The sequence below is a fragment of the Perca flavescens genome, chromosome 2 (assembly GCF_004354835.1).
Source record: "Perca flavescens isolate YP-PL-M2 chromosome 2, PFLA_1.0, whole genome shotgun sequence".
Classification (NCBI taxonomy): Eukaryota; Metazoa; Chordata; class Actinopteri; order Perciformes; family Percidae; genus Perca; species Perca flavescens.
In genome coordinates this window covers 11,894,397-11,966,485 of record NC_041332.1, presented here as the reverse complement: position 1 = coordinate 11,966,485, position 72,089 = coordinate 11,894,397, and the positions used below count along the sequence as shown (strand labels likewise).

General features: G+C 39.8%; 1 protein-coding gene across 1 annotated transcript; it reads left to right on the top strand.

The window, feature by feature from the left end:
- The first annotated feature begins 60,411 nt into the window (after window positions 1-60,411).
- parn (poly(A)-specific ribonuclease (deadenylation nuclease)) lies at window positions 60,412-70,953 on the top strand. The gene is made up of 26 exons (XM_028604085.1): window positions 60,412-60,518; window positions 60,774-60,851; window positions 60,941-61,020; window positions 61,127-61,194; window positions 61,794-61,875; window positions 62,092-62,152; window positions 62,908-63,073; window positions 63,841-63,903; window positions 64,001-64,039; window positions 64,113-64,155; window positions 64,239-64,319; window positions 64,466-64,522; window positions 64,752-64,829; window positions 66,691-66,734; window positions 66,826-66,868; window positions 67,125-67,200; window positions 67,291-67,401; window positions 67,493-67,562; window positions 67,664-67,719; window positions 68,915-69,001; window positions 69,093-69,167; window positions 69,258-69,432; window positions 69,557-69,681; window positions 70,192-70,246; window positions 70,331-70,473; window positions 70,827-70,953. The coding sequence occupies exons 1-26, from the start codon at window positions 60,500-60,502 to the stop codon at window positions 70,871-70,873; spliced, it is 2,022 nt and encodes a 673-aa protein (XP_028459886.1). The 5' UTR covers window positions 60,412-60,499; the 3' UTR covers window positions 70,874-70,953.
- The last annotated feature ends 1,136 nt before the right edge of the window (window positions 70,954-72,089 follow it).

Genomic DNA, 72,089 nt, shown 5'->3' with positions numbered 1-72,089 from the left:
CACACACACACACACACACACACACACACACACACACACACAATATCGTATGCAATCCACACATGCGCACATCCCAAAGGACCTCATTAAAGTGATTGGCTTCAGGACCTTTTGCTGATCAGAACAGTCTTTAATGTTGCATTTGCATCTTAAGTACATTAAGTGCCTTAAATACATGTGTGTGCAGCGCATGCGTTGTGCGTGAGTGGTTTTGGGAAGAGTTATAGAGCAGCAGAAGCCAATAGAGAGAGAGAGGAGAACAGAGGAGAGCGGGGGAGAGGGGGGGGGGGGCTAAGACCATGCATGGTCAGAGAGGGCAGACGTGAGCTAAATAGCTGAGTTGGCAACTGTAGACCAGAGAGGGGAGACAAGGGTGGGTGAGTCACACTGCTGTGTGATGAGGTATAGCGTAAGGACAGTAGACTTTTTCTGCGTCTTCCTGTGGGGATATGTTCTCTGTGGCTGGAAGCACTGAGCTGTATAGCTGCATATATGGTGGTTTGTCTTCGTTGTTTTCTACTGTATTTTGTATTGTGACGTTTTTATTGTCTGTAAACTGCAGTGCCAACAGTACACAGTAGAAATACGGCATTCACATTACAAAGTAATTTACCCTGAATGATTGTTCAAATGTATTTGATCGCTCAATGCAGCTGCTTGCCGGATCACGCTGCGGCAAAAGTTGGGCCTACTTTTTCAACTTTTCTGCAGGACGACCCTGTGCTTATTTGCAGGAGCCCTCTGTGTTGGCTCAGCAGGGGGGAATGAGAGGACTGCATCTTTCCCACATTGCTGTTGTCTGTATGAACATGCGGGGCTCGCAGTCAGTGTTCTACTTCATCACAAAAGGTGTTGGATGGGGGTGAGGTCAGGGCTTTGTGCAGGCCAGTCAAGTTCTTACACACCAAACTTGGGAAACCATTTCTTTATGGACCTGGCTTTGTGCATGGGGGCAATGCATGTTAAGATAGAAAAGGGCTCTCACCAAATTATAACATATTTGTGTATATGTGTATACTGTAGCAATAAGAATTCCCTTCGTAAGAACTAAGTTCTAAGTCAGTTAATCAATTAGTTGATTAAAAGGAATTAATCAACTGCTTTTGATGGTCTTGTCATTCTTTTAGTGTTGGTTATCTTCAATATAGTCAAATCAGAGTATAGCCCATAGAATCGTACAATAAAAAGAAATTTGGCACATTGATTCGGGACAGTGGCATAATTCATTTGACCAAGTTTAAGGTCTGCACCACAGGCAGCCTAGCACCACCAATGGGTCAAATATGGCGTTGCATCCATGTGATTAACTTTAGAACCGTATTCCCGATTTTGAACATCGAGATATAGTTGGAATCCTTGAATGACGCTGAACTCAACGCACCCCATGATGTCAATATCCGCCATCTTCTGCCATATTTGATTTGATAAAAAATGCTAAAAAGTTTTCACAGGTCACAAAATTGGTCCGATTTTCATGAAACTTGTCACAGAGGATCTTCAGACTATGCCTCATGAAAGTTATTCCATTGTGTATTGATATTCAAAAGGGTTTGCCCGTCACAGACAATCGAAATCTATGGCGAACCCGCTAAACAAGAAGTGAACTCATATCTCTGGGAAGCTTTCACGTATCAAAACCAATCTCAATACTTGGAATCATGACCCAATTAGGAGGAGGCTCAAGAAATTTGGTGACTTTTGACCACTATGTGGATGCTATAATCACAGGAAGTAGCCTCATATCTCAGCAATGCTTTCACGTATCAAAACCAAACTTGGTACATGGACTTGGGATCCTATCCAAAGGATACACAATAAATTTGGTGACCTTCGACCACTAGGGGAGTGCTAGAGCTACATGAAATGAGCTTATATCTCAGCAATGCTTTACGTATTGAAACCAAACTTGGTACATGGACTTGGGACCGCATCCTAAGGACGCACAATCAATTTGGAGTCTTTTGACCACTAGGTGGGTGCTATAATCACAGAATGTAGGCTCATATCTCACTCAAGTAAAATACGTAAAATAAATTTGGTGACCTTTGACCACTATGGCCATCAAAGTTGCTGTGAGTGCTTGCTCATGTCATGGCAACGCCATTCCTGCTAGTGTACTACTTGACACTCTCATTGCTGCTTGCAGCTATATTTTAAATACACATTTTAAAGTATCTGAAGCCCTGTCCAGATGCTTGTGTCCATATTTATATGTAGTAGCAGCCAATGTAAGCGCAGGGATTTGAGAGCATCAATTTGGTTCACAGTGTGTGTGTGTGTGTGTGTGTGTGTGTGTTACAGATAGATAATGTTGCACCTTAGTGTGGCATGCATACAGAGGCAGACACACAAAAGATACGAACTCCCGTGTGATATTTTGAGTTTACACGTCTCAATGTGTCCTTGACTGAGCTTGCTCTGAGTGACGCAGAAAGTAGCTCTGCTCACTGTGAAGTCCCCAACACTCACATCTCTCTCTCTTTCCCGTTTCTTTCTCCCACTGTCTCTTGTCCTACCAACCCACCCAGCAAGCTGGTTTTTATTCTAAGGGACATATCTGGGATTTAATACAATTTGCAGGGGAAGGAGGCAGAGGCAGGATGAATGATATATTTACTTCTATATAAAAAGCAAGGCTGTGGTGGTAATCTCATTTCAGGAATCAGTGATGAGATTCTGGCCTGTTTTCTCTCCAAGATGATGTGACTTTGGTCCTGACATCATCATGCTGCTGCCATGTGTGAGTGCTCCATGATATGCTACCCTGATTTTATCTGGAAGCTCAGCTAAAAATGCATCTCTCTATGTTGGTGTGCATAGTGGAGATACAATTTAAGTATTATTTTTGCTCTCACGCTTTGCTCTCCTAAATTTGTATGTTTGAGGGCTTCTAGAAATAAACATTTTAAAACAGCCTTTAAACAACCCTGCTCTCCTTTTTATGTATGAAATATTTATAAGAAAGGCAGCATCAACACAGGAGGTATGAAGCCAGGACAAAAGGTTAGGCAGTGATTTACAAACATGGAGATATTGACTACACATGACTACACAGGTACAATATCTAACATTTCTGCATTAAAATGTCTAAAAATTACCATACCTATGTGTGATATTATTTTTGACATGTGTAGTTAAACTATCCCAAATGTTTCCACCAAATGTCAAACCCAGAGAAATCGGTTATTTTATTTCTGACACGGGACGTTTCCTTCAGTCGCCTGTCAGTGGCGTCATATAACCTTTCACCCTCTGGTTACTCGTAACTTCCGTTAAAACACTGGCATCCAGATGATACGTTTGTGAGTCATTGTAAATCAGTCACAACAGCGGCCATCCATAACGTTAGCTATGTCTCCATTAGCGCTACCGGTGTTTGTGCCGAAAATCTCCTCCCTGCTGAATTTCTCCTCCCTTCGTGTTTAGCTGTCTTTACAGTTAGCTAAATTAACCCGGCAAAAGGTGGGTTAAGCACCAAAACGAATAGTTAAGATTACAGAAAAGTGAAGGGGAGATCATTCCGGGCAGCTTGGAGATGTTCTGCTGCTGCACAACGGCCATCGAATGCTAGCTAGCGTTACAACACACCCCGTCCGCCCAGTGTTGAAACCATCCAAAAAGTGACATCGACATGTGAAATATATTATGATCAATGTGGTCAATGTGGTTTTAGCTGCTGGCTAATGTTAGCTTGCTGGCTCACTAGCTAACTGGTCAGCTACCAATACAGATCCAATCAAGAAAAACTTAATTATTTTGGGGGAAATGCAGCTATTTTATTAGAATGACATGAATAAACGTTACTAAATGTAACATGAATAAACTTGAGTACACTTGTCCGTGAACAGATGCATTCTAACCAGTAAAGGTGTTTAACAATAAAAACTACAACTCCCATAATTCCACGCAACTTCCCAACATCATCAAAAGTCTGTGTTTACAATCCATTGTTTTGGTTGAGAGACCCCTAGCAGCAGAAAGTTACATATTGTACGTTATTGTAAGTCTCCCTTGAACTAAGAAAATTACTAGTTTATAAAATTTAAATCAGATGTTACATTTCCCAAACAGAATATCAAATATAAGCAAAACATTTTTCAGCGTACAGTTCATATTAAAGCTATAGCAGACTTTTAGTTCTTTATATTCTGAACAGTGACTAACTTTTCATTCAGCTAGCGGTTAACCAGCCAGTGTCACCTCTGAACAAGGTACTGTGTGTGTTTGTTTATGTGGCACTCAAAGTTGTTTGGATAATGTATACGGTCTTCTCAGTTGGGTCACATATAAAACAAGCATCCCTATAAAAAATTAAATATTCTTTTGTTACACGCGACTTGTTGCTGCATGTGTTGTTTGTTTGTCTCGGTTGGCTACTTGTGGGGGTTTGTTTTATTCGATTTGGGTGGGTGGATGGGATGGTTGTTTTTGTATTTACATTCTGTTGGTAAATGCTTCTTGTTGTTGCTGTATGCATTTTAATCCAAAGGAAATTGAACTTACTCATATTGAACGTGCTAAATAAAATTGTCTTGCCTTGCCTACCCTTACCAAATACTGATGTCTGGGAAGAACTAAACTTAGTTATTTAATATTTTTTGTCACCTCACATTAGATGATCTATTTGAAAAATAACAATTGCAGATCAAGCTCCCCGACATAGATTTTCCAGGAAAGACTAGTCACACTACTCTGCACATACTGCAGGAGATGACGAGATCCGCCTCCCCAACCCAAGTCACGCTAATAGTAATATCCCAGCACCTGATTCACATATAGTGGAATTTATTGGAATTTTGCTATGACAATTAAACTGCACTCTTCTGTTTCTCAAAACAAATGTGGCAGTGGAACAGCATTTCTGGAGGATGGAAAAAATAACAAGGACACATTATAGTAAAGTGCAATCCAATACAACTAATATAAATACATTTCTGGTATCACACGCTTATTGTAGCTCTATGTTGCTTACAGTTTGTAATTTACTTTGGTCCTTTTTTTAAATGACATGACTTGGTGAAACCTGCACCTTGGTTAAGTTTCTCTGTCTCAGAGCTCTGCCATGCTCACTGTTCTTTTATACCGGAAAGGTCCTGAGCAGGCGACGGTACTGCATGTTTGTCGATACCCAGGATTCTTAGTTGTCATGATAATCCATGTCTGTGGGAGATCTTAGGGGGATAGAAAAATAAGGATGGGAGTACATCTCTACTTTTTATTTTGTCCCCATCTCCTAAAAGACATTGTGTTTCAAGCTCTGCAATCTTAACAAACTGTGTTCTGCTATACTGAATATCTACTGCAATTCAAGAGTTTCACTTTTGACAAAAAAGTAAAACATTTCCTTTTAATTTTCAATTTATGTCCAATGTACATACACTTTAAGAGTGTTTAACTACATTACTACACATTCTCTATGAAACTGATAATCTAATTGTAGTCTAAGGTTTATATATATATATACAAAAAAGTAAAACATTTCCTTTTAATTTTCAATTTATGTCCAATGTACATACACTTTAAGAGTGTTTAACTACATTACTACACATTCTATATGAAACTGATAATCTAATTGTAGTCTAAGGTTTATATATATATATATATATATATATATATATATATATATAATGTTTTTAATGTTTTTATTTACTTTCTTGTCCAGAGGAGGAGAGAGAGGAGGGCCCAAAAATATGCTAGAATGAATAGCTGTGGATGCAAGGAGGGGCCCATAGAAAATGCCTTTATACAGGGCCCAGAATGCTACACCCCTGCTTAACAACTACTCAAAGCACTTTTACAGGAACCATTCATACAAGTTTCCATTCACACTCTGATGGCCCAGCATCAATCAATCAATGCCACTTCGACATGGGACTGCAGGGCCAGGGATTGAACCACTGACCATCCAATTGGCAGATGAACGCTCTATCACCTGAGCCACACCAGCCCCATGTTTGTCCAGAGTTAGATAAGAAGATTGATACCACTCTCACTGCATGCAGAGGGGAAACGGCTAACAATGTCTGCCTACCGGCACCTCGAATGCTGCATTCACACAATGCCAGCAGAATGGGAAGAATAGAAAAAACTCCCCACCCTTTTTACACTATTTTATGTTTTAAGGTCCAAATAAGTAATTGATTAATTGAGAAAACAACAATTGGCAGATTAATTGATCCGAAAATGAATCATTAGTTGCAGCCCTAGACTAGATAGCTGTTGTTTTAACAATTACAACTCTGTACAGCATGCTTTTACCTCCTCAGAGAAGCTAAAATTAAGGAGTAAATTCTTAAGGTTTTGAGCAAAGCTCTCCAAACAAAATCAATCTGAAGACAACATGTCACATCATAACACAATGCCTCAGAGACAGAAAAGGGACAGCGACAAAGGGAGAAAATGATAGGCTGACTACAGGCAGCCATTATAAAATCGAATACACCTAATATTGCTTTCACTCACATTTAATACCCTGCATATGCCTCAACACACACACACACTGTAACAGAAATATAGAGGTGTTACACAGCTGTCAGATATGTACACTGTTTCTCTTTTGTTTCCTTTTCATATACACACACACACACACAGCAAATTGACAAACTTATAAACATACTCATGACCTCTGATCTCACTCAAACACATAGAAACAAGAGGCTTGCAATGACTTACAAAGATAAATAACAGCTACAAGTGTATGAACTATACAGGATTTACCCTATTATACTTTATTGACAGGAATTCATAGGTCAAACAGCCACCTACAAATAAATAAACAAATAAACAAAGCATCAGGCTGTCTTTGAGATTTCACATGAACAACGGTGAAAGTTACTCAGGCTACCGTAGAATACCATAACAACTCCGTTCAATAAGGCCTAAGCTATGCACCCCAAGCTTCCATCCTTAACAAACAGCCATGTATATGGGCTCTTCCAGTCTCTCTCCAATTTAACGGGAGAGAAGAGCAAGAGGGGTTAGGATTGTGACCGGCCTCTGACGAGATGTTACCACCACCATCTTCAGCCAGAGAGGACATTATTTCTTCAGCTTCTTCTTGCGTTGTCACCCCGGCGGGAGGTGTGCTAACAGGGCTTGAAGCAGGTGAATCGGTCGTGTTATTAACGTTATCCCTACACAATTTTGTAGTAAAACCAAAATTTATTAAACTGCCTTGTTTTCTTTTTTCCATGGCTATATGATACTGACTGCAGAATGGATTTCAAGGACTTTGCACGCCGATAAATGGCCTCCAACATTTACATTTTTTCTATGAATCTTTGAGTTAACGTACTAAACATGAGTTGAATTTGCACCGCAGTGCCGCCACGCCTTGATGCTCATTACAAGAATAGCATGTATAGTTATCTTTATTGAAGTGAATTAGGTTTAAGCCGTCATGCGTAAATGAATGATATTTTTGCAATTTTACATATAATAATCCATGATGATGATTACATTACACAAAACTTAAATTGCACGTCAAAACGACACATTGTCAATATTTTTAGAGACCCCCCAAAATATCACAAATCACATTTTCAGTGGAGCCCATGTCTTATTTAGGGGGAGCCAAGTTCCCCCTAGCTCCCTGTAGTTCGCACCCTGCTCCCACTCATACATTTAATGATTTACACAAAACAGAAACACGCGCACACACTCCCCAAACACACAAACATTTGGCTGCCAAGCGCTGGTAGTCTCCCCTGGTGTTTCTAAGTGCTAATTGACAAAAGGTTTGTATGGTTTAGCCCCTGTTGTGATTGCCAATTGGCTGATTTCACAAAGCTTTTGAATAACTGAAGCGCTAAATAAAACCGGTTACAAAAACAACACAACTGAAACATCAATAAAGTGGAAACACCTTCCATGTTTGGTCAGAGGACATAAAAGAAAACAAGCAGCCGTAAAAATCTGTCAATGTCACCTCCCATTAAATGTCAGTATCACTATGCATCAGTTTAGACCAGAGAGCTTCAACAGGGGGCCCGGGACCCCTTGGGGTCTTCAGAGTCACTGCAGGGGGGCCATCAAATTATTGTTAACATTTGAATCTTTTTTCAAAAATTAAAATGTCTTAACATGAATCCAACATATTATTAGCAAATTTAAATCCCCACTGATGATAGGCTTACTGGCCTATAGGTAAGGTAGTCACTAAGGCCATCCACAGATACCATTAATCCTAAGGATTCACTGTGCCACATGTATGTTTAACATTAAAACATGATTTATAAAATCATGCAAACAATTATTATTTTAATAGCTTAGTATTCTATGCAAAAAAGTATTTTATGAAGGCTTTAGGCTGCCCTATATGTATTGTAGTAGGGGGTCCCTGCTCCGTCTCTCTTTCAGTTAAGGGGTCCTTGGTTTATAAAACGTTAAAGACCCCTGGCTTAGACCATTACGTTTATAGACTGCAGGCGCTGTTCATGTATTAATACGCACAAACTGCATTTCTTTCTTCATTTCATCCTGTATCCAACACAAATCAACAGTTACAAGAGTGTTCACATTTGTTTACTATAAAATCCTTACATTTTACACCCAATTATCAAACTGGCTTGCCTGTCAGCCAAATGGATACTGCTGATGTACTGGAAACTACATTAATTGAACTGTTTTAACACTGAGAAAGGACTTGTTGTCAATGGAGAGGCTGCATCAGCCCTCCGATGTATGAATATTCATTATTATAAATAAAATATAATATTTTTGTGCCATCCCTTACTGGTGTTATAGACTATTGTATGTCTTATTTCATTTTGTTTGAGTTACTGTAACAGTGTCATAATTTATACTTTTATACATTTTTAGAGTATTTTTTCTTTATCTTTTTTTTATTGATAGTAATTTCTAGAAATTTTGTGAAATAACAGGAAAATATTTGAAATATATAAATAATTTTTCTGCACTGGCAGATTTTGTTTACGTAAGAAATGGGGGGTTTTAACTGATTAGTCAGAAAATATGTCATCACTGTTTGGTGAACGACACTGCAAAAGTTAGCCTGCATTCAGAGTAAAACTCTTGGCTGAGCCCCATTATAACTATTATATACACTAGATATTACACACTTTGATACAAACCTACAGTAGAAACTTTCAAGTTACAGACAATATCTCCATCAGCACATCTGAAGTTGTCTGCTGCTGACACACATACTGTAGCAGAGTCAGAAACTCTTCTTGAATTTCCTTTCAAAGTTCGCTCCATTTTTTAGCTGAAAACCGGAAATGATCAAAACAATTCTGTTAATCAACTAAGTGTTTAATCAGCTAATCATTTCAGCTGTCCTTGTAGGCCTGTATATTGTTGGTTAGTTGTACTTATAATCATCATCAATCATCGTATAATAGAAACTATGTGTGTTTTTTGTGTAAAAAATCTTAATTTGTAAAATAACTAGTAACTAAAGCTGTCATATTATTGTAGTGGAGTACAAAGTATTTGTATAATACTTCCCTTTGAAATGTAGTGAAGTAGAAAGTGGAATGAAAATAAAATTCTCAAGTAAAGTACCTTGAATTTGTTGAAAAGTACAGTACTTGAGTAATTGTACTTAGTTACATTCCACCACTAGTTCTCACATAGGCTATAAAAAGTCACCACAATGCAGGAAGTAAGGAAGTAAGGTCTCTGAATCGTTGTTGTTATATTTCTAGACTTATGAGGTTGAGCATTTTCTTTACATATTATTTCTATGACAGAGATTGGCAACTGGTTGTAAAATGTGTTTTTGGGTCTTAAAGCTTTAGTGCGTAACTTTTTGATATTAATGGACGTCCGTTACATTGCCACATGAGTTGCTACAAAGCTAATTAAGACTATCAGCTCCACACAACTCCCTCTGGATTTCTCAGTATGGCCATTTCCAGAAGATTCTGTTGTCCGGGCGACTTTCCCGCGCAGAAGCTCGAGTGAAGATAATGACCTCTTCTGAAGAGTCCATCATGTTTTTTTAATCCTCCGTGTCCTCCTTGCATACTAGCAACTGTGTGGAGGAGGGGTGGGGGGCACGTGAGCGATCACGGAAGGCTTGTATCATGTGGAACGCGCAGACAGTGTTGTTCTCATTACTTACAATTCCTCATGGGGGAGACAGAAACTATGCACTAATGGATTTTCAAAGAGGAGCAAAAACATTTTGGAACTGAAACAGTCCCTCAAATATGAAAGTTATCTGTTGCCTAACAGAGAGGATTATCTTTGCTCTTCTTCTCTGTCATTGTCTCCGTCAGGGGTGCTCTCAGGATATTTCAAGCAACAGGAAGGGGATACAAATGATGCCCAAACCCTAGAGAAATTTGTCACCAGAGAAAAGAGAAAGCATAGACAGATGCCTAAAAGATAAGGGACAAGAGACAAATCAAAAAAACAATCTCCCTGTTGCTCTCCTGCTGCTGGTATCTCGGGGGTTTGAATGACAGAGCTCTGTCGGGAAATGGAGGATGTGCCAATGTGCTGCTCAGTCAGGAAAGGTAATGCAATTCCAATAGTCGAGTATCTAGTAGTTAATGGGACAACCAGAGAGATTTCTGCTCTTAGCCCCTCAGAGCAGAACATCAGAGGGTTTTTCAAGCCAGGTCACAGTCTCTCCAAACTACCTCTGCCACAGAGTCAGTGCTGTCTGCCGAACAGAGGGCAGAAAGGTAATGAAACAGAATAGAGACGAAGAGACTTAGAGGAAAGCCCATCCATTGAACGCTTTCTCCATCTTATTTTTTTTCTCTGGCTATTCATTTCACCCTGTGGCATCCCTACCCCTCTCTCCATCTATATCTTTCTGTCTCTATCACCTCTAGTCCTCTTCACCTCCTCTCCTCCCCCTGCTCTTTCTTCCTCTTCCTCTCTCAGCATACACGCCACGATCTCTCCTTGATTTCCAGAGAGAGGCTGGTTTAGCAGCAGCCGGCATACAAACTAGCTGACTCAATACACACACAGCCTGCATGAATAGGGTGTATGCATTTGGACGGTATGGAAATATGGAGGCAGAGATGGTGGGAGATTAGAGGAAAAGGAGAGAAGAGGGGAAAGGCGTTTGGGGAGTGGAGATAGAAAGCAAAAGAAGGTGTGAGACCTTTGCTGGAGAGTTTGGGTTGGGATTTGCTCTAGTTCTTGCGTGCTGGCATCAGCAAGACATGCGTCAGCATACATTAAGCAGCTCATTCATCATTCACACGATGAACATGAGGTATGAGGTCACCGGTGGGTTGTCTCATTGTTTCAAAACGTAACACCTGGGTTAATGAAACCAGCTCTCAGGATTTCTTAAACTACGACTTGAGACACAAAGGCCCTCATTTATGAAACGTGCGTACGACCTAAAACAGGCGTACGACGGGCGTACGCCGATTCCTACGCAAAGCTCGGCATTTATCAATTTGGACGGGAGTGTAGGCTGCGATCAAATCTCACGTCTGGTCTGAACTCGTGTACGCAAGTTTCTGAGTCAGCGTGGCCTTGCAGTGCAGCATATAATCAGTTTAACAGGAGAAGGAGAAGTCATCAGTTGATCACTTATCAGCAATGGCAGATCTGGCTCTTTTAGAAGACCTCTATGAGCCGGTACAATAGTGCACACGTGCGCTGCGTGCCACGGTGGAGCGCTCCATCGGATTGTTTAAGGGCAGATGGCTCGCATCAGTGGGGGGACCCTATACACGGCAGAAAAAGTCTGCAACATTGTTTTAGCCTGTGGGGTTCTGCACAACATCTCGCAGGGAAACTGGGTGCCATAAATGTAGCGATGGAGCCAGATGACCCGATGCCCAGAGAGCAGTGTCCAGAACAGCCCCCACTGAAGGAGACAGGATATTATTATACCTCGCTTTTAAAAGGTAGCCTATAGTGTTATGTTTGGCAATGATATTCATAGGCTACAGGAAACATGACGATGCACAACATTTTTATTTATTATTCAGGTTTTCATTTCTATGTCGTGAACGATTTATTTCTGCCATTGACCGAGTTATTTCGGCTTGTTTTCCCAGCCCCTCTGCTGTCAGGAGACAGGTCCAGCACGAGGGGGGGGGGGGCGCGGAGGACACACGCTCTTCCTCAGCCGTTCTGACTCATGAAAAAAAACACAATATATACGAAATATAGGTACACCATGTAGGCCTAAGAGATTGCAATACGCCTGTATATTACTATTAGGACTATAGAAAATGCGTCAAGGATGTATAAATTAAATAGGCTAAACGTCAGCTAGAGTCCGATTTACTACGGCAACACTGTTGACCGCATCAGTGATCTCTTTCCATTCCGCATTCTTTCTACAGCCTTTAATAACAGTTTTCAGGCTGCCAAAAAGTACACGTTAGTGCAAATGAACCAGAGATATCAGGGTTTCAATCTCCACCTCTGAAAAGTGCCGCTTCTCAGCCGGATTACGTCTCGCCATGTCGTAAATTGTAGGGGCAAGGCCTCAAAACTGAGAATATATTGGGGCGTGATATTTAAATTACGATCGTTTCCAGCCGCTGCATTTATCAATGTACGACCATTCTTACGCTCTGATTGGTGTGATACGAACGTTTCATAAATCACACGTGAAGCCTGTCGTAAGATGATTTCTGCGCTCATATCTGCGCTGGTTTCTACGTTAGGTTGATAAATGAGGGCCAAAGTGATTCTAGTTTTTAGGATTTTCAGATGAAAACCATCAATATTTAAAGAGGCTTGGGCCAAAAGCATTTAGGCACCATTTCAGCACAGAGAAATGGTGATGAGAGAATGGACCTCTACCCACAACTTGCCTATATTTGGACTATGTTTAAGGGCCAGTTCACTTTTTTTTAACAGTTTGTAATGGAAATGCTCTCTAATGAGAGAGGGGCTGTCACTGGAAATAAGAGCTATTATTGTTGAATTTTTAAAATGTAATTTTTCAATGCTGTGAGCTTTTTTTGACCAGTAATACCAACAATATATTATATTTTCCAGAGTTTTTTGGGCTTCCTTAACTCAAATAAAGCTTTTTAGATTATTCCATTTCTATATATAGGAATTCAAATATAGTTTTCTGAAAGCAAGAAAAGTAACAATACCACATTTAAAAAATGCACCATTACATGCATTTAAAATTTTACTTATGTAACATTAATAAAGTTACATAAAAATATTAATCTCCACTTGTAAATGTAGCTGTCAAATTCAGTTTATATAGTAGTTTAAATAGTACAATAAATCCAAGTAAGTACTCAAGTAACTGTACTTGGTTACAACCTACCGCTTTAATACACAGACTGATAAAAAAAAACAAAAAAACACACAGATTAGGAGTACAGGATAGTAAACTGCATCCCTCCTGCTTAGTGTGAGTGTGCATGTGTGTGTGTGTGTGTGTGTGTGTGTGTGTGTGTGAGCGCGCGTGTGCGTGAGAGAGCAAGAGAGAGAGAGTTGCAACTTGCAAGAATAACTTCCTAATTACAGTTCCCCAGTGTTAGTGCAATCTTCCTGAAATGCTAACTAGCCCCCTACAGGGAATATGGTACATTATAAATCCATGTGCTCGCTTGAGCGTGTGTATCCTGTGCTCAGAGGTTTGTGTCTGCAGCATGCACGTGTTCTAGCGTTCGTGCATGCACGTGTGTGTTTGCACAGCTCTACACATCTCTCATACCGTCCTATACAGAAGTGTTGTTCACATAGGGGTGTGCTGTTGTGTGCCATCGTGTGCATTGGTGTGTAATACAGACCGTCATGAGTGTTTACAGAGAATTTGTGTGTGTGTGTGTGTGTGTGTGTGTGTGTGTGTGTGTGTGTGTGTGTGTGTGTGTGTGTGTGTGTGTGTCTGTGTGTGTGTGTGTGGCTACTTTTCTCAAGTAGCCTAATCTAAGAATAGTTTACAACGTATTTGTATTTCAACCCTACTTCAATAACAAAATGGAAAATGAATAAATGTAGTAGATATTTTCTCAGGGTAGAAACAGTAGCAGAGTAAAAAAAAATGTCTTCACATTTAGACCCAGTCAGCAGGGAAGTGCCATGTTCACTCTGCATGCAGATTTGCTTCCCTCTCAACAAAGATCAACATTATGACAAGAGATACTGTCCGCTCTCTGTGCACCAACATGCTTAATATGGAAAGCTAGTTCCTGTTGAAACATGGATGACTTTGACAAAATAACAACTGATGAGAGTTGATTTTGAAATCTAGCCTGGGATTTCAACAGCTACATGCTTCATGTTGCTCCATTGCAGTGGCAGCTAAAGAGGCGAAAAATGCAGTAATGGATGGGAGAGTGAGGAGGGATCTTCCATTACGCAGCAGTGTTTCTTTATTCCTGGAGAACTTGCCCCACAGTTATGCCTGTGGGTACTAAGACTGTAGCATGGATGGATAGCTCACTCTAGGGTCTGCAGTAAACCATATGCAGAGAAAAAAAAAGCACCTTTTCAACTTCAGGTGAAAGTAACAACCGGGTGCAATGACAAGACAGCACAGACATTAAACCTATCCCTTTTTATTCATTTTGTACTTGCAGACATTCTGGCAGTTCCTCTTTACTAAAGTTGTCACTTTTCATTACTGCTAATATTGGCACCTGCCTTATTACAAATGTAACCATTAGAGTCCCCCCGTTTTTGACATTTCTGCTGCGGCAGCACCAAAAAGCTTTCACTCTGTAGCTGCTTGTAGAGAGATTTTGTTTAGTTTTATTTAGGTTTTTGGGTCTCAAAAAGAAGCAGAATCAAGCACAGCAGTTTAGTAACCACAGGTTTAGAGACCACTTTGTTCTGCTCTTAAAACTCTTAAGACTGGAAAAGTGTACTGCAGCAAGCACTGCAGTGCTAATGCAGGATGAAAGCAAGATGAGCGACCTCTAACATAGTTATCAATGAATTCACAGGACAACTAAAGACTTTGCTGTGACTGAGGATCTCTGGCCTTGAAAAGAGCCAGCCGACCATTTCTCACACCCCAAAGCATAATGTCCCGAAAATGAGTCATTGAAGCTTGTCTGTTTTTTTTTTTCTGTTCTTGTCTATATCTCACTTACTATCAATCTTCCTCTTTCTTTTCTTTCTCTCTCTCCCTCTGTAGCACTCAGCCAGCAATTGGAGTCAGTCAGTGGAAAAACTCTGTTAGTAGTCCATGCCCTATGGGACAAAGTGGCAACAACATCCGTTACAACAGATAGTGGGGCAGTAGGCAGTAGGCGCAGGAGCCAAAATTTAACTGGCTGAGCGACTTCATGTCACACACATGCACTCAGTGGGCTAATGTGTTTTTACTGCACATCAAGAGTAGACTTTTGCTGCACAGCCACATATTAAATGGATTATACTTTTATGCCAAATGGTGATAAACGCACAGGCGGGTGAAAAACTATCAAAGTTTCTTAAGGAAGTGTTTGACCACCACCACATGCTACAAGTCTCTGCTCTATTGGCGTGACCAACACCATTTTTCCAACGGACATTCCCTCATTTGGATGTTTTGATGATGGGGTTGAGGGCGCTATCTAACATGTCACTCACACAATTTCCCCATAGGTGTTCAATTGGGTTTGGAAGCATCTGATTAACATAATTTCCATGCTCATTAAACCATTCAGTGCCCCCTAATGCCCAGTATGGAAGCATCTGGATTCGTTAAGTTTCTCCACTCCTTTATTCAGGTCTTTCTATTAAAAAGGATCACTCTACCGATATTACACATGAAGTTCAGTTTACTCGTCAGGAGGAGCATTACACAGGATGTGAAAAAAACTGTTTCATAATGTCTTCTGTGGCTCTGGGGGACATTTCCAATGTTTGAAAAACATAATCCTGATGATGTCTAATGAAAGACGCTTTTCAGTTGCATGACAGGAAAACGTAGAAGTCAGTGTTAGGGACTAAAAATCAGGATATACAGTATCGGTCTCTGCTAGGACTGGGCGATATGAAGATTGATATCGTCAAATCGACCTAAAAAAATCTATATGGTTTCTTTTGCACACAGCTGGTGAGCCGCGTTCTGGCAATGTTTACGTCATTTGGGCAACGCTTTATGTTCTGATCTTTGCATGTTATGTTCATTTTGCACTAAAGTTCTTAAGAAAATACTCTTTGTAATTATCATTTGTCAAGTATTTAATGCCCACACAAGTATACAAAAAGGCTTTGCCATGTGGTTGACTCATGTTGACTATTTATGTATTGAATTAAAAGAAAACATGCTATATTGTGATACAGTTATCAAGATATGAAATGACCATTCTCAGGATAGAGGATTTTGGCCATACTGCCCAGCCCTAGCCTCTGCTGCCTCATTTTATTTAATTTTTTTAAATCTATCTCTTGTAAATCCCCCAACTCTTTGGAAATACCACACTAAATCACCAGATCACCCCTTTAATTTGTCCCCTGTCTGACTATGGTCAATCTCTTGCATGCTCAAGCACTTGCGTTGGGATGCTCTGCAGTGTGTGGATCTGGATCTGAATGTTGAGACTAACGTGGAAAAACTAAAACCTGTGCACATTCCCACTGAAATCTTCCAGGGGGATAGTCTACATATTTGTCCTGCAGCACCTTAGACAATGAAGTAATGTAGTTTTACGATTGATGTATTAAAGTGTTTCCTACCACAGACTTCTCAGATCTAAAATAATGCTAACAAGAGCATACAGATTAATCTAATGTGGTGTATTCTATAGCAATGGTGTAGACTGTGCAGAATAAAATAGCATGTTAATACACTTCACTAACATTTCAGAGATATCTCAGAGATCGAAAAAACAAAAAGACTTCATTGGGCTGGATGTTTGCCTGCCTGCAGCCCACAGTGTGTAGAGCCGCTGTCCAGGGTGCTGAACTCTCAGCCCGCTGGACTGCGGTGCGGGTATTAGGGCTACCCGGGCCTGTGTACTCACTCTGGCACTGCAGCCCGTCCCGGGACAAACACTAAATATTTATCAAGTGACCAGCCTGAATGTGTGCAAAATATGACACGTTTCAGACATATCTATAAATGCTGAACATGCTCGGATCAAAGTTGCCCAGCTATTGGTTGCATAGGACTGAAGCACGGGACGTTCAGGCAGCGCAAGAGCTGATAATGTAAATCTGGATCTATGTATCTGCGCCTGCATTATCGCTGGACACACCGGCATGGAGATAAGACAAGCGAGGCTGGCTGGGAATAGCCAATAAGCAAATTCCCGTCATTCATCACGACTACACACACACACACACACACACACACACACACACGCACGCACGCACACACACACACACACACACACACACACACACACACACACACACAGAGATGGATTTAGAGTCGGTGATTTCAGAATCGCAGGAATGCCAGAGCTGTTGGCGAATTTTAAAGTTACCTACGCACTGCGAGCCCAGCAATCACAGGACAGGCACATGAAAATGAAGCCAAACGTTTCGTGTGCAATCTACAGATGTTCGCATCTGGTTTTCACTTTACCTGTTCCAGATGCCAACGTGGAAGAAAGCGCCTCGCTGGTCTTCCTCAGCAAAACGGTCCGCTCGTTGCCTCTGGCAGTATGAGTGGTCGTGTTGGTGTGTGTGTGTGTGTGTGTGTTTTTTTTAGTCTTCGTTTGTCACTGATTTGGTCCCAGCTTGCACGTTTCTCGCCAGCGGTGACCAGGAAAGAGCTCAGCAGCAGCCAGTGTGGCGTCAAGATTTTTGGGATGCAAAACTGCGCCTGATGTGATATGCTGCCTCCTCGCCGCTGTCTCCCTCGTTCTCCGTCTCTCTCTTCTCAGTTTGTGCCTCTCACACTGCGTCAGGCTCCGCTCCCCCCCTCCTTCTCTCTCTCTCTCTCTCTCTCTCTCTCTCTCTCTCTCTCTCTCTCTCTCTCAGTGGAACAGACGGTGATTAATTCGCTGGAATTCAGTTTCTCACTCCCTCTCTCTTTCTTTCTATATGTGCCTCAATCACCCTCAATCCGTCGCCTCTTCCTCTGAACTGAAGCGACCGCCAGCCAGCTGTTCCGGTGGAGGAGAGAGGGCTGCATGGCACTAGAAGCGCCGCAGACAGTCGTTTAGATCAGATGGTTTCCCATTTAGAGAGTGAGATAGCCTGATAAGTTAAGTACTGTACTATCAAACCCAAACAGGGAAAGTTCGAAAATGTATGAAATCCAGCCAGTTGGAGAATGAAACAGTCATACAGCATAGCCTTAGAGAAACACAGTTTTGTTTTTGGAGGGATGGGAAAACATTTCTGGGTGTTTCTCTGCACTAAGCTACTGGTGGATGCATCAGGTCCTCCTGGAGGCAAAGCTACTGTAGCCCTACCCAAACGAACAGTCCAATGTTATTTGATGTTGGCTGTTTGCCTAAATGCACTATGGGGCGACCTGATGTCCTGCCAGCAGACATGGTCAGATTAACTGCCTCTTTAGTACACACACACACACACACACACACACACACACACACACACACACACACACACACACACACACAGGCAGACATGCCCTCACACAGGCCTGGAGGCAGATAAAAATAAATAACTTGAAAGAGAAATGAATGGATGAATATGCGTATTACCAGTCAATGTGCATGTACTGTCATCTAAAATAACATGGCTCTTGTTCAAAGTCTTAAATGAACTGCCCTTTTTTCACAGATAACATAAATCTATGGTTGTATGTTCTCTGGCTTACGTCATATGTCGTATTAGTGGATATGGAGACTATAAATATAAATCCTGTAATCTGACACTATATGACTTTAGGTGATGGCTGACATTGGAGTGAACCGCACCTTTGTGACCCTCATAATGCCTGATTGAGTAATTAGGAATTAGGCGGATGAGAGGCAGAGGAGGTCAGGGAGAGGGAAAAAGGAAGAAACAAAACAGAGACATATATTCACAGAAATCCCTACGCCTGTCTGTGTCTGTGCACATGTGGAGAGAATATAATATGGGCTAATAGAATAGACTGTGTTGTGCGGCTGGGTAGCTCACGTGGTACAGCAGGCACCCATATATAGAGGTTCACACCTCGACACAGCGGCCGCAGGGTGGACTCCACCCTGCGGCCCTTTGTTGCATGTCATTCCCCCTCTCTCTCCACTTTCATGTCTTCATCTGTCCTATATAAATAAAGGCCTAAAATGCCCAAAAGATTATCTTTAAAAAAAAAAAAAAAAAATAGACTCTGCTGAAGTGTCCATGATTGACATAAATAATTTGGATCTGCTCCAGGGCGCTGTGAGTAGCTGACCTTTGACCTGACCGCTGACCTATTGTTTAATTTCTCCACAGGGGATGAATACACAATGAAGCATCCAATGGTTACTGATGGAATGAAAAAAAGGTTGATGAGACGACGGACTGTTTTCTAATATGCAGTGGTGCCATGCTGCTGTTACAGGTAGCACTGGGTCAAAACAGCCAGAGGACAATGAGGATTGCTTTTGATTTTCATTAAATCAAACGCCATTTTTGATACTATTCATGGACAGCATTGTTTCAGCGAGATATACAGAGCCATGTAATGTATTTACATTCAGCAGTGGTGGAAGAAGTATTCAGATCCTGTGAAAATACTCCAAGTAAAAGTCCTGCATTTTACAACTCTAAAATCAAAAGTAGAAGTACTGCAGAAAATGGTGCCCGTCAGTGTTTTCACATCAATATAATGATGTCTTTGGATTAACATTACTGGTTCATTAATTTGCATGATCGCATTTCACTATACTCTAGTCAGGCCTGTAGTTGTTGTAAGAAAACTGTTATCTGAAAAGTATAAGCTGTCGGCCGAATGTAGTGGAGTAAAAAGTACTACATTTGTCCTTGAAACGTTGTGGAGTAGAAGTATAAAGTTGTATACGATGGAAATACAAAATTGTACTTAAGTACAGTACTTGAGTAAATGTAGTTACATTTCACCAATGACATCAGCTCTGTCAACATCTATTCTTTATGTTGTATCAGAGCTGTATTAAGTCACTGCTAATGCAAACCCAACATTTCCCACTGCAGCTGCTTAGCAGGGGAGTGACTTTTATTGGGAAGCAGTCAAATCAAATGCAATGAATTCATCAATGCACTAACCACGATCATTCATCCAAAATGCGTCTACAAAGCGACATTCGTTTTCAGCATTGTTTGACAGCGGATCAGTTTTAAATATTCCAGGGAGTAATGGAACAAGACCACAGTGAGCTGTTAGATGATGAGCTTCAGGCGACAGGCGGCACACCTCCAGTTCATCACCAACTCCTGTTACTGTTTCCTGCTGTTGTGTGGGAAACTGTGCAGCATGAAATCAGATCACGGTTACTCATGACATGATGGAAAAATGCCAATTAGTGTCTGACTTCTTTATTAAAACATGAGTTTGTTTGGCTGCACCGGGAACAGTAACAACACTTGCTATTCTGTTGTATTTCTGACAAAGTAGCTGCCACCAGAACTCTGGGACCTGTAGTACAAACGGAACTCTTTAGTTTTCCCTCAGCAACCTGGCGGGGGTTTCTATAATTAAAGACATTCACATGGTGGGTAATTTACAAGCCGATTCTAGTATTTCTGACTCAATATTTTTAAATCTGACTACTTTTAGGCCACCAAAATAATACATAATTAAAGGCTTCAGCATTTCTCCCTCAGAATGTGCTTCCTTGCAGATTTTAAAAGGCATTAAAACAGCATTTAGACTTTGAAGGTGAGTAATACAAAATACAGACAGTCTAATTGATCAGTTAACTAAACATAAGACAAATCAGGGGACTAAGGGACTATAGTCCAAGTTAAGTCCTCATGTAGTGTAATATATTATGGAGGACTCTTCTACTGTAATATGTGATGGTTAGTGCATCTCAATACTTGTGATCAAGGTGTGTTAAATAGAGGTGTGATGATTCATTATGCCGAGTGCTAAAAGGCAATCAAGTCGTATTGCCCCTGTATTTAGAAACTATCAAATTAAAGTTAACACCCCTCGCCTGGGCAGACTGTAATGCTGAAACTTGCAGTGTCACTACATCACTGCTACTACTGCTGACAACTACAACTTTCACTGAGAAGGAAATTATGCATCAGAAAACATTTGGAACATGTAGGAAATTATTGTTCTGTTAATTTAAAGCTGCTTTGGTATCATTATGACATTTTCTTTAAATAATAGAAACAAGCACCTATTATCAAATCATTCAATTATATAAGTATGTACTTAAATTACCAACTGAGCAAACTCCATCCACTGAGGAAGTTTGTAAGATGGTGATGAAAGGTCTGCAAAAAGCTAGTAAGACAGTGGTAATGATGTCACATCACATCAAGATATTAAAGTGCTCTTATTATGCTCATTTTCAGGTTCATAATTGTATTTAGAGGTTATATCAGAAAAGGTTTACATGGTTTAATTTAAAAAAAAAACCCACCATATTATTGGTTACATGCCGCCACTCCGACATGCTTCTATTCAGACATGCCACTATTCCCTAACCCTAACGGAAACAAAAATTGTTGGAGTGGTGAGACGTTTGAAAACAATTAGACGGCTATGTCGGGAATGGATGGTGGAACCCCATATTTTTGTTGTACTGCACATTGCTGCAGCTCCTCTTTTCACCCTGTGTGTTGAGCTCTCTGTTTTAGCTACTGAGTGAGGTATCTCACTTCTGTACCATCTTTGTTGGGAGTCGCACATGCGCAGTAGCTAGGTAAGGACTACTAGCCAGTCAGAAGCAGAGTATGAGGGAGTGCCACGCTAGCAGCTAGGCGAGCATTATAATGTGTGTTACAAAGTGACGCACGTTTGTCTCTGAATCTGGCTGGATAATAGAGCTGTTTGGAGCAGTTTGTGAACAGTGTTTTCTGTTGGAGATGGTAAGTCCCTTTGGGACTTTTTCACTTTATAAACCTATAATGTGCACAAAAAATGATATATAACACAATAAAGGAAAGGGGAAAAGCCAAAAGAATAATATGAGCACTTTAAACCACCTTTGGTCAGTTTTAGGGGGAAACAAGAAACGGCAAAAGCTCTACCCAGCTATTGTATATTGTGACTCATATATAGATACTTTGATCTTTACTCTGCGATCAAATGATCAGTCACTAGGCTTTGGAATGACCTTCCTCTGTCTGTAAAAACCTGTCCTTCTCTGGGGGGTTTTCAGAGTGCTCTTAAAACTCACTTGTTTTCCTTAGCATTTGATAATGCTTTGTAAGTTGTTTGTTTTGTTTGTTTTGTTTTTTAAGTTTTTATGTTTTTATACCTTATGTACAGCACTTTGGTTCCACTTGTGGTTTTGAAAGTGCTTTATAAATAAAGTTGAGTTGAGTTGAGTTTGACAAATGCTGTTAAAATGTTTTAGGGTGAAGGTCTCCTGTAAGCATCTTTTCAACCAAAGTAGTAGAAATACTCCAATTCAAGTTATACGTCCTGAATTCAAAATTTGACTTAAGTATTTGACTTAAGTAAAAGCACATAACTATCAGCATCAAAATAAACTTAAAGTACCAGAAGTAAAAAGTTTTCATTATGCAAAATGACGCATTTCATACTGATATATATTTTATTATTGGATTGTAATTATGTGTATGCATCGCTAATGTTGCTTGTAAAGGTGGAGCAAATTTGTACTACTTTACATACTGCCAGATAATACATCATGATCTAATACATCATGATTTATTGGTTGATTGTTGTTGAATATCACTTATAATTTATATTAATCTGCATCTAAGCTAACCTGCCTCTCTTAGTTATGCTATTATAATTCTAGACTGCCGGGGAAGTTCCTTCCTTCCTATGACACACTGAGCTGCTCTCTCATCTCTGTTTTCATTTGTTTCTTTTTGAATGCATCCTGTCCCATAAATGCTTGTTACTAACATAGCTCTGGGGAGTTCACTCCCCGGAGTCCTTACGTTTCACAACCTGTAACCTTACGTTTCTTCCTGCAATGCCGGTCGCATCCTGCTGCGGCATCCTGCTGCATCCACTGCATCCACCCATGCTCTGCAGTGCCACGTTACATCCCGCAACACCCTGCTGTGATGTTCATACGCACAGAGTAGTCAGGATCCGGTATTGGAGACTGCACTACTCAGTATGACACGATGTGCCCTGCTATGACATGAACTTCCACGACTACCTTCAAAGTCACTGTTCCATTATCTTTAATGTGACTATTATTTGCCACTGTTCATCATACCCCCAACCGGCCTCGTCAGACACCGCCTATCAGGAGTCTGGGTCTGCCGAGGTTTCTTCTTAAAAAGGGAGTTTTCCTCGCCACTGTCGTAACAGCCACTGCTAATGCTTGCTCTTGAGGGAATTACTGTAATTGTTGGGGCTTTGGAAATTATAGAGTGTGGTCTAGACCTACTCTATCTGTAAAGTGTTATGATTTGATACTATAAATAAAATAAAATTGAATCTGTAAAAAATAACCAATAACTATGGCTTTCAAATAAATGTAGTGTTGTAAAAAGTACAATATTTCCTCTTAAATGTAGTGGATATAAAGTAGCATAAAATGGAAATACTCAAAAGTACAAGAACCTCAAAATTGCACTCAAGCACAGTGCTTGAGTAAATGTACTTACATTTTCCCTGTCAGGTTTCTGTCAAAGTTCTGTGACTTTGACTTAACCATTGTGAGTGAGTGAGTGAGTGAGTGAGTGAGTGTGTCGTCTTCAATTAAACATGATCTTAATGACCTTAATGTGTAGTAACACTGGAGGGGGCTTCACAATCATTTTTACACACTGATCTGATTAATTATGAGTGAAAGATGTCATAAACTAACAAACGGGACTACAACAGTAAGTAGCCAACAAAAACATCCACACATGGACGTCACATGAATGTACAAATAAACAGTATGTGTTTACGTTTATGTTGAAGCGCGATTCAAACATACAATGTGCATACTGAATGTATTATACATGTACAGTGTGTAACTTGTATGTACCAAACTGTGTGGACTTACACAACTAATAACTACATGTGCTCATATGTATTATTCATGCACATAAATGCAAACGAGAAATGATTTGTACTACTACAGTGGAACATGAAAATTCACATTGCCTTTTTGTTGTATTGTAGCATTTATTATGCTTCCTGTGGACATTTGGCTTGTGTTTTACAAAAAGAATACATGGATGTGACATAGTTATATACTGTATGTCGTCATTAAGTACGTACATAGGCCTGTATGATCAGTACATCAATATATGCATTTGCAATCCTATATAGTCCTTTGTATATGAACATGTTGGCCATGTTAACACATCATATTATCACTTGCACTTACAATTTACATTATTATTTCATAGGCTATAAGTCCTTCAAAAAGGGGCTGTTCTTGAAATACTGAGAAGAAAAAAAAACAGCGTGTTGGTATTGCCTCCACACTGCTCTCACAGACCGTTCCCCAGAAACGTGAAATACCTAAACAACAAAAACAAAGGACAGAGATTACAACACACACGAGGTATGTCCCAGGTCCTTAAATTGCATCCACGTTTCCTTCACTTGCTTACATTCCTCACATCTTTGTGCGTTCCATTGAGGAAGAATGGTAGAGACGCAAGGATTCCCTCAAGGGTGTAAGTCTCTATCCACAACCTGTAACTCCTATGGCGCCATTTTGATGCTAACAAGCCATCACCCGCCGTTAGCATTCCATTGACTGTCATTCATTTTGCTGCCACTTTGACAGCGAATAACTTTACATCTCAAGCATTTAAAGACTCTATTTGTCCATTGTTTAGTTCTAAAGAAACACAACAATGTATAAAAGGCTCCATTACCTTGTACTGTATCTCACGTTATGGCTCCGTAGCAGACGTTTTTGTAAAAATATACCAAGTGACTTACTGTCGCATAGTAGAGGAATTACTGTAGTAGTAAAGGAGAAGCTCGCAGGCAGTTTCAACTTACATTAGCCGTTTAAGTTTAATTACCAATGTTATCTAGCATTTTAGTTAGCAATAATTAGCCTGTGCCCATGTTATCTCCTTACATATACCTACACTCTCTGTCTCTGTAAGATTGTGAATGATTGAGATTTCTCTTGGCACAGCTGCCAGAAGACTTACAACTTTCAGACACGTTGCTCACGTCACATCTACGTCTTCAAGCTCAGTTGGAGGCTGCGCAATAACGCTCAGCGCTCACCAGAAAAGTGCTTCTAATATCCTTTGCTGGTCTCCGTCCAGAGCAACGGGATCTGTTGGTCCATTTTATATACTGTCTATGTAGGATTCACGTGAATTTGCAACGGCTTTCAGCTGCACGGCATCTGGGAAGGGTGCTCTCGTGGATCCTCACTCCTAACTCCTCATAGCCTGACAAGCCAGACACACATCAAGATGTTTGGTCTGGGAACTCACCATTGACGGAGCTCAATCCGAGGGGCGGGTTAAACGGTTGTCTTTCAAATTCCCTCAGCACGCAATAGGATAGCGCTACAAGGTAGCGAAGCTAGTTGATAGATCGGCAAAACTCCGAACACATCTTCCTTTTTTAAGAATGATTTCAGTGCTGTTCTTTGTTCTTTTCTTAAAGGAAAGCTTAACTCCAAGTCTTCCAGAAAACCACTGTTCCCAGCAGCAGTAGCAGCCATAAGCCCGCCCACCGACTCTATACACAATGTGATTGGCCTGACCAAAATTTGGTTTTTCCAGCTCGCAAGCCAACGGAGAGTGTCTAGACTGACCCTGGCTGCAAAATAAATTTGCTGCCACTAGGGTACGTCTAGATTTCTAGGCTAAACTCCTCAGGGATTTCTACTCGATTCTCAGGGCAGGAATAAGAGCTTTCAGACGGCCTTCACGAAGGCGGACCAGAACAATTTGCCAGGCATGCGAGGAGAGAGGAGATATAAAATAAGAGACTTGGGATCCACCCACAGAGGGAGTGTGACTTTGTTTTCTGCTCAATGCGCAATTACTCCACTACATACAGTAAGCCCATTTAAAAGGCACATCATGGTCACACTGTATATTTTCTTTTTATATGGTCAACATACAGACATATACATGCACACAATCACAAGACTGCAATAAGTATCGTCATGCCAACAGAGAGAGACCGAGAAACAGACTGACAGGCTGAGCGAGTCGGACAGACAAGCGGAAAGAAACTGACAGGTGGGGGGTTTGATATGATTGACAGCACTGAGGAGTAGATGAAGGTGAGAAGAAAGCCTATCAGGCATTGTTAGGTTACTTATGACCTCTGTCACTATGCAGCTGTTAGGAATGTCAACCTCATTTGAGTACAATGTGGTGTGTGTCCAAAATTGAAAACTTGAGGAAAACAAAAAATGAATAACTGACCATTTGCTAAACCTGTCCCCTGACCAGCAGCTGTTCCATCATAGCTTAGCAACCGTAACTAGGCACGGCAGATCTGTCAAGCTTTGAATTTGTAAATCGGCGGTTGTTGGCTAGAAATGAAAAGCCGCCTGAAATAAAGGACCCATTGTTTCAAAAATGACTATGAATTTCTTGTGGTAAATCTGCCACCGCTATTATTGTAACCTGCATATTGAGAATGAAAAGCTAGAAAAGGCACATCATAGCGGACCCTGAGCGAACAATCACTTCATACATTTAATTACAAGCTATATGAAATCTTACAGTAGCGTAATACCATAAGAGGATATACAGTTTGCAAGATGCACACCATTCTTGTCACATACAAGAATGTATCCTGTGTGTATGTAATGTAATTTTAATCTTGCGCACATACAACATAAAAAAAAAAATCCTAATGAATGTGTGTGTGTGCGCATGTGTTAATCTATGGCATGTTTGTGGGTCGGCAGCCCCAGAGGACCAAAGTCTCCTTTGATACAGAACGAAAGGCCAGCGGTGGCAGCGAAGACTAACCGAGGCGAACATGAAAGCAGTAGTCGTAATTATGCGTAACCCTCACCCTTAAAGCAGAGATTTGGTGATGCAACATCACTCTGCCTTCATGAGGCTGACAAAACACCAGCACCTCCCTCTACCTTTCGTAAGGCTAAAAACGTGCGCGCGCACACACGCGCACACACACACGCACACACACACACACACACACACACACAAACAAACACACACACACACACACACACACACACACACAAACACACACACACACACACACACACACACACGAGAGAATGAAGGAGTCGCAGGATGCAGGAAAAAACACTTGAAATCTTGAAAGCAGCTTCTGTAATCGCTCTCTCTTTGTATACCAAGGGTGGGTTTGGACATGGGGCATCTCCCCAACTCTATCATGCTGTTCACACAAACACACTGCACACACACGGAGCCGTACATGCTCACATTTATCTCAATACAGTAATAACACTAATGATATCCCATGGGTAGCTCAAAGTATAAAGGAGGGACTGAAGAAGGAGAGTGGGAGAGAGAAAGAGTGGGAGAGTAAGTCTTTGTGAACAGTATGCTCTCATCTCTGTTGGCAGGAACGCCATTTGTGAGTCTGTATGATGTTTAAATAGAGACAGCAACTGACGCGTGCGCACACACGCTCTCAGAAACACACTCTCAGAAACACACATGTGCACACAGACGAGTGTGTGCACCGACTTGAAGACAAAGACCGGGGGAATGGAGAAGAAAAGAGGATTTAAGCGACACTGGCAGGCTCTCACACTGTTTTTAGGTCAATGACAAGAAGCCTATTCAACAGACAGACACATACAGACACACAAGTAAAAAGTACGCAAACACTTGCGGTGGTGCGCACACACGAGAGCAGCTCAAACACACACACAAGCTGTGCATACGCACAAAAAATACTGCCAACCTTCAACAAAGAATCTCTGTAGCAGTGCTAGAAAGGCTTGACAGATATCACACTCTCCACAGCTGTTATTTTTCCACATTGTCCTCCGCTCAATGTCTCGGTTCTCAGTGTCCATTTCTTCCCTCTCGAACATGTAAACAAGGGTTTGCTGATGCTGTTTTCTACATGGACCAGCTCCATTTCCTGTCCTGTTTTGGACACTGTGTGCTCCTGACCCACCATCTTGGCAGGGGTTCAAAGGGATAGTGTGTTTGTTTGTTTGTGTGCGAGTGTGCATGTGTGTGTGTGTTTATGTGAAGTGGGGGGATACAGGAGCAGCCATACAGATCAAAGGGGGTTGAAAACAGTCTGTCATCCCACCAGGAAGCATCAACTCTCATACATATTCACCAGAGGATGTACGTGTGCATTTTGAACGCCTCATTCACTAATCAGTTATCTAACCTTCTCTTCTTTAAATTGATTCCAACCACATAAACCAATAAAGTCTGATTAAAGGACAATTCCGGCACAAAATGAACCTAGGGGTTAATAACGTATGTGTACCGAGTCAACCGTTCTCTGGGATCTGTTATCATGCTAATCGAATGTGTCTCTAGCTTGAAACAAGCTAGCGCAAACGGGTGATTAGCTTGTAAGGCTAGCTTTTGGGGCAGAGGGTAAATCGCTATTTTATACCACTAACAAGGCTCAAAATAGCACTACACTTCCATGGTAGCATAATGAGGGTCCCTACATGTAAACCGAAGCATTGAGAACTTTGTAAGTGTACAGACAGTTTATTAAAAAAAAAGATTATGAAGACAGTAGCATTAATGTTTACACGTGGGCGCCATCTTGGAAAACCAGTCATGACCAGTCGAACCCTCATTATGCTACCGTTGAAGTGTGGTGCTATTTTGAGCCTTGTTAGTGGTATAAAATAGCAATTTACCATCTGCCCCAAAAGCTAGCGTTACAAGCTAATCACTGGTTTGCGCTAGCTTGTTCCAAGCTAGAGACACATTTGATTAGCATGAAAACATATCCCAGAGAACAATCGACTCAGTACACATATGTTATTAACCCCCATTTTGTGCCAGAATTGTCCTTTAATATTAACTATGCATGTACTTTAAATCTTGCATTTGTGCAAGCCAGGGACAGCCAACATTTGGATGTGTGTAGCTTGTAGACATATGTACGCAGATATGAAATATTAAAGACGTATTCAAAGTAGAAGGTTGGTCACTACAGGGAAGATTATTTATACTTCTGTCCCAAATTCAAAAGATAAAACAGATTGCTAAAGTCTATACAAACATGTTTGGGGTGGGAAAGCAAGCTGAACCTTATGTTTCACTTTAAACAAACAACACATTTTACTTTTTCCTTTATGATAACTACATGTGCTGCACATATGTAAAAATGGGAATGACTGCTGATAAATATAATAATGATTAATTACTAACATCCATTAAAATCCATATGTATTCTGTTGTCCTGTGATGGGGCAAATGCAGCCCTAACACAGAGACATGACTGTTGTCCTCTGCATATGGAAAAGTGCACTTTTATGACTTACTGCACATACTAAAGCCATTATTTTCACAATTAAATAAAAAGCTGAAATTTTGCACTACACTATGTTTCTTTTAGAGTGCTCATATTATGCTTTTTGGCTTTTTCCCTTTCCTTTATTGTGTTATATATCTTTTTTGTTATAAGTTTACAAAGTGAAAAATTCCAAAGTCCACCCCAAAGGGACTTACCATTTCCAACAGAAAACACTGTTCACAAACTGCTCCAAACAGCTCTATTGCCTTTACTTCCGTGATGAATGTGCATCACTTTGTAACACGCGTTATAATGCTCGCCTAGCTGCTAGCGTGGCAGGCCCTCATACTCTGCTTCTGACTGGCTAGTAGTCCTTACCTAACTACTGCACATGTGCGACTCCCAACAAAGATGGTACAGAAGTGAGATGCCTCACTCTGTAGCTAAAACAGAGAGCTCAACACACAGGGTGAAAAGAGGAGCTGCAGCAATGTGTTTCTTGAAAATTAAACCATGTAAATCTATTCTGGTACAACCTCTAAATACAATTATGAACCTAAAAATGAGCATAATATGAGCACATTAAAAGACAAAATGCATAACCCATACCCTTTTCTGACCCTCCTCCCCCCTAATCATTTTTATACAGTCCCTTATTTAGTCTCAATACACAACTATGGACAGGCAGATGCAAAAATTGTGTATTTAAATTAAATCATATCATTTTGAAAAAATCTAAAAAGAATCAAAACAATAATACAAGTAGACAATGAGCTTTTCTCAATTCAGAAACAGAAGAACTTAAAGACGAAACTGTGTCAAGAAGCCAAGAGAGAGACTTCTTTGGGCAAATGATAATATCCAGTAAAGCGAAGAAAAAGAAGTGAGGGTTAAATCCAGGCAGAAAAAGGTGAAGATAAAAAAAAGAATCAATCATAGCAACTCCAGGGATCAGCACTCTGCCTGGCAGCACATTGTTGCCCAAGCATGAAATCCAGCTGGTTGTGCATACTAACAGGCCTACTTTTTCTTAGTCATACTTAGGTGCTGTTTCTCTGCTTTTCTTTCAGAGCAAAAAAAAAGGTTTCAGACACTTGATTTTAATTTATCTCCTTATTTAAGCCATTTTCTCTTCTCTCCTGTCTGTTCTCCTCCATTCCCGTTTGTTTGGTGTGTTTTATGCTCCGCCCACAATCACAGGTGTCACTCATTTATCACCTTGCCTTCCTTTAAAGGGCTAATTGCAATTTTTTCCCCTTGTCCCTTTTTTTCTGCTACACTCTTTCCGTCTTGATAAATACACGCATAGTGCATTGCGTTTTATTAATCTTACAAAGAACTCTTTGACATGAACAGTTTTCATATCCTGATCAATATCTTCAAGAAAACTCGATAGTTTAGAGATTAAATTTGTTGAACTGCAAGGTGAGTACAGTACATTTTTCAGTTTTTGGTTATATTAGATGTGAATAATATTTAGCTCTAGACTTAGGCCTAGTCCACACGTGCATAGGTGTTTTTTAAACAGCTTTTTCTCTGCGTTTTGGCCTTGCATCACTGAATATGGATATTTTTGTAAAACTCCTTTAAAGACAGGGAAAACTGAGTTCTTGACAGAGCTTCAATTGTTGTTTTTCAATTTTATTTGTCTTTATTTGTTTTTTTTTAAAACAGTATAGAGAGGACTTTTTTATAAAAGAGAGATGACCTTAGTACGTTATTATTCCTCAATTTTCAGAGAAAAGTTGTCATTTCTAAAGTCCTCCACATTAGATTGGAGCTGTTTTAATAACAAACAACATCAGCAGGTGCATCTGGAAGAAAATATGAAGGTGTGTCTAAATAAAACTACTGTGCAATCTAGCTGCCTTTGAATTGGTAATTCTAGATATCCTACTGGATTACTGAGCATCTTGCATTTAGGAATATACTTTACAGTAAAGCACACTTCCCTCTTTTAGTCATATTAGTCTGTGGATGTTTAGGTGTGGTGTGCGTTGGGGTCATATCTTGAAAAGACTCCATGAAGAATTTCCAGAAAGAAGCAACTGTCTGTGTTTGAATTAGGACCCATCAGGTGACATATTCCACAGTTACCAACAGAAATTGCTTTCTGGGCTCCATTATGTATATGCCTTTGGACTGGAATCTTTCCAGCTAGTTTCTAAATATCTGCTTTCAGATGCTGACAAATATTGCAACGCCTGAGAAAAGTATTTCTTACATCTGCCCAAGCTATTACACAACTTCATTAAGCCTTTTAAACACTGAAGATTTCAGCTCCCTCTCTTACAGTAAATGGTTTGGATGATAGCTGGTTGAATCCGACTGTATGGGAAATAACATCTGTAATGGAGATGGTTATCTTTTTTATAGTATACTTTATCTTCCAGGATGCCAAATCCTGTCGTACTCTTCTAGTTAGATAGAAGATTTGCTCTATTATAACGTCTTTATATTGTCTTCAACTTTCCAGCACAACACTGATATATTACAAGCCACCCAGCTACCAAAAGTGAATCTGCTTTGACATTTTACTGTTAGTGTAAACACTAAGAGGAGAAGAATGAACCGTTTCAGTGGAAGCAACAGGAACCAATATGCAAAAACGCTTCATGTGAAAACCTAATGGCTGCCATAACTCACAGCACCTTAACACTTCCCTTAAGACCTTGTATCTGTTTGTGTGTGTGTGTGTGTGTGTGTGTGTGTGTGTGTGTGTGTGTGTGTGCATGGGTGCGTGCGTAAGTGAGTGAATGCATGCACGTGGGTGCGTGCATGTGTGTATGAGAGAGAGAGACACACACATTGATTTATTTTCTCAGACGATTTAAGCAGTGTCTGTTTTAAATGAGTCCATTTAATGCACTGCTATGTTAACAAGTCCTGCAGGATTCTTCAGCTATGGAATTATTTAAATAGAGAAATAAAACAAATAGAGAAAGAGGTTATGAAGAGAGATTTCATCTGAAAGAATATATATATATTGGTGTTTTCCCTAGCTTTGTGGAAGACTTAGGTGCGTTTACTTGCCAGGGGTTTAGGCGTCCTTCCTCGAGAAAATGTTTCATATTTAAATTTCAAAAAATGCAATTTTCCTCATGCATTTTGTTTGTCTTTGTGGGATTTTGTCTCTTGTGGTATTTTGTATCTCTTTGTAGTCGTGTTGTGTCTCTTTTTGGTCATTTCTGTTTTCTTTGGGGTTGTTTTGGGTCTTTGTAGTCATTTGGCGTCTCTTTGTAGTCAGTTTGTAGTCAGTTTGTGTGCCTTTTGTCGTAGTTTTGCGTCTCTTTTTTCCACATTTTTCCACCGTTTAATGAACCATATCTGTGTCTGAAATGTTGGAAAAGCTAGCGCAGATAATAAACAAATAACCATCGGAAAAGCTTAAAGATAAAACTTGCTAAAGAAGTCTATCTACAATCATTAGACGCAAGAAAAGTCTTTTAGTTACATTCATTCAGCTGCGCTGCCCAAAACGACTCGAGTGCTGCACCTAAACCTTATAGTGGTGGGGAAAAAACTGTGTGTATATATATATATATATACTGTATGTAAAATAACAACAAAAAAGGTTTTCTTTTCAAAATGTTACAGGATTGAAGTGGTTGTGTTCACAAAAAGCATACCTAATTTGAAACTCACATGTAAGATCTTGCAGTGCAGGAGATATGAGGTTGTGATATGAGTGTGTCGGCCTTGTGGGCTTCTCATATGCCCGTCCTGTGGAAAAATGTGCCCTCAGGCAACAATAGACAGGATCAGTTTGAGTGTACGTGTGCATGCGCATGTACGTGTCCGTGTCAATCAGTCATTCAATCATAATTTTTTCTGTCACATGAAATCGTACGAAGTACAATTCCAGTGAAATGTAATCCCATCAGCTCTTTAAACTTGATTTATCATAAAGCAGAATGTGTCTTTGTCTGCATGCCTGCACGGGTATTTGTGTGCAGCGTATGTGTCAAGGGCAGCTGTTCCTTCTGTTTCTTAGTAGGGCCTCAGGCAAATCCCCATCCAGCCTGTCCAAACGCTCATTTCTTCAGGGGACAGCAATAGACAGTCATTGTTCTCCGCAACTGAAAAGTCCTTCCCAGTGGCATTCAATGCAATTTGAAACCTCCATCGCTTAAAATGTCTGTTATTTTAATTTTTAGTTTTTAATTTCAGTGCTGGTAGTCCAGGACGTCTGATGGAAGTGTTAAATATAATATATAGTTTTTCTCTCAAACATCACAGTCTATATATGTGTATGCTAAGCATTACCAATTACCATCACAATAAATAATAACTTTTTTAATACAACCATAAAACAAAAACCCCTGTCACATCTCTTCTGACTGCACCTTAGCTGCGAAGATGATGGTTATAAAAAAAGGAAGAAAGAAATTGCACTTACATGTTGCACTTACATGCGGCCCTTCGTAGTTTGGCTCTTTTGAAGCTAATGTACTTCTATGTGATTCTTGATGAGTCGTGGTTCTGAGTTTGTACCTTCAAGGTTGAATGCACTTATTGGAAGTCGCTTTGGATAAAAGCGTCAGCTAAATTAAATGTAATGTAATGTAGAACCTAAACTGGGTGTGGCAGGAGTCAGCAGTTGTATTTCACTTAATTTAAGCGAATAATATTGCTTTATACTCAAATTGAAAGTCATTCAATTGACTGTTCACTAAACCGCATCTCTGAGCAGTGATTTTCTAGTTTTAACAACTGTAACAAGGCATGGATTTCTCCGCATGGTAAAGCAGTGTGAGTAATACTCCAGAACAGCTACTAAATGGATAGTCTGGATCAACGGAAGTACATTTCCTGCTCTGTATGTGTTGCTGTTCTCAAAATCCATTCGCTTCGGGAAATAACAACTAACTAACATAACTTTCAGTTAGCAAGCCACACACTGAAAATGGCAAGTTTTAAAGAAAATTTGGATCGTGCATTTTTTGCGTTGGCTGATGCTGAGCAAGGGGATAAGCGAGCGTCTGGCAAGCATAGCTCCTATGGCGCCATTTAGGCAAATTGCCATACAGTACGGGAGAAGCTCGCAGGCAGTTTCGACTTACATTAGCTGTTTAAGTTTAATTACTAATGTTAACTAGCATTTTAGTTAGCAATAATTAGCCTGTGCCCATGTTATCTCCTTACATATACCTACACTCTCCGTCTCTGCAAGATTGGGAATGATTGAGCTTTCTCTTGGCACAGCTACCAGAAGACTTACAACTTTCAGACACTGATGCTCACGTCACATTTACATCTTCAAGCTCAGTTGGAGGCTGCGCAGTAACGCTCAGCCCTCACCAGAAAAGTGCTTCTAATATCCTTCACTGGTCTCCGTCCAGAGCAATGGGATCTGTTGGTCCATTTATTTAACTGTCTGTGATGCTACTGGCCAAGGGTCACGGGTGAGATTGTTTGTTCAACTGCTTGTTCCAAAATTATAAATATACTTTGAACCAGAGCTTACAAGGAAATGTGTATATGTTGCCATGATACTGAATGTGTAAAGCTTTGTCAGCTGTTCTGTGTTTGAAATTACACGTATATGTTGATTCATGTTATTTTAATTGTTCTGTCCCAGCATGTGTAATTTGACTTACTCGCAAACTTGGTGAATAATTGTCTCCAGTCAAACTCCTGGCTAAGCATTTTACCAGCATTTAGGGAAAGTTTTATTTCAGCTTACAGTGGCTTTTCAGTTATGCATAACAACCCCCCTGAGGTTTACCTGCGGCTATACCCTCATACACCCACACACAGAGAGAAATACACAGAATCTCATAAAGGAATATTAGGAAAGACTTGGCTCCTACCTTTCTCTCTGTGGATTTAAATACTGGAAATTAAAAACCACACACATACACATTTCTCTAGAGGGCAGTTATACCTAAGAGTTACAAAATGTTTAGTCAAGTTGGGAACAAGCAGAGCTAAGTGTTAATGTTCCTAAGATCTTCTAATGATTGTTTACGCATGCCGCGCCGCTATCCTTCAACTTCTTTCCAGAAATACAGTCAATATTTGTTTTTCTAGCAAGTTAGGTTGTTCATTTTTATCTAGCAGTTTGGTGTGCAATCCCATATCCTGCACAGGTGTCTCAATAAGGAGCTCAATAATGCACTTATAGGTTCAGTTTTACCAAAACTATGTCCCAGTCTGGGGTGTCCAATAGGCCTTGCGGTTTTAGGACACCAGCTGGAGACCCTCTCCACATTTCCTGTCAGCTGTCTGTCAAATCTAATAAAGGCAAACATGGACAAAAGATTTTTTTTTTTAAGAAAAGCCGTATCCCAATTCCATACTGCATATTACTTATAATCAGATGCGTGTTCACACTGTAATAGTGACAAAAATCTAAATATCATCATATATATGTAAATATGCATATGAAATTGGTTTGATTTTTGAATGTGGCGTTGATGTATTATACTGCTCGGTTTGGTTGCCTCAGTCTGCTGAATAAAAACATGCTGTTCAAGGTGGCCAGCGAGGTTATCTGGGTTCAGCAAGAGATTTATTCTAAAATCAGTAAAGCTCAACTGATTCATATATCATCATAACTGCCCTGATCACCCCCTTCATAAGGAGTTTGATCTCCTTCCTTCAGGACGCCTACAGCATGCTCAAAAGAAAGACGCCGCTATAAAGACTGAATCTCTTAATGTAATAGAGACTTTCACACCTGCACTTTATTTGATACTATATTTATAGTTGGTCTTAATCTTACCTTCTTTTGTTACTTTTTTATTATTCTGTTTTTATATATTAATGTTTTTACATATATACTGTGTATTTTTTATTGCTTTTATGTGCTTGACTATTGATTGTAGCTGTCATCGGTGTATTCCTGTGACCAAATTTCCTTGGGGATAATAACAAAGTTGAAGTTGATGACAAAGTTGCTGAGCTCACAGCTGGAAAACATCGCAATAAATTGTGGACACCAGTGAGACATCAAAAACTGTCCAGTATGGTAGTATAGCATTCTGTGCACATATTGCATCATTTTCTGTTAGTACAAAATGGTAAAAAAAAAAACATTAATGTTTTTATACCAACTGCCAGAATATATTACTGTAAGGTTAGTTTAAATGTGCAGTAATTCTAGGATGCAGCGCACAGTAACTTTGCAGTTGATTACAAAAGGATAATGTTCATATGTCTTGCTTAAATAAAAAGCCACTGTGATTCTTAATGTCCATTAAAAGACATTTATAGAAAAATACAATATCTAATTTAGTGTTATCAATGAGTTTCAGTGGCAGGAACTTTGTATTTGTTAGACAGATATGCAGAAAGGTTCATGACTCACAGTATCCTGATAACATGGTTTCTATACAAGGCTCTCTTAGAAAATGAGAAGTCATCAAAGGCTTGGCTTTTATCTTAAAATAATATGCTTCATGTAGATTAAATTAGTATTTCAGATGTACAGTATGTCATGGTATGGTATGATTCGTTTTTTTATCCCCTAGTTTTGTATTCTCTAACTTTGTGCTCTCTGTGTCTCTGTGTAATTTTATTCTATTATAGAAATGCATTTTTACCCTAACCTAGCATGAGAGTTTGTACCTATCAATATTTTGTGATTGAAGTTTATGAAGTTTTTGAAAGTTTGAATTAAATACTATGCAGTGTGCCTTATAAATAAATTTGACTTTCCTATCAGCTGTGATAGGACCGGGCTACATTGCATTAACAGGGAAAAAGATCTCTCCATTTCCCTTGAACTTACCATGGCAGGTAACACTGCAGGAATAGCAATATTGAAGGTATCACACATGACCCCTGCTGATTGGAGCCACAGTTATTGTGGCATTGAATTTTTTCCCAATGCCCTGAGAAGGGACCTTGGCAGGAACCTCTTGCTTGATTGGAGCAGAGTTCAGGCTTTGTATTGTCCCTTCGCAAAGCTAAGGCTGATATTTATCCACACTAAAGAAAAAAAAAACTGACGAAAACACATTTCAGTGCAGGAGCAGAGTGATCACGACAATAGGCCTATACACTGCGTACAATAAAAAGCGGAGAAACAGAATAACAGAAAAGTCCTTGTGACTTTAGGCAGAAAGTCATACGAAACACCTTCAGTGTGGGAGTCATGTTGTATTAGTGCTTGCACTATGAACACAGAGTATACACATAATAGCCTGAAGCTACACAAGAAAAGCTCCTTTTCAGATTACACTTTTTTTCTTTACAGCACAGTTCAGCAATGATCACAGAAATTGTTTCACATTCTGTTGCAAAATCACACCACTTCTGTTCATCTGCGCTGTGTGTTTATTCATTTTATTAGGCTTATTTATCAAATGGTACACGGTTGTTTTGTAGTTTTGGGGCAACATTCGAGAAATGTGCCGTATCATCTCATTCTATTCTCGAGTGCTGTCTGTTAGTTAGTTATATTGTAAGAGGCTTATACTGTATCGGGCTGTGTGTATTTTTACTAAAATTGCATGAACTCACAGGGATGTAGAGCGCCAGCCCACACTCTGTGTGTGCTTATGTGTGTGTGTGTGCGTGTGTGTGTGTCCAAACATTGAATGTATCCGTGCATTTAAAAGTACAAATCTATAGACAATAATCAATTATTCTATTCTGTAGTGTGTGTCTCCATTGAGCATTGTTTGTGTCTCTTGGATGATGCATTGTAAGCATATTTGAATTCAAAAGACTCATTGATTAATGTCTGTTTATTCATTGGTACTTTACAATGAATACACACATCCTCAACTGCATTTGGAAATACACACACACACACACACAAAAAATTAAACTGTGGTATCTTTGTCTAACAGGAGTTGTAAGAATATAAAACTGTTAGCTGCATGAAATTTAGCTTGGAGCCCACAGAATAAAATAATTTTCTTGTCTAATTGCAATAAACCTTGGTGCACAAACACAAAATGAATATGAAGATGGATTGAGTTGTTGTGGATACAATGAACTGGTGGCAGTTATGAAAGACTCAGCTACAGGCTGTTGTTTTACCATTTTAACAGAAAAGAAACAAAAATATACAGGAATTTATGTCGGTATTATTGCTGCCGAGAGGCTCTTTCCGAGATTGCAGGGTCCATGGGTGAAAGGTCAACCATAAAATCGTATTAACTGTATGATCCCAAGAATGTGTTTGGTTGAAGGTCAGTGTGTTATGACTTTGTTTATGAATGTGTTAGTGTGTTTTTGGTGCAGAGATTTTTAGTTTTCTCTCCTATCAACACACATGCCTCAGCAAAGCCAAACGTTAGGCTTAAGAATATTAGTGCAGACATGAATATAATTTAATATAAACTCAGTGTTTTTATAATCTACACCATGGCCACTCATTCCTTAATATTCAGTCCCTGTAAGTCCTCAGGGAGAGCATTAGTAGCAGCAGATGTCCTGTGATTGTAATATCCAAGAATCTTTCAGAGAAATCCGTGATCTTTGCCTCACTGCCATGCTGAAGGAATCCCAAAAGCCTACAATTTACAAAATGATCCCTCTGACAATTTCAGCTCTTTCCAGAGCAGCAGTAAATAGTAGTATTAAGTTAAAACAATTATAGCTTCACTATTTGGTTCACCATAAATCACACCAATACATGCAAATACTGTAGCTTTGGTTAGATTTGCTCAGCCTTTAAAATATCAATCTCTGAGATGTCTGCGTACACCCCAGTACAATTGAGATACATGGATTTTCATTTGTGGCTTTAAAAGTGTTGAAAGAAAACTCAACCGAAACATTTTTCCAGAAACAATGTCTTAAACCACAGAACTCAGTGTGAATTACTTTCTGCCAGACTTTTTTAAATTGAATTTATTTTCAGTGTTTTGAAGAGCACAAACAAACATCCATTCACCTCCATTAAGTTGGCGGCAGTAGGAAGATATCTCCAAAGCTCAAGTAACACTAAACCGATCTGCATGACTCAACCCTTTGGCTCCCACTATGGCCACGCCCCCCGGCCCTGAGATGAGCGGTAATAGTTATGCTGGAAGTTTAGCATTCATGTTAAAATGGACAAACAACCACCAATGCGCAAGGGAGGTGCAGAGAAATTACAGGAGAAAAAGATTAAGAATCTACAGGCGGATTCCTCAAAATGTGCCTAAATTTCTGACGTGTTTGGGGCTGTAGTAGCTGCTTCAACATCAGCATTACCTGAAGTAGAGGAAGGAGGAGAGGTGGCTGGCAATATAGAGAAGCAGAAACAACATCATGACAGGGAAGAAGCCGAGGAAGAAGGAGAGTGACCATGACAGGGCCATGGGAGCGAGTGAGGAAAAGATGGAAGAGAGAGTAGATGACGATGTGGTAAGGAGTAGGCAAATTAACAGGGACTCTCAGGAAGGAAGGGAGGCTGTGTGTGTGTGTGTGTGTGTGTGTGTGTGTGTGTGTGTGTGTGTGTGTGTGTGTGTGTGTGTGTGTGTGTGTGTGTGTGTGTGTGTGTGTGTGTGTGTGTGTGTGTGTGTGTGTGTGTGTGTGTGTGGTCAAGGTCAAGGAGTCTTTATTATCCCCGAAGGGCAATTCGTTTTGCAGCAATAGAATTCAACATAAACAACACATAAGCCATACAGACATAGACACTATCAATAGAGGACACAAATAAATACATACTACACAGAAGTCCACATCTCACATTGAGTTATTAACAAAGCCTATAGCAGCAGGAACAAAAGAGTTTTTGTGTCTGTTTGTCCTGCATTTAGGCAGACGGAATCTGCGGCCAGACGGCAACAACATAAAGTAGCTGTTCAGAGGGTGGCTTATATCAGCCAGGACTGACTGGGCCTTCTTCAGGGTCCTTGTCTCGTATAGAGATTTAAAGTCAGTCAGAGAGTTGTGGGAAATTTTGCCACACACTTTAGTTATGTATTGCAGCCTGTTTTTGTTTTTAAGAGTGAGGGACCCGAACCAGCTCACAAAGGCAAAAGAAAGAATAATTTCAATAAAACATCCTCATGAAAGTCTTATCGACATATCGACAGCGAAGTTTACGATAAAAAAACATGTGCTGGTGTGCTTTTTACAGACAGCGTCAACCTGAGGCTCGAAGGTGAGTTTGTCATCTATTATAATACCGAGGTATTTATATTGCTTCATCACTTCAGTAGCTTGATCGTTAGTAAGGGTAGGAGAGAGGGTGCGGGGATTCTTCCTGAAGTCGCTCAGCATTTCTTTAGTTTTTGCCGCGTTAATGTTCATAAAGGACGACTTGCACCACTCTGTAAAATCATTTAAGGTAACACCATACTCGGGGTCGTTGTGCGTCAGCAGTGACACTATTACCGAGTCGTCAGCAAACTTAATGATATGACGCCTGGTGTGCTGGCTTTGGCATACATTTGTATATAAAATAAATAAGACTATCACGGAGAGGACGCAGCCCTGGGGGGAACCATGTGTGTGTGTGTGTGTGTGTGTGCGTGCGCGCGCTTATGCGCGCCTCACGTCATATCGACAACAAGCAGTTAGTAACCTAACTGCTAAACTTACATTGAAAATGCTAGCGGTTAGCCTGTTGGGTAGCTGAAAAGTCTGGGTGATCTATAAATCAGTATTGATACAAGCATCAGTATTCCTTGAATGGCTTAAGCCCATTTTACAGTAACCGCAACCGATCTGGCGCGTGCATATGTGACGTCATGAAATCTCTGTGACTATTTATACCTGCGCGTGGTGCTCGCGACACTAGCTGCAGTCTTCTCCTGAACAGCGGTGGCGCTAATGAGCAAAGGCTACCGACTTTGCTCTTTCTACGGACTAGAAGAAGAAGAAAAAGGTAAACAACGGCAGAACTGGCAGCAGCATTGCCGTCAATGCTTTGATTTGATTCGATGACCTACTTCGTCGGATCAAGCCTTTCATTCACCATAAAAGAACTCATCTTAACCCGGTAAGTTTACAAGACAGACCTGCAGTCACTCTGAGAGTCCTGGCATCCGGTTGTTGGCGAACTCATTCAGGCCTCCTGTTTCCGCTTTGTCGCACGCCGCTGAAAAAAAAAGAGCTGTGCGCAACCTCTACTTGCGCGCCATAAATCGGACACGCCAGCCGGATATTACATCATTTTGACGTCACGATGTCGCGCGCCACCTTGGATGCGTCTAGTGTAAAAACGCCATTAATTAGCTTCTCTTGTATTGGTGCTCTTTTCCAGGGCATATACTACTCTCAGCTTTATTGTAGCTTTTGGGAAGGGTTATAGTTTTTGTATTTAGCAGACACTTTTGTCCAAAGCGACAAAATATGAATCTTACAATAGTTAAAATTAACAGTAAACAGTTTTTAAAGTTGCTAATAACAATAATGGCAATACAATATCAATAATAAAAAATTATAAAAATACCATAAATATACAAATCATAACTCATAATAAGAAATGAATGAATTATTTAAGTGTAAGCTCAACAGATAAGTCTTGAAGGATCCAAAACTATCACATGAACGCAGAACACTAGAGAACTCATATCATAGAATGCACGCATTTTATTTCATTAAGAGGACTATCTGCAGGGAATGTGTCTCACCAATCACGCTGGGTGTGGGCCGCCTGGGCCAAAAATGCCAGGGCTGATTTTTTGTCCCAGTCCAGCCCTGGCTAGACTACATAACACATGGGGTTAATGAGAAAAAAGTTTTGTGGTTTGGTTAAATTGAAGCTTTTTGCATGTGCATTATGTAGCAATGTTCCTCCTATTTGCATTGTGCCATAAGGATTTGACATTAGCAGCTGTCAATGAAATTGAATTCATAAAATGCAGGAATATATGTCATTACCTGTAGTCATCATCAGAACATCCTTTTCTTGTGTAGCTCTTTTTTTCTTTGGCTCCACTTAACATGGACTGGTATGTTAAGCAGCTGCACAGTGATTTACTGCAGCCCGTCGGCTTTAAAGACCTCCAACAATTTCATTCCTATTAAATTTGTCCATACTGACTGGGACTTCCTGTGACACATTTGACACTAAAAAGCACCACATTTGCATTTCTGCTCATGAGGTAGCACTCTCATCCTTTTATGTGCATGACAATTTACATAAATTCAAGTTTTTTTTTAAAGATTCATACCCTGCTATTCAGCCTCACATGTGGTACTGCACACGCTCTAGTTCACAAACTGCTATGACTGCTGCTCTGAGGGTGGGCAGAAGAACTGTGGCTAGTCTGTGGGCAAAAGAAAATCCAAATAGCATTTGTGATGGAGAGAGTATTGTATTTTACCAAACCTGAGTAAAACCCACAAATAGTCTAATATTCATTATTGCCTTTATTTTCCCAAGTGACTGCAATTAAATATTACTGATATTAAAAGCCTTTTTTTGAATTTATAAACTGTTGTACTTGTATATACTGTTGTTAAAGAGAATAGTCTGATCTCATTCATAAGATGGATAACTGCCAAGGCTACATCGGCAGATACTAGGAGGTCCTAAAAGATATCATGATAATACCAATAATACTATGTGGGGAAGTCATGAATATATTTGTAAGGAATAATCTAAAAAAGAAAAGCACCAAAGACAGGATTTTATCATTGTGCTTCTGACCTACTGCTGACATGAGATCATTTACGGTATAACTCTCTTTATTATCCTAATGTGAGTCTGTGCATGAATGGAGTATGTGCATATGTAGGAGAGAAAAACAGGAAGAGCCTGTTTGTGCAGATAGTACACAACAGTACGACGACAGTTAATGCTATAAATGTTGAGGGGAGGATATATGGACTAGATTTGTGAGGGTAATGGGAGGAGGGGCTGCTGGAAGAATGGATGCCCAGGATTGAACATCTCATCTGGGATGAAAAACAGCTTGCTCTGGGACTTGTGAATCTTCAGCGTAGCTCACCTTCCACTCTTATGAACAAGGATTGCAGCGTGTGGGGAATTAAAAATTGCTCTCTCAGTGTGTGCGTTTGTGTGTTTTCTCACAGGCTACAGTTCAGCCTGCTCTACGCAGGCATGAGTAGTGTAATAATTAAGAGAGGCCTAGGCCTCCAGCCCCGGTCAGTGTGTCTATTATTGACTCAAGTTGTGTCATGTCTGTGCCCAGTGGACTAGAATAAGCACTGATTTAAATGGCTGGCAGACAATTCATTATTTAACTTTTTTGTGATGCATACGGGTGTTTGCAAAATTAGGATTTAAGAAAGTGTTATTGCCCATCTTCATCCTTTTTTTTGTCAAACTAATATACCTAAACGCTGAATTTTAAAATTATTTCATCTAGCTAAAATGAACTACATGCTACAGCCATGCACTATATTTCTGACCTTTTAAAGGCATATTATCTTTAACCAAGTCTGTAGTCAAACGAAGGTCTCATAGCTAAACCAAGTGCACTGAGGCAGAATGGAAGAAGCTCCAGAGAGTGGTCAACACTGCACAGAAGATCATTGACTACACCCTCCCCTCCCTGAAGGACATTCATTCATCCCACTGCCTCAGCAGAGCTAAGGCAATCATCAAATACTGCTCCCATCCTGCCTACCCCGTTTGACCTGCTGCCCTCTGGCAGGCGCTACAGGTAAATCAGGACCAGGACAAATAGACTCAGGAACAGCTTCTTTCCACAAGCCATCACCACACTGAACACACACACACTCACTGTTTAGGCATCAAAACTACATACAGGACACAAACCCTGGTCTCCTGTGTGAAAGTTCTGTGTTTGTTTGACCCATCCACTGTCCCAACCTTCCTCCTTACATGCAATTTGGCGCTCTTATACTTTGTCACCTTATTATCTGCTTTAGTCCTGTCATAATGTATGAATAGCCAACAGTCTCAGCCAAACCCCTAATTAGACTGCTTGAAGTTGGGTGGAGCTAAATAAGAATAACATCACAACTCAAAGCTGATTGGTGGTTGGAGGGATTGTGGGATTCTTAGGTACATGCCATGGACACTTCTTTTTTCATATCGTTATTTCATTGTGGGGATCTTTGAGGGCACTTTTCTGACATTCAAATAAAATGTTGGGCAGTAAATATATTCCACTGTATAGTAAGTGGGGAGGGATTTTGGACACAGTCATCATTCTACACATGTTCACACAGCCCTTGAGCTGCAGTCAGACCAAAATTTGCATGGTGAAATTTACTCTTGTGGTCAAGGTTGTAAACAAAGTTGTAAATCACACAGTGTTTTAGCAAATCATTTACAGTGATTAACCACTGCAGCCAAGTAGCATATTTTGTTCTCTGCTGTTTTGTATTAGTCTGTGCTGTGCAGTTGGAAAACTAGAAAATAAGAAATACATTTTTGCTGATTTAGAGGTCAGTCCCACCACCTCTTTAAAACTGGTTAGATATTGGATAGCCCTGTAATTTTGCGTTTCAAAGTTTAACCAGATTTTTGTCAGATTAAGTCTCTTCTGTGCAAAGAGAGAGCGGCAAGAGGCAGGAAGCGAATATGTCTTACGCCGTTCAATATACAAATGACTGGGAAGTGAAATCCAGTCTGACTGTGAAGTAGAAGTAGACTAGAAGACATCTAATCAGCCAAAAAAGTTAAATCATCCACCATTGGTTGGTAATGTGCAGGCCCATTAAGTCTTGTTTAAAACCTTACTTGTACTTGGCCTTTTTTATGTGAATTTGGGTTTATTGCCTTCGCGTCTTACTGAGCTTTGTAACCTTTTATTGCTGTCTTTTAAATTTTCTATCCGTATTCTTTGTCTTACCACCTCTATTCATTAATCACCTTGTAAACCTCTTTTTTAAGTGCTACACAAACAAACTAAGTTTATGATGTTATTATTAATCATCCAATTTACAGCTGATTGGGATAAACAATATACAATGGGAACTGATTTGATTAATGGGCTGGCAGTTGTTGATTCATTAATCTGTATCAGAAAACTTATAATTATATTATTTAGATACTGATAATGTAAGCTATCAACTAGTGTGAGTCACCTGGCAGACATTTATATTTAAACTGGACTTACCTGGATCTCACTGCCAAGAATGGAACAGGGAAGCTACAATCTTAAATGGAACACAAGATAATCAATAGGTGAATCATCTTTAGTTTGAAAAAGTTAGTTTGAAAAATACAAACAGTTTCCTTCCTTCTGCTCTCACTTTAAACATCTACTAAACATCATCTTGATTGGCCCTGAATTAGTGGGAAAATCTCTAGAGACAAGGAAAAAAATCCTCACTAAAGCTGTACTTTTTAATTAGGTTTCGTTTCAATTTCTTCTAAAATGGTGTGAAAAGATTCATTTTACCTTCACATGAGCAAAATGGGTGTAAAACATTGTTTCAAGCAGCAGGGGACAAAATGTATTAAATTTAGTGGGAAATAGCTTTGAAGCAATAGCGAGCTCAAATTAGTTTTAAAATTTACTTTGCAATTACTAAAATTTGAATACAATGTGACAGAGAGCAGACAAATAAGAATATCTCCTGTAATAGAAGCTGCAATCCAAGCCCACACACAGAAACACACACACACACACACACACACACACACACACACACACACACACACACGCACACACATTTGTCAGCACCAGATAATTTTCTCCCTTTTACATGGTGCATGAGATGCAAATTTTGCACTATATATCGCATTACATTTCTGACAGTGCTTTAATGAGCAAATGTTGAATTTCAGCTCTCAGATACAAATGAGGATTCCCCATATATGTGTGCGTGCGTGCGTGCGTGCACCTGTGTGACATGCCAGTAAAACACAATCTCATTTCCTGCTCGTCCCCGGTCTGCATGTCAAGGCCACGATGTGTTGGATGTCAGTTTATGGCACATAATCAATCCTTCCTTTGAGCATGTGTGTAAACTCTTTACGTGAATGATCACACATACAGAGCAGCAGAGACATGGCTCTAAGAGTATTTAGTTTAAAGCCTTGATCATAATTTAGTACATATGGAATGGCAATGGAAACTTCAAAGATGCCTGATATAGCACTAGACAGGATTTTGCTTAATATACAATAAACAGGAATGATAAAAAAACAAACTAAAAAAAACACTGTTGTCATAACGCACTAGGCAGCATTCAGCTTACTGCTTGCTGATGATTTTTTAGTTCATCAATAGTGTAATAGACTGCTTACCTGGTTCCCGACCTCTTGTACTCATTTTAACAGTTGGGATTATAAATAGGTATGTCATCTTCATACATACTGTTGCTAGTCAGCTACCTAGCTACATTTCTGAAAAATAGGCACACATAAATTGAGAAAAAGTGTGAGTGAGATCCGACTGATTGCCGCTCTATATCACAGCCATCATTCATAAAGTGAATGAAAGAATTTAAACACAAATACTTAAGCTATTAAATATTGCATGTCCACTGTGGGACCACCACACATCATGATTCAGACATATAATTGAGGCTTTAACTGAGAAGCTAGTTTGGTAGTTATACTTGGGGACGTTGACAGATTTGGAGTTACATGAGAAAAGTGTAAAGCAGGATCATAATATGTAAATGCTAAAGGAGAGATTGATAACACAGAATGAGACATATCAACAGAGAAGTTACGAGGGAGAGGCAGAGGAGGTGAAGAAAGGAAACCAAACACAGACACATGTGATGATGTAATAAGACCAGAAATTCTTTCTCACACAGTGCTTGACAAATTTAATCTTGCAATTAGTAATGTTGCAATTATTTAATTCCTATCTCAGTGCATTATATCACCGTGGTGATTACCAGGCAGTCATTGTGTGGGTATTTCTTTACTGATGATGAAGGTCTCTTCACATCTTGATTTTCAAATCTGAGATATACCTGCACTATAGGAAAAGTCAAGGGAATCACAGAAGCGTTTAGTTTTGGGATCATGGATATTTGTACCAAATTTCATGGCAACCCATCCAATATTTGTTGAGATATTTTAGTGTGGACCAACCAACCAACATTACCATCTGTAGAGCAATGCCACTAGCATAGCTAAAAAGTGAGCATTTGAGTAAGTGTGATTGGCTAACAGATTGTGATTGACATCAAAGTGACTCTTTAACTAAACAAGTAACTGACTGACTGACTGACTGACTGACTGACTGACTGACATCTGCACTGACATCAGAATGAATGGCCACAACTAATGTACTGAGTGGGAAGGTACTCATCCATGCTTGTGTGTGCATTTATATACTTCTACCTGCAACAACTGGTTCTTTATAAATAATGCACAGTGATTTCATGTTAGTGTCGCTTTTTGCCCACGCACCAGCTGAAGATAACTGAGCTACACCACATACACAAGCCTATACAAAGTACACGTCGACACTTATGAGCATCTGTTCATTAAACCACCACTCAAACACCCAACTTCTGTCTTAATTATTCTCTGTCTCTTTGACACAAATACACAAACCCACCCACCTTGATAAGTTGGTTACCCTCCTCCCCCACAATGAGAAGGTATAATGGACAAAGTGATAATGTTTAAAGCAATATTCTGACATGAATCCAATTAAAACGATTAACTCTGACATGTAAACATCAGGTTCAAATTAGCTTAACCCAAATAAGGTCATGGCTTTGAATTAAAGAGGATTCAATCTCATTATTAAAGGGCACTTTAGATATACAGTATATGCCTTAATCATTCTATGACTCATAGAGTTTTTATGGCATTTTGCGTCACATACGGCAATCCAGCTGCTTGATGATGCATGACCTATTACTGTGCATGAATCAACTCTCATATAGCCATCAAAAGGACAGATCAAAGTGAAATTTGCAAAAAACAGCGACGAATGGAAAGACTGTCACAGCCCATGTATTCAGTGACTGTGAGTTTCCAGTGGTTCCCAGTCAGTGGGATTTGCCCAAACTCACGTTATGTATTTCATTTTATGCTGTATAGTAAATTTAACACCTGTGCAATCTAATGAAGCTCAGCGCAAATTCTTTCAGCAAGACGTCATTACCCCAATCACTACTCATTCTTAAATCAAATCAGCTGTTCAAGAAGTGACGTGTCAGTTAAACCAATCAGACTCGGCCACGAGATTCAAGGGCCAATCACAGCCTTACAACTCTGCTTTAAATCTGTTCTCTTCTTATGCTGTCAGCTGTCGTTATAGCTGTCGTTATATATATATATATATATATATATATATATATATATATATATATATATATATATATGACAAACTTGAATAAATTAGTGGAGAAACATACCTTCCAGATATGCTTCCACACATGTGCATTTGTGCATTTTATGGTACAATTAAAGTGACTATATGTAACTTCTTAAAGGGAAACTTCACCGATTAGCATTAAGCTTTGTATCAGTAGAAACCCGGTAGTATTTTTGAATGACCATGCTTCCCTCCCTCATGTCCCCCTGAGAGGGGAGATCTCTGTATTGTGGGTCTGGAAAAAAGCCTCAGATGACGCAACAAGTGGCCTCATACAGCAGCAAAGCAAGTGCATTCTGGGATTTGGTGTCTTTCATCCATATGAGCCAAAAACACATTTTCTGGCTTATCTTGGCCTAGAAGGCACCAATTTCAATTTTCTTTTCACATTTCTACTACATAAGTGACCCAATTTAAAGATATATTCAGCTTTCCAGCAGTGAAATTTCTCTTTAATGTTTCTGAAGCTTTGTCATTTTTCCTACAATTGTCTTAAATGACCTCTAACAGCAGACAAGACTAACAGTTTTTATGTAGTTTTTAGTAAGGCCTCTGCCTGGGTCCGATTTTTCCCGCGCAGTCACAGAATGATTTGCGGCAGGTAGATAGCACTACAGTAACATATTCTGATGGGTCACAGATTTCTTTGAAACACCGGAAAAGCCTGTATAAAGGTATCCAGTTGAGCCAGGTAAGGGACCATTCGGTATTTATGGAATGGACCACCGAAGGATATTGGGGAGGGTCATGTGTTTTTATTCTTTGTTGATGGGAGGGTCATCCAATTTATTTCAGTCTAGGGGGGAGGGATCACCCAACTTTTGTATTCATGAGAAGAGCAAAATCGGCCCCTATCGCTATAGATGGGTCCCTCACTGTTTAGTCAGCCAGACCTGTAGCTTAGAGACCGTGGGATTTCCCAAACTGAATAAATCCCGTTCACCCATATAAAAACTGCTTTGCTAGCTCAATCTTGTTGTAACTAAGACATCAGCTGAAAAAATTATTTTATTCATTAGCATGATTGCCGTACTGTTTAGTTCAAAAACATCCAAAACACTGTACGAAAACATAGCTGTCCAGAAGCAAGGTTTTATTTTGAAAAGCCGAAACTCGCGCTGCAGATAGCACCAGCCGGCAGCTGGGAAGGCATGAGACGGGAGGTATATCCTTTCGGTCCCGGTGATTATTTGTGAAATTGTGCAAACAACAGCCTTTTCAAGGCAGTTGAGAAGGAAGGAGTGGTAGCATGCAAGCTCCCAAATTTGACGCTCATCTGAGAAATGGAGTTTTGAATAATGTTCAGCTTTGGCAGTAGCCTGAGTAAACCCTGACGAACTTCCGGCAAATTTGAGATTTGCTCTCAGTTACAACTGAGAAGGATCTGGTGTCAACCAGGCTACTTTGGCAGCTTTAACCTATGCTAAAATATACAAAGACTGAGGAAGCCTAGTGACGAGTCCATAGCAACCAGTGTTGAATTACCCAATGTGCTTTGTTGAATGGTCTCAATGTTTTATTGTTTTATTTCATGTGAATACTAGTTTACTAAAGGTTGTTTAGTAAAGTTTCCACAACAATGTTAGTGAGTAAATCTACTGAAATGGCCACCACACCATAACAGAGGAGTGTGATGCGTCAGATGAGAATGCAGAGGTTTAGTCACATATGTCATGGATGTATACAAACAATGGGAATCTGTACATCTTTGCCAAGTGCAAATCAGTAGAATAAATTGTTGGGGAGGGTCATCCCTTTTCTCCCAATCATGTTGGAGAGTCATCCAAAATGTATTGCTGATAAAGGGGGGGTCAGGTCTATTTTGACTTAAGGTCCCAAAATTCCTCTGGTGGCCCCTTAAATAAATAACGAACAGTCCCTAAAAGTAAGCAGGAGACTTCTTTATAAAGGCCTAATTGTATTTTAATGTTATTTTGGAAGTTATCTGTTGTAGTTATGGCTGATACTGGGGCAGGACCATCAAAGGAAAGAAGGAAATTAAACGAAGGACAACTAAAAGCTAAAAGGGAAAGTGAAAGACAACGGGCCTTTTAACAGATGGAGACAATTACAGGATTGTAAATGATTCAAAACCCAACCCTGAATTGGCCCTTAGGTATGTAATATGTCTATTTCATTCATAAAATAACTTTACAATGCGCAACGTGGTTGTATGTCAGTAGCCTACATTAAACATTATTTTCTTTTTCCTTGTCACCCTGTAATGTTACTTGTGTAAAGCGTTTGTGGGTTTTATGAAATGCGCTATATGAATCAAAGTTATTACTACGTTGGTAGCTACAACAATGCTTTGGCTCGTGACACATTGACAGTGATACCCGGTTTAGCTCACTAGACATCCAAAGTAGGCTACGTTACCGTATGCAATACTTGAAATGCAATGATGCATCTGTAACTTATTATCTTATTGTAAATTAATGATTTTCTGTCTGAGCAAAACATTCATTGTGACTATATAGACCTACCCGTAATGGTAACTCAGTAATATACAGTGGGCAATACAGCACTGTAAAGAAAAGACCTTAACGACAGAAGGTGTGGTAAAAACACTACCGCTTATGTCCAAAGCGGCTGCTAGAATCAACACAAACTGAAAGTTACATATAGCCACTTTAAGCAATTTACATTTATTAGCTCTGTGGCATGTATAAAATGCTGAGCAGGCCCAGTTGATTGTGATTCTGTATCAAGATGACAAGAGGAAAAGTGATTTTGTAAGAGTGTCCATTGTTGGGGCACGAATGGCAGGAGCCATGAATAAATCACTGTCATCAAAACAAAATGTTCCTTTATCATTGCTTAGACCAAGACATTCAAAATGTAAAGACGTCTTGTCAAATGACACTCTACTCTAAAAGGGTGATAGTTACCCACTCTGTAATATTGTCCCGTTGATAACATTGTATACAGTATTTAGGCAGCTGAATAGTATTGATGTCAGCTTTGGCACACACTATACTTTCTCATTGTATGTACACACTAGCCAACCGTACTAGCCAACCCAGCCAGAGATGGAGAAGTGGCTGAAAGAGGAAGAAGAGTGGCTGGGAGGGGGCGAGGAATTCATATGCGTGGTGGAAGAAGAGGAAGATCAAGAGCTGTCGTCTCAGATGAGATTAGAGCTACTGTAATTGATCATGTAATCAATCATGGTCTTTCAATGAGAGAGGCTGGTCAAAGAGTGCAGCCAAATCTGCAACGCTCAACAGTGGCATCTATTGTTAGAGTTTTCCGGTAAACCAACAGGTAACTTGTATTCTGCATGGCATCTGACTGAGCTGCACATTACAGAAGTAAATGCAGAAGACCGAGTAGATTAGCATTCATATTGTATCTGTATCAGTGGATGGTGTGATTCATAAAATGACTGTGGCAGTGAGTGCCATCACAGGCTGCGATTATCATCATCCAATGCTCAGCTCTGTGTAAGTGTGTGTGTGTGTGTGTGTGTGTGTGTGTGTGTGTGTGTGTGTATTCTATTAGAAGTTATACATAGTTATTGTCAATAAAATGTCCATGTTGACGACTGTGTTTCATATGTAACGCAGAGAGAGAACAACTGCTAACAACTACATGCAAATCCAAGGCCAACATATTTCCCAGAATATTCACATGTGCTTTACCCCTCTATGCTGACCTGTAAGTGGTGAAAAACAGTTATGCTCGTGTGGCTTCAGTGGTTCATATCGGAATTTGTTGCATAAACCAGCTCAGTATAAAATGTCATCAGCCACATCTGTAGCTTTAGATTTTATTTTGGCATTGTCATTGCAGACACATTATGATGTTATGACACTTTGTGTTTGCTTGCACTAAGCCAGATTCTGAATAATTTTAAGGTTGTACCTCACACCTCATAAGCTGACATGGTGAACGTGTTAGCAAACAGTGGTTTATTTAATACATCCAGCAGATAAGAAGCAACACATGCAGTAATTTTGAGTTGTGTTCATTTTAGCTCTGTTTTGGTCTCCCCCACTTCCTGAGGGAGATATCTCGCTCGTTAACTGCTACACGCTCCACTATGTTCACCAGCTAGTTCTTGACTTTGTTTGTTAGCTGTTTGGTGCTGACCAGGTTGTGGATTTAGCTGAGCTTAGTCACAGCTGCATGCTGCATCTAGAAAAAACGCTGATAAGAGCGGTTAGACTGAACCAAAACAGTATGTGGGCAGTAAAACCAAAATAGCTTAAAGAAACTAAAATGCTTTGTAGAGCTAAGAGAAACTAAAGTCAGGCGATCATTATCTGTAGGTTCATCTCTATGAGCCACACCTCTCAGGTTACATGTGGTCATTTCACCCTTTGTTGATGTAAAAATATTGAGTAGTGCAAATTTAAAATGTATATTCTTGTAAATTTAATGTTTTTTAATCTTGTGTATATGCAGTGAAATGTATTCTCTTGTGTGCCCTGTGCTCTGCCTTTGTACAAAGTGTTGAGTCTCTTTGTGACTAGAGCCTTGTCTAAGACAATTTTCTGTAACCCTTGTGTAACAGACAATAAAGTATTATCTTATCTTATCTTATCTTACCATGTGTGCCTGTTGAATTTGCCTGCGCCAAAATCACCAAGTCAGAATTTGGATTCTGGTTCTGTACATATGTGTTTGGTTTGAGATCTGAGTCGCATCGAGAGCAAACAATGGGGAACCAAGAAATAGCTGAAGATGAAGTCATTATCCTAATTTGCAGCACTTCTCTGATCATGTGAGATAAACTCCATCCATCCATCTTTGTCCGCTTATCCAGGGTCGGGTCACGGGGGCAACAGCTCCAGCAGGTGACCCCAAATTTCCCTTTCCCAAGCCACATTAACCAGCTCCAACTGGGGGATCCCGAGGCGTTCCCAGGCCAGGGTGGAGATATAATCCCTCCACCTAGTCCTGGGTCTTCCCCTAGGCATCCTCCCAGCTGGACGTACCTGGAACACCTCACTGAAATCTACTTAGAGTCCCAAATGTAATAAGTGAAGCCATTTCCATACCCTTGTGATGTTAAATGGTTGGCACAAATTCTATGAGTGTCACCTCTGAGAGTGAGACTTCCTCCTCCTTGTCTCCACAGCTGAGATTCACTCCAGCTCTTCCTTTCATCCCAGTCAAACCCCTCTTCCTCCCACAAGTTCTTTTTAAACAAAGAACCAGACCAGAGAGAGGCAGCCAGCAAAGCTCCTCTCACTAAATTGCCATCAATTTACTCTTTGTTCTTACTTATCTGTTACACTTCCGCAACTCTGAAAAACTTTTATCCCTTTCACAGCCATGTCTCTGTTCCTCTTCCATCCCCACCCTACAATTATAGAGTGATAAACCACACTTCTTCATTTCTCCATTTGCCCTGAAAGCAGTTTCTATTCACTTGAGAACCAGGTAAAACAGAGTGTGTGTGTGTGTGTGTGTGTGTGTGTGTGTGTGTGTGTGTGTGTGTGTGTGTGTGTGTGTGTGTGTGTGTGTGTGTGTGTGTGCGCGAGAGTATGTGCGTGCGTGCGTGCGTGCGTGTGTGTGATAAAATGGAATAGGACATGTCAACAGGAGGTTTTTGCTTGTGTGCTGCCACCTAATCTCACGCATGATTAGGAGAGCAATAACACGACTGTCTGAGCAGGTTACAAAAATGTGAGCTCCCCTCTCTATGTGTGTATGTATGCTTTTATGTGTGTGTGTGTGACAGCCTAGAAAATGTTTATTGAACCACTAACATTACAATCAGACTCTTTCTTTCTTTTTTTCACCTGTGCTCCTTTTTAAGTGAGGCCTTCATTCAAACCTTCCTGATTTTGGATTCCTTCTTTAACACGTCTATCCCTTGTGGCCTCGCTTCAATTTCTTTGTCTGCTCTAAAACAGGATGATTGCGAAGATGCACACAACAAACACTCACACACAAACACGCTTACTTGACAGATGCTAATGGTCTGCCGGCTGTTACCTTAAATTGCACCACTCATCCCTCACCCTGACTAAATTCCATTCTTTAAATCACTTCTTGACTCTGCCCAGTCTGTGACTTCCCCATTTTTGCTCTTTTTGACTGTAAAAAGCTAAGATGTACTTTGAGGAAAAAGAAAGAAATTGTGGGAGAAGAGAGCTTTTGTTGTACACTCCAGCATCCACATGCATGCATAAGTGTGTGTGTGTGTGTGTGTGTGTGTGTGTGTGTGTGTGTGTGTGTGTGTGTGTGTGTGTGTGTGTGTGTGTGTGTGTGTGTGTGTGTGTGTGTGTGTGTGTGTGTAAAAGGGAAGAGGGGAGGGACTGTCTAAAAGCAAGATAACAACTCATCATAAATTGTGGAGTATAGCGCCCTCCTGTGGTGGCTGTGTAGTTTAGAGTCAAACCAAAGATTATTTTTTGTAAAATGTTTAACATTTAAAAATGTTTAAAAGCTGCAGATATGACATCAAAATCAAAAGATATCTCTTTTCTACTAAAAGCTGTGTTTTTGCAACTGTTCAATTGTGTTACAGAAAATCAAACCAGACAGCAGAGGGATCCAGGCTTGATAATGGTAGGTATTTTAAATCTGTACCTAGTTGAACGACATATAACGGTATTATTTGCTGTTTCTCCAAAGTGTGGATGAGATTGACTCAGCTATACAGCCTGACGGAGTTAAATTTACAGAAATAACTAATCTTGGCATATTTGTTTCACTTACTTAAAGAACAATAACTGCTCAGAGCAACTGCTACCACAACTTTAGTAGATTGAAAGTGATGTTGGTGGAATAGATATGTCATTCACTACTGATTAGGTTAGGGTAGACAGAAAATGGCTAACATGAACACAATGTCAGACTGAATAATAAAGTGAAATAAAATGGCAATATAGTTTGATCATCAGTCTACAAACATGGTACATATTCCTAAAAGTGTATTTGAGTTTAATAAAAATGACCACAAACTAATTTGACAAACACTACAAACCTGTGGCCAATTTAAGTAATAGCCCAGCATAGCAGGACAGGTTGGATATAGGACTCCAGGCAAAATATAATGACACTGCCATGTGTAGCCTGATGAGTACACTGAACTTGATTGACCCTTGTGACAGGTAAATCACTACATACACACTGCACACAGCTCATCTTTGCCCCAAGGCCATAGTGGGTTAATTTGGCTGTGAGTTAGGTTAATCAATCTTGGCAGCTGTAAAACACACACCATATTACATATACAGGTACCACTTATACAACACTTACCGCTACCTTAATTCTTATATGTCAGTGTGTGTGTGTGTGTGTGTGTGTGTGTGTGTGTGGTAGCAGTTGACGTCCGGGTGGGGGACCTTTGTTCACATCATTCCTCATCAGTCTCTCTCACTCCTCTCATTTCCTGTCATCACTCCACTGTCGCTGTCCATTGAAAACAATACTGATGTGCCCATATGTACAGGGTTTGCTGTAATCATTCCTGCTGTCCATTCTGGCTGCAAAGAGATCCCTTCCTAAAGCAAATTTATGAAGGAAATGATGAAGGAAAAAATCCACAGTCCTCGTTCTGTGTAAAACATGATGTTTCCACAGACAGTGTTTCCTTGCTGAGCTGCAGCAGACAGATACTAACACAAATAGGAAATGTTGCGCTGAAAATAATGTATGTTGCGCTGAAAATAATGTAACTCAGGAACATTTATCAGACTCAGACTGCTGAAACGTCACCATAGCTTTAGGTCCATTTTCAAAGTCACTTTTACACAAACTAAGGACTGTGGATTCTGTCTCCCATTACTTACATTGAAATCGTTTTGCAGCCAGCGAGGACGGCATGATTACAGCAACCAAAAATCTGAAGTATTCAGATCTTTCACTTGAAGGTGTAGTAGGTAAGACTTATGAAACTAACTTTCTGTCATATTTGCTGAAAGTGACCCTATGTTCCAGTAGAACTACATGAAGCAGGTCATTTCAAAAAAAAAAATACGGCTCCTCTGGCACCACCTACAGCCTGTAGTGCGATTTGCAAAAATCCACTGCTCCCTGTTCAGATGCACCAATCAGGGCCAGGGGGGTGTCTAACTGCATGTCAATCAAAGTCCTGAATCTTCACAATCCTACCTACAGCACCTTTAAGTAAAAGTGTAAAGGGTAGACATACTCTGTTACAAGTAAAAGTCCTGCATTCAAATTCTTACCTAAGTAAAAGTACAAAAGTACTAGCATTAAAATATATACTATTTAAAGTACCAAAAGTAAAAGTACAGATTATGTACTGTGGCTCATTTCAGAATAACATTTATTATATTATTGGATTACAATTATTGACGCAGTCATGTGTTCATTACTTTAATGTAGCAGCTGGTAAATGTGGAGCTAATTTTAATTACTTTACATACTGCTGGGTACTTACTTACTTACTTACTTACTTATATACTTACTTACTTAGGCCTTTGTATTCCCTAAGGAACATAGGATATCAATGAAAGTCATCCATCCTCTCCAGTCTTGTGCCTTTCAATCCAGTTGCTGCCATGACAGCATGACATACTACTCGGTAGCTTACCCTAAAATGATACATCATAATATCTTAGTTGTGACACATAGTTAATAATGTTTTATGTTCTTATTCTGTTAAGTAATTAGTAAAGCTTCAAAATCATTGTAATGGAGTAAAACGTACAGTATGCCTCCGAAGTGTAGTCAATTAGAAGTATAAAATAGCATAAAATGAAAATACCCAAGTTAAGTACAAGTATCTAAAAAATGTACTAAATACTTAGTTATGTTCCACCACTGCCAAACCCCATTTCAATGCACATATGAGCTTGTCAGTTTTAACATCAAAACATATTAACCTATCATAAAATGCCCCCAAATTGTGTTTTTAAAAAGATTCAAAGTTGTCGCAATATAACAAATTGCACTGCTCAACAAAGGAGCAAAAGTCATTTAGAGAATTTGATTTCCTGAGATTAGTGGATACTTGGAGTCGAGCAAGAGTTAGCGTCTCATCTCGGACTTACTCGCCAGAACAGTGCACAGATGTCTGATGGTGAAAAGAGTGGGGAAAACCTTTTAAGGAATATGTTTTCACAGAAATTATAAAATCATTCAAGTTTAGCTCAGTTGTTTGAGAGGGCATTTCTGTCCACATGTATTACAGAGCTTAAAACCACAAGCTAGATAAAGTTGAGTGAATATGTCTGCAGTTTCTTAGCAATACGTCACAGATTCTGCTGTAGAGTGTGTGGGTTGAAAAACCACAATAGCAGTAAATCTGAAATGACACCTTAAAGGTCATTCAAAAATAAAGGCTTCCTACGAATCAATTGTGATTCAAGTGCCCTCTGTTGAAGTTCAACGCACACACACACACACACACACACACACACACACACACACACACACACAGACACACACACTCACATGCTCCCTCCCACTCTCATTTCCACTCATCAACCTTTAATTAAATCTGTTTATTTAGCCCTGTCATTTATCACTTATGTAAGCATTTGTCACCATGTTGTGCTCTGCTGTAATCTATTATTTCTATGTCACTCATATCTTTGTCATCCTGATGTTTTTTTTTCTTCTTGTTCTTCAGTGTGAGGCTTTTTTAAGATGATTTTGATCTCAGTTGCAGATTTTGTAATTAAATTCTCCTCTGCTTGTTGTCATCTTAAAAAATAATAAGAGGGAGTGTATAGCCTGTCTACATCCAAGCCCACAAGCTAGTAAAACTAATATAATAATAGTAATAAAGACAAAAAAAAAGGCACACCAAATGCAGCTTGTTGCATGCATAGACAACATATTTGACATGCAGTAAGATAATAGATTTCTGTTGTGTGTTTAAATGCTTTTCATCTGTAGGCTAAGACTTCGTGGCCTATTACATATTTGTAAAATACCGTTAAAAAAAAACATAATACTACAAAATTACACCCTGGAGAAAACATTAGGCATAACAGCTGAAGCATTCTCCTGTTTTCCTTCATTAAAGAAAAGAAAAACCTTCTGTTTGACTTTTCGAAATGTCATCTTTGCATTTTAATGGAGGGAATATCTCATCCCTGCTTTCACCGCAAAGACACTTTCTTATTAGAAATACTTTTTTATGTTCATTTTAGACTACAAAATGTGGATAATAATCACACAAACTGCTCTGCCTCTTAGAAAGTCAGTGGGAGCTTTATCACCTGCCTGACTTCAAAGACACCACCTTAAATCACATCAGGATTGTAAACTTATGCAACCATGATCCGGTTAGAGCCGCAAATCCTGCTCACAAGCAAGGCAGATTTTGTTGCATATACTTTCCTAGCCTACATTATATTGTGACAGACTGTGCAACATCCAGTCCTTGTTTCCTTGCTTTCATGTCACGTCTGATGTTTCCAGCCCCCTTTGATCCTGAAGAATATGAAAGTAGAGACCCTAAATGAATGCGTTATTTTGTGCACACTTACTCTAGATTACCCCTTGTCACCAAAAGTTAAAGTTAAAATCTATGCATGAGGTCACAGTATAGTGCATTTTGAGAGCATTTTGCTTCCCTAATTCGATGTAGACTTAACTAATAAAGCATGGCATAAGATTCTCCAGGTTCTCCATAGGTTCTCCAGGCAGTGCCCTTGATCAAGGCACTGGCTCAGATCTGGAGTTGGTCCCCGGGCGCTGTCATTGGCTGCCCACTGCTCCCTTGAGGGATGGGTTAAATGCAGAGAATGAATTTCGCTACATGTATGTGTATGTGACAAATAAAGTACCTTTACCTTTACCTTTTAAGAAGAGAGAGACAGTTAAGATAGACTACATAAGGTACAATTTCGATATCCTTGTACTTTATTTGAGTATTTGTATTCTTCTATTCTATACTTCTGCTCCACTACAAGGGAAATACGTACTTTTATTCCATTAGGCTACATTTGACACTTATAGTTACTTTTTAAACACGTGATATGATTTGATATGATGCAGTAGGCCTACATACTACTAAATTAAACTACCCAATAGTATACAATATGTAAAATTGGCTCCACATTGATGAACTGCAACATCAAAATGCTCTTTAATGTTAAAATTTGTGTTATATTTGATCAGAATATGTTTCTTGACCAACATATCAAATCACTAACTCGCACATGTTTCTTTCAACTGAGAAGCATTGCTAAACTTAGAGCCGTGGTTTTGCAATGTGAACTTGAGATGATCATCCATGGTTTTATATCATCCCAGCGTTACTGCAACTCCGTTTTCACCTGTCTCAGCAAGGCGCCCCAGGACCGTCTATAACTGGTCCAGAACTCTGCTGCAAGGCTGTTGACTAGGTCCAGCAGGATGTCGCACATCACTCCTGTGTTATCCATTACATTGGCTTCCGATCAAGTTCAGGATCCAATTTAAAGTTCTTGTTCTTACATATACCATTGCATGGTCAAGCACCTCTGCAGGTCAGAACCATCTCTGACCTGCTCCATCCGTACACTAACAGGTCACTCAGGTCCCACGCACTTGTTTGAAAATTAAAGGTGACCGTTCCTTTGAAGTGGTAGCTCCGACTCTGTTGAACGCCCTTCCTATTAACTTACGTTCTGATGCTTTTAGAAAGCAGCTGAAGACACACTTGTTTCAAATCGCTTTTGTCTCATGTTTGTAATTTTGGTTTTTTAGTGTTTTAATTTTTTTTTTTTTGGTATTGTATTTGTTTTTGCTTGTTTATTTTCTGTTTTGGATCCTACTGTATTTTAACAAATGTCTTTTGTGAGAAGCACTTTGTGACTATATCTTTAAAAGGTGCTATATCAAATAAAAATTATTATTATTATAAAAGTAAATGTAACAATTTTAAGTGAGACATTCTATGATGATTACTCAATTTCCCCTCTTATATCTCTGTAACTTCGCAGCCAACACATAATATAATAAATTACCTCCTCATATATTTAATATAAGCGAGGCCATTTAAAATATTAAAACACCAAATAGGCGTGTACAAAAACACCGTCTTCTGGCCCCGGAAGTGTTTGTAAAACGGTTAAAAAGCCAGTTGACGTAGGCTAGCTAACGTTAGCTGTCAGCCGGGTTCAGTCATTGTGCAGGGATGGAGGTGACACGCCAAAGTAAGTAGCCAGGCACATTTCACTCGCTTGAGTTTTATCTCGCTATATACATTGTGATAATGTACAACCGAGTAGAGACCTAATATATATATATAAAACGGACGAAACTCTTTAATTCCTCAGCTCTTTGTGCTGTTAGCTAGTTAGCTATGTAGCTGCAAGGCTGCGGGTTTCTGTGCTCCGCTGCAGGCTAGCACGCTTTCCTCATCACGGTAACATACCTACGGACGTTAATGCTCTTTCCCGGTTTTGCAGATTATAAAGACAGTTTAAACACGGTGTACAGCGCGATAGAGGAGGCTGACTTCCTTGCCATCGATGGAGAATTTTCAGGTAACGTGTAAAGAGTTGTAGCAGAAATTGAGATTTAAATAGCCACGCTGTGTTGAAGAATTATGACATGTGTTATGTGTTTTTTTTAGGGATAAGCGACGGTCCTAATGTCAGTGCACTCACCAACGGACTGGACACACCGGAGGAGCGATACACGAAGCTTAAAAAGGTTAGTTGATGAAATGCACACTACACACCTCTAATGCATCCTGCTTTCCCTCCGTAGTCCAGTAGTGTACTGTGTATCTCATTTAAACTCCCTTTCTGTCCACCAGCACTCAATGGACTTTCTGCTGTTCCAGTTCGGATTATGTACATTCACGTACGACCAGACAAAGTCAAAGTGAGTGATATCTGCTTCATAAACGGAGAACTTCTGACATTGATATTTGGGACACATTTTAAACACTATCTCCAAAAGCACCCCCAACACTGTCATAAAATACTTAATTGTCATCCATCTATATACAGAAACAGTATAGGTTTTTTCTGTTAACGTTTTTTTTTTTTTTTTTCAACACTTTCAAGAAATGTATGGTTTAGTGCAAGATGTGCAAAAAGGTTGAGGGACAGTGCAGTACATAAAAGAATGAAATTATTTCCCTGGTAATCTGCTCATATTAAAATGGCTTCTTTTATTACATCAAGAAAAGTGTAACATTTTGAGATGTGTGATTTCACACTGCTAAATCCCAAGTACTCTGTACCATCTCCTGAATTCAAGCAAAACTGGATTACAAGATGAGCAACAATGCTGGGGCCCCAACAGCTAGTTTAACTAATAATAAAAAAAGCTTGGCACTAACTTTGAAAAAGTGGTTGCCAGGCTAGGATGCTACCATTTGAAATGTGACTTGCACCCAGGTTATTGTAAAACTCCCAGCAGCTGGAATTATTTCACTAATCCTCATTGTTCTGTTTCCTGTATTCCCATCTCTGCAGGTATATCACAAAGTCTTTTAATTTTTATGTATTCCCGAAACCGTTCAACAGGACATCCCCCGACTTAAAGTTCATCTGTCAAGTAAGTCAGTGTTGCTACTTGTGTTCATTGGCTTGCTTCACTGTGAACTGAGATGAATGAGTTTTAATAGTGACCGTGACTTGGATGGTTTAAAAATGATTGTTCCTGAAAATAACCGGTCAGCTGTAAAAAAAAAAAAAAAAAAATAAAGACACGCCTGTTGGCTTTTTGCTTGAAAGTAGTTAAAATGGTAGATCGCCTTTTTGTCCTTTCCAGAGTTCCAGTATCGACTTCCTGGCCAGTCAGGGATTTGACTTCAACAAGGTGTTCTGTCATGGTGAGTACACCGCAGCACCGCATATGAAACTTCTTTTATAAATGAAAAGTTGGTAGTGAATGCTTGGTGAATTTCTTTAATTATTTGATGTATTTAATACTGTAGTTAAATTATGCATAGTTCTTTTAAGATGTTAAGACAACACTAAACACCTGAGAAGTTTTACTAATTTTGTTAAACTGCACTGTGTTTTTGGTATAGAAAAAAACTTTGAGTTCAGAACAGAAACATTCATATTGGCACCAGTATCTATAAGTTATGAACATTATCTAGCTTCAGTGTTAGGTTGGGAAAAGCTGTAATCCTCTGTCATACTGGAACAGCTGGCTGTGGGCCACTTGCTCTTTACTCAGACTTGTGATACTGTTCCTTTTTTGTGTTGGCCTGGGTCCAGACGATCAAAACAAAATCACAATTTGGTCTGAATTATTAGGCTAGTTTTGGTGACTTTAATATTCTGGCGGTCAATCTTTGTTTTTGAATGATGTGGCCTCTGCTGTAGGTAGAGGGTTATGCTGTTTACTTTCACCCCTCCAAAAATGTAACCACACATAAAATATAATGCAGGTTTAGCGGAGCCTGCGGAAGATATCTTTTTTTTTTTTTTTTTTTTTTCTCTCAATGATTCAAGAAAACATCTTATAACTAATCCTCAACAAATTGCTTTCTCGTCTTGCAGTAGCCTTTGCGGTTGTCTAGGACAGTTGATGTGTAGAGCCGTCAAAGTAAAATTGTGACTTGTCTGGTTTTCAAAGGAATCCCATATCTAAACCAAGACGAGGAAGCCCAGCTGAGGGAGCAGACAGAGGAGAGGAGAAATCAACATGCTAACGGTGTAGGGACACCATCCTACAGCTCCCCCTCCTCCAAAGGCACTGCACACGTACCGGAGGAGCATAAAGACTACATCAACAGGGTGATGTAAGTGTTGCAGTACATATGGAGTACTTTGTGTAAAACATGTACATTTAAAGGCGGTAAGTTGCTCTTGTTTCAGACCATGATTCATAGCTGTGGATTCTGACAGGGTTGTGTATGAGGGTTGCGATGGAAGTTGTGCATGGTGGTAGCAGCTTAGTTCTTTCACACTAATATGAGGCAGCTGAGGTGGCTTGCCCCCTGTTTACCTTTCGTTGGAGGAATATTTGACATGGCCAACTGGAAGGAGACCCCATCATTGACCCGGGACCCACTAGGAGTCACATGGGAAGGGACCGTACTTCTCTGTTACAGGGTTTCCAGCAGTGTATTGCAAGTTTATCGGGCATAAGCATTGGATTTTTTTTTTTAAGTGTTTTTATACAAGTAGCTTTAAGGAATAACTCGGTGCATAACGTTAACCTGTGTGTGTGTGTGAGAGACAGAATGAAGTTGGCAGTAATGTTATAGCTCTAACAGGGCAGTGTGTCTGTACAGTTTAGATAAATAAATGCAGCAACTACTCAAGACCCAAATGAACTTCCAGTGTCTTGCTTGCCACCTGCTGATTAAGGTGAAGGCGGTTAGCGACCGCTTCAGCCCAGGCTCACTGGTGGTCTGACCTTAAGGTGGATTAGCTATTCTCATTTAGTTGTTTTTGGAATAACTGGACTAATCTGAGGGATTTAAGGGCAAGACACAGCTTTTACACAATCATGTTAGCATCTGCCCCTTATGTGTTTTGATCATCTCTCCTGTTTTCCCCACAGAGAGAAGGTTGAGGCTCTCTTCGCTAACTCGGAGAAGACTTTGGACTTGGACCCATGTACTGGGTAAACTAGCTCTTTTATCAGAATACCACACCTATGCTCAATTTGTATCAATCAAATTGTTTTATTAACTCTACTTATATTTATATTGCCTTACCAGGTTTCAGAGAAAGCTGATATACCAGACACTGAACTGGAAGTGAGTGTCACTCAACACTTTTGCATTTATTTTTGTGTTGAATTGAAGATTAAGATTGGTCTTGTTTTCCCAGGTTTCCCAAGGGGCTTCATGTGGAAACTGTGGAAACAGAAAAGGTAAGAAGTTTTCTTTCAACCAGTTTTGCCAGTTTTTGTGTGGAACATGTAAGATGGTGATTGTAATTTCTGTATGTGTGCAGAAAGAGCGATACATCCAGGTCAGCAAAGTGGATGATGAGGAGAGGAAGAGGAGGGAACAACAGAAACAAGAGAGAGAGCAGGTGAGTTTGGGGTTCAGGATGGACACTGAATTAAAGTGTTAGTTGCATTCTTGTCCTAATTGAATGTAGGAAAACAATGGGATGCACTAGTTTTTTAAATTCCATCTAATATTCCTACTCACCCCACACTTCTTTATCTCCAACAGGAGGAGCTAAATGATGCTGTGGGCTTCTCCAGGGTCATCCACGCCATCTCTAAATCTGTGAGTTGACTCTCTTGACTCATTTTTCTGGTCAAACTGTAAATCTGCTCCAAATTTTGAATTGCACTATAATCCTAATAATTGTATTTTAAATTGGAAATTAGCAATTAGAATAAATTACTCTTGTTTCATCATATTATCACGGGACCGTAACTCTCTGTTAATTCACTTTTTTCTTTAAATATTTTGGTGAAAATCTGACTTGTACCCTATTTCATCTGACACACAGGCTAAACTTGTGGTTGGTCACAACATGCTGTTGGATGTGATGCACACCATCCACCAGTTCTACTGCCCTCTGCCAGAGGTAAACACTTGTTGGGTGTCTTAAAGGTGCTCTAAGCGATGTCACTCCTTTCTTAGGCTATTTTCTTTTTTTTTTTTTTTTTTTTTTTGTGTCACATACAGCAAACCTCTCCTCACTATCCGCGAGCTGCTGGTCCCTTGAACAGACTGTAAAAAAAATAAAATAAAAACACTGTCTCTGTAGACAGCCTAGGGTCCACACACGCCAACAAAAACAAAGTGGTCCAACCTGGGTCCTGTTTCACAAAAGCAGAATTTAAACATCCAGGATAACCGATAAAGCGAGGCTTGATTTAGTCTAATCTGTGCATCACGCCTTGGTGCGTTTCACGAAGGCCAAGCCAGGCTGAGGAAGAGTGTCTAGGTCGAGCCAGGCTGAACTAATTCAGATAGATGCGTGTCCACGGCTTCCCTCAAAAGACCGCGAGGTCGATCACAGATTTACGGATTCCAAAATGGAGAATATGCATTGTTCATACTTCATACAGAGTGAGCAGCAGTTTCCCATGGAAGTATGATGACGTGAAACATTTTATTTGTATAAAAAGAATTAACAGTTGTACTCTTTGCCTTAAAAGTGAGCAGAAGATAATGTTCCTCAGAAAATTTACCATGAAAATCAATTTTCTACAACGCTAGAATATGGTGTCTCTCTCTCTCTCTCACATATTTTCTAAGTCATTAACTTCCACTGCTCGCTTTTAATGCAAAGTGTACAACTGTTCATTTTTGACAGTGACTCATTGAATGGTTTCAGTTAAGAGCAGTAGTTCATAAATGTATATTTTTAGACTATCATTCAGTCTGTCTGCTATATAGCTATATTCTCTACCACGCTTTTACGCCTCGCGTTTTTAAAGTCCTTTTTTATAGAGGACGAGTTTCCTTCTCTACATATTATATGCCTTGCTCCCTCGTGTATATATGAACATAGAAAATAAAGACACTAAAGAAATTGGACTCACATAATGCACATGGAAGAGGAACAAACATGATCCTTATTGTTAAAGAATAAAAAAATGAATCGACGAAAATAAATCAAGGTGCATTGATCAACTATAGAAATGTACAGCATTGTATGTATTGCCCTTGGTAACGGACTTCATTTAAAACATATTTGAAATTTGATCAGCCTTTTCTAATTATCTCAACAACTGCCATAATATATTAAACTTCTAACAATATGAACAGCAGTCTTCATACAGCAATATAATAGTAATAATGTCCCATGAATAATTATAAAAATAATGGTCACAACTTTAAATGATAACCATACTTAAATGAACAGCAATATGCACCTGTTGTATTTTAATCCAGGCTGATAACAAGGTGAAACCACTGCTGAGTGATCAGAAAAGGCTCCAGGATTAAATAAATCCTGGCTGTTAGCCTGGTCGGGAGCAGGCTAGCTGCACAGAATAAATCTCTATGGTGATTTATGTGCCTCTGCTTTTGTGAAACAGAGTCGAGGCTTAATTCATCCAGGATAACTGGGATATCCAGCTTAATCCCTTATCTTGGTTTTGTGAAACAGGCCCCAGGACCATGCAAACATATACAAACCATGTTGCAGTGTTCAGCCAGTAACGTACAAGAAGGATTTGGGGGGGGGGGGGGTGTTAGTGCGCTGAAGCACAGAAGGGAGGGAACGGGATGAGGAGGGGGAGGGAGGAGCGAGCTAGTCTGTTTTGTTTGAAAATACTTTGACCGTCAACAAGAAGTAACATCACCCAACATCGCTTATGCTCCATACTTAAAGGGTGCTTTGCTTTTTTTTTTTTTTTTTTGGCTTCATGACATGGCAGTTTATTGCTAAGTAATGTGATTTTATGAATTATTTGTGCCAATGCTCTTTTCTTCAGGATCTTCAAGACTTTAAAGAGGTCACAATGTGTGTCTTCCCAAGGTAATACTCCTCTGCTTTGCTAAAGTTGTTTACTTGTCTTCACAACAGTGCTATTTAACATTTAATATATTGGTTATCTATTTGCTTGCAGAATTCTGGACACAAAGTTGATGGCTTCCACTCAGCCCTTTAAGGTATATGATCTCCTTCAGTGCTGTAGAATACCAGTGGCACCATGTGTTTCGGTGTTAGATATTTTAGGACATGCATGCCTACCTACCTACCCTTTTTTCGAGGTTGAAACAGGTTGGGCCTTTTTGAGAAGAGAACCCCAAAAGCAGCAGAATCTTTGCTCAAGTGGCATCACTGGTCAGAGCACCAAGCAAACAAGTGGCTCTAGAACCTCCCAAAGTTGTATTTAAGATTTTTCATTAGATTTTTGTGTTTCAGGAGCTGATCACTAACACGTCTCTGGCAGAGTTGGAGAAACAGCTGAAGGAGAGCCCCTTCAAGTCACCACAAGTTGGTGAGTAAATACGCTAATATTCGTCTGAACCATTCTCAACCTACAAAATCATGCCGGCACCTTCTTTCTAATTTGTACTGTTCCCGTCAGAAACGGCAGAGGGGTTCCCCGGTTATGACACAGCCCAGGGACAGCTCCACGAGGCCGGGTACGATGCCTACATCACTGGCCTCTGTTTCATCTCAATGGCCAACTACCTGGGTAACTCATAGCACACTAATCCTGTTTGCAAATAAAATGAAATTTGTCTAAATACATGTTTGACTTGGTCTGCCCAACGCTCTCTTTACAGGCTCTTTCTTGACTCCACCCAAAGCGTACATCTCTGCTCACTCCAAACTAATTGAGCCTTTCTTCAACAAGTAAGAGATGCACTTAAATGGACTCTTATTTGTGGCTTTCTTTCATTAACTGCTAAAAATCTTTAAACAATAAATGAAATGCTTCTTTTTCTGTTCTCAAGGCTTTTCCTGATGAGGATAATAGATATTCCCTACCTCAACATCACAGGACCAGATTGTGAGTATGATCATGTAGCACAGCAGGGGTATATGTCAGGATTGTTGCATTGACTAAATGCATGGCATTGTTGCCAAATTTAAAGGTGCAATATGTAATACTGATAGCTAGTGTTTAAAAAAAGTTACTGCAGTACAAATTCAAAATACTGGAGTCGTCTCCCCCAACCCCTCCTCCCCAGACTCGAAGTTCACAGAGGTTGCCAGGCTGAGACCGCAGCATCCACAACAATGTTGCTAGACGCTGGTCTCACATAGTCGGACATTACTCCACAGCTCAGCGGAGTAGCTAACGTTAGATGCTGGCTATATTGACCGTCATAAAAGTCCCTTGTAAATGTGATAAATTAGCCTGAAGCTAATGCTTACCTGTTCTGCGTAATGCGTCCTTTTGGGCTCTAAGCTGTGTCCATATTTCACATGCATCTCCGATATTTACCAGGGGTTGTTACGTCTTTGGTCACGCAACTGTTAGAAACATGCAGTTTTTTTTTTTTTTTGTTAGGTCAGGTAGAATCTTTCTCCGTTTATCCCATTCGTTTGCTACTTTCATGGCTGTACTAACGTTGGAGCTGTAGCGTGCTGGGTTTACGTTTTTACAGCTATATCTGGCAACCCGGCCTGGCTGTCAAACTGGGCCGTTGATACCAAAACACAAATAGAAATTCCGTCACGGTACGGAAATTTCAAAAGGAGAAAATACTGGCGTTGGCATGGTTGTCAGAAAAGATAGTATTTCAACTTGGCAGGTTTCCTTAATATTTGATGATGCATTGGGGTCATTTTTGGATCGATTACATTAAATATATTACATATTGGACGTGTTTTTTTTTTTTTTTTGTGTGAAAACATGATGCACATTGGCAGTAACGTGCAAAGAAACATTAAAGCAGTGAAAAAGAGCAGTAAACATGGATGTAAACTGCACACTTTTAAAATGGTTTTGAAAACCTGCTTTGAAATGTTATAAATGGACATTAGGTAATTTCTGACCATGAGGGGGCAGGACAATAGTCACAGGTCATACTAATTAATATAGCTGTATAAATATTTTAGCCTGGCACAGCTTTAAACCAGCCACTTGTTAAACTTTTTTGCTTTTGATTTTCTTATAATTCAGCTTTAAATTGGAACTATCACTGCTTCTCCACCTCACCTGTTGCGGTTTTCCCCGCTCATCCCTTCTGTTCCTACAGTGCAACCTAAAAGAGACCATGTCCTGTATGTCACCTTCCCAAAAGAATGGAAGACTAGTGACCTCTACCAGCTCTTTAGTGCCTTCGGTGAGACGTGATTTTTGCCTGATAATTCTGCTTTCACACGGGTATGACTCATTGTTTTATCACTCACTTTCCACTTCCATTATCCACTCAGGAAACATCCAGGTTTCCTGGATAGACGACACGTCAGCATTTGTGTCCCTAAGTCAGACGGACCAGGTACAGATAGGTGAGCTTGACACCCTAGATGGAACACCGCAGGACAGACGGGACCAAAAAGGTTGATGCGATCTGTTAACCTCTTCGTCTCATCACGCAGCTATGAACACCAGCCGCTACGCAGAGAGTTACAGGATCCAGACGTATGCGGAGTACATCCAGGGTAGGCAGCAGGACAAGGAGAAGCTCAACCAGACTCCCAAATCATGGGGAGAGGACTGCTGGATGAAACCTCCCTACACCTCTGCTACTTGCGCTGGTTTTGGATATGCCAGGTACACCTGTACTGATGAGCTGCATTTTCAACCTAACATTCAGTGTATTTACCTCTCTCCTTGGGAGTTTCTGCAGGTATGCACAATTTCTATTCCTATTGATGCATGTATCTTTTTGGTGTAGGGGTTTGAGGAAACGCAGCATCAGTCCCGCTCAGGGGGAGCAGGGGGCCAGAGACGCTCAAATTACAGACGGCTGGAGTCAGTCATACCCGGATAGCACAGGCAGCAAGAAGATGAAAACTGATGGTGTGTATGAATGCATGCATGCAGAAGTACTTTCCTGCTGTGGTAACATACAGCAGGTTTCCCCCCCAACAAAAAAATGCAAATTATGCCTGTATCTTTTTTTTTTTTTTTTTTTTTTTTTTTTTTTTGACAAGAATTTTGCAACATTGAATAACGCTAACAATTGTTAGAAAATACATTTACAATATTTGCATCATTTATGCAGTACATTTTGGTGGATTAATTTGTAGCTCCTTTGTCATAAAGTCTTTATTATTGCAATTCTTCCACTAAGACTTTTTGTAGTCTCAAGATATGTCAATTTTCTATTATGAGTCAAATACTAGCCATTGGGCCTGTGTAATTTTCCTGTCTTGGTTTTGAAGTTGCCTGGCCAGCACAAGCCTTGGGATGCTTGGTGTTACACATTGAGCCCCCCCCCCTTAACTTTACTTAAGTAAAAGTGTGTATATATGCTGCATAAATGGGTCTAATTGAGGATCTTATGCACCGCTTGTCATGGTTTCCTAGACAAAAGTGGACTAGCTATCGAGAGCAAGACCTCAGAAGGATGGCTAAAGACTGCGTGAGTAAAATGGAGGTGATCATTTATGCTGCCACTGTTATTCTGCTGTGATTCAAGTGTCTTAACGGTTGCTGTGCCCTGCAGAGATGCATCAGATTCAGCGGGGTCCAGTCCAGTCCCTGATGAGGAGGAGCGAAGTCCTGAAGGCAATGATGCTGAGGGGACGGTCACCTGGCAACAAGTCCATGGGAAGAGAGGTCAAAAGAACAAGAAAAAGAAGTCCAAAGGTATGTTTGTCAGTGAATCAGCTTGAGACAGTTGAAACGGTTAATAAGAGGTTGATGTCAAAGAAATCCTAAATAAGACGTGGAATTTGGTGTGAACATGGTTTAAAAACAAACGAAAATAAAAAATAGAAACTTTTTTTTTTTTTTCTCCCTATAATGTCCAAGAACTTGTGTCCAAGGCATTTCTAAGTAGCGCAACCTATCCTGAAAATAAGCTAATACATGTAGACTGTATAAAAGGGTTAAATAGCTTAAATGTACGAATTGTGAAGATTTCAGAATAACTTTCAAAATCAAGGTCCTGTGGGTGTTCTTGTTCTCATCTTTACATGTCTGTCCCTCCTCTTGTACAGGGGCTAAATCTACAACGTCGCTGTTTGAGGTCCCGGAAGTCTGGTAGCGAGAGGCGAGGAGTGGAGAAGCCACTATGTCACCATGAGCTCCTGCGCTGAGTCTCTTCACTTGCACATCACTAGGAGTGGTGCACGCCCTAAATTAATTTGTTCACTCAACAGCTGTGGATACAGTGTCCAGTGCTACCAGCCAAGCTTACTTGACTGGACTATTGAAAGAGCGAACACAAGCCATAACGACAGCTGCCATATTTTGATCTTTTAGCAAAGGGGCGAGCAACTCTTCTGGGTAAACGCACATTCTTTACTAGACTCTTAAAATCTAAACTCAAAGAAATGTTCATTTATTCTGTGAGACTGGAATCTGCCACCACAGCCATGCTGTCAATTTGAAATCCTTCATTTTTAACGACACCGGTACCTCCAATCAGTCTTATATTTTGTGAGTTGTGTGAGAGTTTGTGCATGTGAGGGAGAGGTTAATTTTCTCCGGTCTCTGTATCCCTGTGAAGCCCTTTCATAAACCGTGAGATAAAATGCCACCGGACAGGTCCTGTAGTTTACAATGTCTGGGTTATTTAGTATTTTATCCATTTTTTTTAAATGTAAGTTCTGTCATCTTCCCCAGTTTTATCAAAACATATATAAGCTTATCACTGATGTGACGTTTATTATTGGTGGCATTTGATCCTTCACGAGAGGTGCTTGTGTTCTTTTTGTACAGAATTGTTTTTCTTTACCCGTTTAATGTTTTGTCACTGTCCAACCTGCAACAATGTAAAAGTATGTTCTAATGCAAAAGGTGTAAACGTTAAGACGTATACATTTTTGTATAACAAAGTTTAAAAACACTTATTTCCTTGGAAAGGAAAAAAAATTAAAGAATTGTTTCTTAGTATTTCTGTTTTCTGTCTTTTCTGTTTCAAAACTAAATCAATCACAGCACTGTACATGTCACCTTAGTGTACAACTGTTCCTGTAAATACATCCATGTGTTACACACCTCAATTATGTACACTCAATAGTGAGAATTTACATGACTACAGTAAAAAAAATATTTTATTTCAATAATACTTATTTGTAGAGCAATTTTCTGACTAAGTGTAGTGTAGTGTATGTAGTCTAACGTAACCCAATAAAACCAGGGCAAATGGACAATACAATAAGACAGCATGAATAACTTAAGTAAAAACAGACCATTAAGAATAAAAATTAAATTGGTTAAAGGAAATAAGGTGACATTAATTAAACCCCACATTAAAT

Excerpts from the sequence above, each read along its gene's own strand:
- parn (XM_028604085.1), top strand. Across the intron at positions 63,904-64,000 it reads GACTTGGACCCATGTACTGG|GTTTCAGAGAAAGCTGATAT; the intron begins GTAAACTAGCTC and ends TTGCCTTACCAG. Across the intron at positions 69,682-70,191 it reads CAAGAAGATGAAAACTGATG|ACAAAAGTGGACTAGCTATC; the intron begins GTGTGTATGAAT and ends ATGGTTTCCTAG.